The sequence below is a fragment of the Callorhinchus milii genome, unplaced genomic scaffold (assembly GCF_018977255.1).
Source record: "Callorhinchus milii isolate IMCB2004 unplaced genomic scaffold, IMCB_Cmil_1.0 Scaffold16, whole genome shotgun sequence".
Taxonomy (NCBI): domain Eukaryota; kingdom Metazoa; phylum Chordata; class Chondrichthyes; order Chimaeriformes; family Callorhinchidae; genus Callorhinchus; species Callorhinchus milii.
The window spans coordinates 14544890-14616220 of record NW_024704757.1 but is presented as its reverse complement, the minus strand read 5'-3'; the positions used below and the strand labels follow the sequence as shown (position 1 = coordinate 14616220).

General features: G+C 40.1%; 3 protein-coding genes and 2 non-coding genes across 7 annotated transcripts; 2 read left to right on the top strand and 3 right to left on the bottom strand.

The window, feature by feature from the left end:
- The first annotated feature begins 6588 nt into the window (after positions 1–6588).
- trnaa-cgc lies at positions 6589–6661 on the top strand. The gene has a single exon. It is a non-coding gene; the product is annotated as a tRNA-Ala (tRNA).
- Positions 6662–12181: 5520 nt separating this feature from the next.
- On the bottom strand, positions 12182–26675 carry luc7l (LUC7-like (S. cerevisiae)). Its single transcript, XM_007908406.2, has 10 exons — positions 26351–26675; positions 22476–22570; positions 20994–21092; positions 20489–20599; positions 19841–19984; positions 18570–18746; positions 17905–17993; positions 17260–17289; positions 16066–16248; positions 12182–12532 (listed from the first exon to the last, which is right to left on the bottom strand). The coding sequence occupies exons 1-10, from the start codon at positions 26409–26411 to the stop codon at positions 12385–12387; spliced, it is 1137 nt and encodes a 378-aa protein (XP_007906597.1). The 5' UTR covers positions 26412–26675; the 3' UTR covers positions 12182–12384.
- Positions 26676–27030: 355 nt separating this feature from the next.
- Positions 27031–37120, top strand: fam234a (family with sequence similarity 234 member A). Of its 2 annotated transcripts, XM_042341273.1 has the most exons (12): positions 27031–27055; positions 28479–28841; positions 29109–29222; positions 30519–30710; positions 31350–31480; positions 32063–32222; positions 32315–32465; positions 32778–32924; positions 33208–33289; positions 33533–33682; positions 34068–34179; positions 34303–37120. In XM_042341273.1, exons 2-12 carry the CDS (start codon positions 28574–28576, stop codon positions 34506–34508), a joined length of 1713 nt encoding a protein of 570 aa, XP_042197207.1. In that variant the 5' UTR covers positions 27031–27055; positions 28479–28573; the 3' UTR covers positions 34509–37120. The 2 variants fall into 2 exon arrangements, with proteins under 2 accessions (XP_042197207.1, XP_007906599.1); XM_007908408.2 differs by lacking the exon at positions 27031–27055 and having other exon boundaries at positions 28576–28627.
- A 190-nt stretch (positions 37121–37310) lies between these two features.
- katnip (katanin interacting protein) lies at positions 37311–68450 on the bottom strand. Of its 2 annotated transcripts, XM_042341271.1 has the most exons (29): positions 68274–68450; positions 64314–64378; positions 64114–64202; positions 62894–63042; positions 61448–61560; positions 60816–60947; positions 60146–60283; positions 59606–59849; positions 58987–59133; positions 58400–58575; positions 57689–57801; positions 56968–57076; positions 55978–56202; positions 55661–55798; positions 53623–54550; positions 48478–49233; positions 47989–48197; positions 47303–47372; positions 46907–47084; positions 46041–46206; positions 45136–45296; positions 44872–44936; positions 43995–44105; positions 43134–43273; positions 42454–42555; positions 41695–41855; positions 40757–40783; positions 39813–39898; positions 37311–39394 (listed from the first exon to the last, which is right to left on the bottom strand). In XM_042341271.1, the coding sequence occupies exons 1-29, from the start codon at positions 68278–68280 to the stop codon at positions 39336–39338; spliced, it is 5064 nt and encodes a 1687-aa protein (XP_042197205.1). In that variant the 5' UTR covers positions 68281–68450; the 3' UTR covers positions 37311–39335. The 2 variants fall into 2 exon arrangements, with proteins under 2 accessions (XP_042197205.1, XP_042197206.1); XM_042341272.1 differs by lacking the exon at positions 40757–40783.
- On the bottom strand, positions 61887–61958 carry trnav-uac. Its single transcript has one exon. It is a non-coding gene; the product is annotated as a tRNA-Val (tRNA).
- Positions 68451–71331: the final 2881 nt, after the last annotated feature.

Here is a 71331-nt window from a genome sequence, read left to right as displayed (position 1 = left end):
CCAGAGAACCACCCACGCCCCCCCTGCCGTGTATTTGACCGTCTCAGTTACTTTTTTTTGCTGTAATTCTGACTTTTTGCAATTACAACAATAACGTGCATTTATATAGCGTCCTTCATTCCTGGGGTGGGGGGTGGGGAGGAGTTGGGGGGTGGGGTGTGAAGATGACCGTAGGCATGGTCGAAGAGGAAGGCCTTCAAGCGTGACCTGAGAGTGGTTAAGCCAACGAAAAGCCAAATACACTTATTTCACAAATCCCATGGGCGTCATTGAGCGAAGCATCTGCATTCACAAATAGGATGAATTTTGTACTGAAGATTGCGACGTAGATTTTGCTCAGGGTATGTTTTGCACTGTAGCTTGTCTTCGCTTCTCTCGATTTCTGTAAACATTACTGTTCTCGAGGACACTTTGATAACTTTCGTGCCATTCCCCGAAGTGGTTTACAAATCTCGCCAAAGAAGTCAATGTGTCAAAATGTTATGGTGTTAATCTTACTCGGGCCTTCAGACTTTCTGCCCCCAACCTTTGGAGCTCCATTTCACTCCCTTCGCCTCACCCCCTCCCTTGCCTTCTTCAAGCCCCGTCTCAAGTCCCTCCTCTTCGACCTCGCTCGGGTCCAACTCCTTGAAGGTCCAGTGCCTTCGGACGTCTTGGGACGACGTGAAAAGGCGTTTTACAAATGTAATTTGTTGCTGTTGTCGTCACTCGGTTGTCTGGGGATAATCGTGTTGCCCAAATCAAACTCAAAACAAATGATTTTAAAAATCACACCTGACCACGCCACTTTTATGAGCAAGTTTCAATGGGAAGAAGTGAAAAATGGCAGAGAAGCAGTGTTTTTTTTTTAAAAAAAGCGTTAAGAGTCTGGTTAAGTTCTAAATATGCTGATGAGGAATTAATAAATCCAGAAAACACCCCACCTTGTGCTGTAATCTTTTATGAGCCGCTGTAATTTGATTACATAGCAACAGGAGTAGGCTCTTCAGCTTCTCAAGCTTGTTCTGCCATTCTATGAGATCATGGCAGATCTGTACCTCAAGTACAGTTACCTGCCCTCACCCTGTATCCTTAATCCCGACCTAACAAATATTCAAAAAAATGCAGTAATTGCTGGCAGTAAGAACTAGTTAATACACTTGCAGTTCTAACTGTAACATTCCTAATTCTACTGATCTGTAGGAACAGGTTTGATGGTGCCCAGAATTTCCTGCTCTCAGTATCTTACAAAAAAAAAAGGACACTTAAATAAATCTAGGACTTAACACACTGCACCGTGCTGCTAAATTGTCAGATTCGCGGTCAAAGTTAACTCAAGCTCACCATCGGGTTCAAAAAAAAAAGGGAGACAGCTGCTTAAAAAAAAAGTTACTGTAATTAATGACAGATTTCACAATGTCGAAAGAAATTGCTGACAGCAAGAACTAATTAATTCCCTTGCGGAGCTCACATTCCTGATTCCACTGTTCTGCAGGAACATGTTTGTTTCATGGTGGCCAGAATTTCCCGCTCTCAATAGTTCCTTCCAGTCAACAGGGAATTGGGTAAGCATTTCCAAGAGCGGCGAGCTTGCGAGCATTAAAACACTCTGCCCAATTTCAGAATTAAAAACATTTACTTTATTTACCCTTTGGTGCTGTGCAAAAAAAAAAAAAAAAATTGCTGTTTGGAGAGAGGCTTCAGGAAGCATTTGTCTGTTAAATGCTATGCTAAGTGGAAATTTAAATCAACCACCACAAACAACTTGCGCTCACATAGTGCCCATCACGCAGGGTAGCATCTTGGAGAGCCTAACAGCTGACTCTGAGCCAGAGGGGAAGGTGACCGTAAGCACGGTCGAAGGACGAGGTCTTCAGGTGTGATCTGGAAAAGGGGAAAGAGAAGGCAATGCGGAGTTCCAAAATTTTAGGCCAGTAGTGGCTAAAAGCACGACTGCCGATGGTAGAGCGGAGGGTACGAGGGACAAGCAGAGACAAGCAGTGGAGTGGAGGTCGGTGAGGTAGTGCTCAAGGTATGAACCCTCGTAAAATGCTGGAATGCCGGCATTGCTGAAAAAGCACAGCAAGTCACTCAGCATCCAACAACAGCAGCATTTCAGGCGTGTCTCTTTATCGGAGGTAGCATGGAAAGGATGGAGTTTCTGTTCTTTCGTACTCTCTTATAACACTGCTCGCTTTTCTTTATATTTTCTGTTTTCATTGCAGCGATAGATAAAACCGAAATCTGACATTTAAACTTCCTGTATTGCCACATTCAACAAAATATCTTTTCACCTCAGTGTATTGTTATCTGTACTAAACATGGCCGGATACGCAACTGAGTAATACAATCACAGGAATCTAGGAAATTGTATGAGTCTACAATTCAGGATGTATTTATAGAAGTATTATTTGTAGATGAATTCGGAGACATCGGAAGAAATAGAAGAAGCAGCTAAGTGTTCGGATAAACTACAAGTTCTCATCTGGAAAGAATAAGTGTTGAGTTTGAAACACTGTACTCTTAAATGTCTATTTTTGAAAACTAAATGAAAGAAAATGCATGTAAATAATAATAATACTAAGCCTTGCATTTAATATAGCGTCTTGTCACGTCGTTGAGATGTCTCAAAGCGCTTCACAGAATATATTGTAAAGTGAATTGACTGAGTATAAGTGACTCCAGTATAGTTCTTCAAAGACCTTGAAAGCATCAGCCGCTCCCAGGTAAAGAAATTGCAACGACATTGCTCATAAACTTATTCATGCAATGGGAGAGGCTGAAGAAAATGTGATCCACAAATTGCCAAGTCTCGCTAAGTAGAAAAAGATTTCTTCCATCCTTTTATTTAAACTTCTGAACCCATTCAAACGCCTTATTCACAAATCCACAGATGGAATGCATTAACAGGAAGAGACAAGGATGCTGGATTCACTTGAGAAATAGTTTGATGCTGTGATGGGAAGACGGCAAAGAGGACGATCTGGAAGGAGGATCAATTAGTCGAACATCTCCCGTATTCTACATTGCAACCTGGCGTTTAATTTTATCAGTTTTTATTCATCAAAATTTAGTCATTCAAAATTGTGAAGCCTAATTATTAATTGCTTTATTCCTGCAGGCTGGTAAATCAGTAACAAGCGGTCATAAAGCTCAGGTTCGTTACTAGAAGAGTCCAGAAGCAATGGCTTCTCCTTCGCTGTAATGTTTGATTCCATTCTCCAAATGCATATTCTCACCAATAATTCTGGTAGGATTTTTCTATTCACATTTTTGACATTTAATAATAATAATAATAATAACAATGACAATAATAATTCTTATATTTGATCTAGTGCCTTATCATGTCTCTGAGACGTCTCAAAGAGCTTCACAGGATACACTGTAAAGTGAATTGACTGATTGATTTTATGAGCGAAACGCGGCAGCCAATTGCGCACAGGAGCGTTCCCACAAACAGTCGTGGATTGAGTGACCAAACTATTTATTTAGTTATTTAGTGAAGGGATTATTATCCCTGGAAAAGCGATCCGCCAATCGACTAATGACCGGGTTCCCACTCACTGTTAGGTAAACAGAGGTGTGTGGAGTAAGAAACCTTGCCTAATGTTCGGATCCTCTTGCTTGCGAGGCGAGTGCTCTAACCAATACGCTACAGGACTCCAAATTATCGCGTCCACAAGCCTTCGGCATATTTGCCAGCTATCCACAATCTGTGAACGCTCCCTCGGCTGCATTTCAGATAAAAATCACAAAAGCTTCTGCAAGAGGTTCCACAATATAAATGTGGAATACAACAGATGTCTGAACAATTGATCTTCCTTCCAGTTTGTCCGCTTTGCATCAAACTATTTCTTAAGTGAATCCAGAATCCTTCTCTTTGCCACCCACCCTGGTAATCCGTTCCAGCTGTCGATTTGTGAACAAAGCATTTGAATGGCTTCAGCATTTGAAGTTTCACTAAAAGCATAAATTCGGAGGAGGGGGGATTTGGAGATAAGTTTTAAGGTGTTCAGAAGAACTTTTAAAAGTTACCGTAATGAAAAAGTTCTTATTCCTCTCTCCCCACATCCATTCCACAAACAAACCTACCCACCTACCACATTAAACTTAGAAAACTCAAGTTATTGTACAATGAGTCAAAGATACTCAGTGTATTAATGCATTTTGTGGCAATTTATGGGAAGCAGTAAGGGAGCTCTTGAGAACTAAGAAAATGTGGTCGAAACGTAGGAACAGGAGGCCATTCAGCCCCTCGAGCCTGTTCCACCAATCTATGAGATCATGGCTGATCTGGACCTCAACTCCAATTACCTGCCCTTGTCCCATATTCCTTGATAACCTTACCTAACAACAACAAAATTACATTTGTATAGCGCCTTTCACTTCGGGATGACGCTGGAAACAAATATCAATCCACCTCAGTCTTGAAATTGACGTATCAAACCTTGGAGAACTTCTACCCACCCACTGCCCTATTTTACCATAGAACACATTCTACAATGTCTCACTTGACACAGTTCACCAGTGGATGAATTATGTACAGTTACAGCACAATTTTGCCTTCTCCATGTAAGAATAAGCCTCGTGTTTGATTATAGAGCCTATAATGATGAACTATCTTCACCAGCTAGTGCTATCAAATAGCAAACACGGTAGATAATTTGTGCATAGCAGGTCCCTATAAATGGCCTTGAGATGAGTGACCAATTTATCTGGAGGATTGGCCACTGGGTGTAATTCTCTTGCGTTTCAAATAGGAATGATTAACATCCACCTGAACAAACAGACTGGGTTTAGGTTTAATGTCTTATCCAAAGGCAGTGCCCACAACGATACCGTGAACATGAAGAATAAACTCACAAACTTTTGAACTGGAAAGTGCTATTGACAGAGCTCGGCTGAGGTGAATTTCACTCCACCGCGTCCTTTGTAACACCAAAAACAGGAAACGGTTTGAACACCTTCGCAGAGGTTCACAAAGGAAGGAAAGAAATTTTTGATGAACCGTACCAGATCAAATAACAGGTACAAAGAAACAGCCTGAACAACAAATACCCAACATAACATAACATGTAGGAGCAGGAGTAAGCCATTCGGCCCTTCGAGCCTGCCCCGCCATTCAATCATGGCTGATCTTCTAATCTAACTCCAGCTAATAACCTGACACTGCCTTATCCCCATAATCCCTTAATCCCTTTTGCAATAAGAAATCTATCTATTTCAGTGTTGAATATGTTCAAGGACTGAGCGTCAACAGCCCTTTGGGGTAGTGAGTTCCATACATTCACTGCCCTTTGAGTGAAGAAGTTCTTCCTCAACTCAGTGCGAAAGGGTTTGCCTCTGATTTTAAGGTTGTGACCCCTGGTTTTAGTTTCTCCAACCGGGGAAAACAATCCACAACTATCTACTCTATCATTGCCCTTTGATGATCTTATAGGTTTCTATAAGATCCCCTCTAATTCTTCTATATTCTAGAGAATATCGGCCCAAATTGGTCAGCCTCTCCTCGTAACTCATCCTCTTCATCCCTGGTACTAACCGAGTAAATCTACACTGCACCCCCTCCAAGGCAAGTACATCCTTCCTTAAATAAGGAGACCAACACTGCACACAGTATTCCAGGTGTGGTCTCAGTCCCAAATGTGGCCTTCGAGTCCCAAATCTGTAATGGACATGAATTACAACACCAAAGCACAAAACCAACCCATAAAAGATTTTTTTTTGTTTTAAAACTTTTTTCCCATAAGATGGAGCAGCCTTCTGGGAGAGGGGAAAAAGAATTGTTTAGGGAGGAGAAAAGTTGCTTTCTACAAGGTGACTAATAACAAAAATAGAACCTTACCACGTGGTCAAAGCATCTCAAAGTCTTAAAAGTGTTTTTGTTGGCAAATGCAGGAGCCAATTTGTAGACAACATTGTGCCAACAGCTCTGCAGTGAATGGCCAATCTTATTTGGAAGATAGTCAACCAGGACACCAGGAGGAATTCACTTCTATTTCACACAAGTGCTACGAGATCTTTACCGTCCACCTAAACGGGCAAACGGGACCTCGGCTTACAATGCAATACAAAATGACATTTGTATAGTGCCTTTCACGTCCCAAAGCGCTGAACAGTCAGGTGTCGGGGCCCGAGCGTGGGCGAGGGGTGGTGTAGGGGTGAGGGAAGGCAGAGAGTGGGAGGGCGACCAAAGGCACGGTCGAAGAGAAGGGTCTTGAGACCGGCCTTGAAGGAGGCGAGGGAGGAAGCGAGGCCAAGGGACTGTGGGATGGAGTTCCAGAGTGTGGGGCCAGATGTTGTCTTGGCCGGAGGTCAACATTGCAGAGCTTCCCGAACACCAGCACTGGATTTGGGTGTCAGCCTAGACTGTGAGCCGAAAGTTCCCACCATGGTATGTCGCAACACCACAACATCCTGACTCCGAGGCGAGGGTGCTATAGACTCAGAAATGCACATCAGGGACCAGTGATTTACAGACTGTAAACATCTGGCTGATGCAATGTCTGAATAGATCCCGAAATTTATTTTACAAAACAGTTTTGCAAATTTGTTTATTTCGAGGGTGGCGGCGTAATGCTCGAGTCTTCCAACGTTCTGTTTAAACGGAGTCCTGTAGCTCAGTGGTTAGAGCGCTCGCCTCGCAAGCGAGAGGACCCGGGTTCCATTCCCGGCAGGACAAAACTTTAGGCAAGTTTCCTTACTCCACACGCCTCTGTTCACCTAGCAGTAAGTAGGAACCCGGTCGTTAGTCAATTAACGGATCGTTTTTCCGGGGGTAATAATTCCTTCCCCTACCCCACAAGAAAAAAAAGCGGTCACTCAATCCATGACTGTTTGTGGGACTCTGTTGTGCGCAATTGGCTGCCGTGTTTCGCCCATAAAACACAGTCAATTCACTTTACACTATATTTCGTGAAGCACATTGAGACGTCTCAACGAGGTGATAAAGCAGTACATCAAATGTAAGGATTATAAATGGAGTGATGCGGTGAGGCCATTATTCTATGAATGAATTTGTGACTTTTGCGTGTCTGTACAAAATAAATGCCTGTTTTATAGACAAGAGATGGCTTATGAGCAGGGGATCTCCACACCCATTATTTAAACTTTTATATTACAGGTGTAAACAAGTTCTAAACAAATCCAATGAAATATGATGTTGACGCCAATTGGAAGGAAGCCAGCACTTGATTCCAGTTTGTGAAAATGATTCAGCAAACTTGGGTCAATTTAGGTAATCTCCACGTGTTGGCAAAGTGCTAACACATAGGGGTCAACTGGATGTCTGATGTATGCGGAAACTGATTACCATCCTTAAGTGTATCCAAACCAAACTGAGATTTCCATGCATCATAATAAATAATAGTAATCCTTGCATTTGATATAGCGCCTTATCACGTCTTCTTGACGTCTTAAAAGCGCTTCACAGAATATACTGTAAATATGCTGGGGTTTTTTGAGGGATTATTATCCCTGGAAAAACGATCCGCCAATCGACTAACAACCAGGTTCCTACTTAGTGCTAAGTAAACAGAGGTATGTGAAGTAAGGAAACTTGCCTAACATTTCATCTTGCCAGGAATCAAACTCAGGTTTCTCGCATTCCACCTACACTCGGAAATTCCAGAGATGAATTGTTGGAATGGATTGCGTGCTCGCTCGCTCTCTCTCTCTGGAGGGACCCATTCTGCTTACCCTGTCCTGGAAAGTATTAGGTGCAGGTTGGCAATGAACCAAGGCTTGGGGACCCCCAGTGTGAGTGTGCGTTGGGAGTCTAACTAGCTAAAAGCGCATAGCTTGCCATTGATAGCACTATCTGGCAAGCTTTCCTGCTGCTTGTCCAGCTAGGACCAGCCTACCTGTTTAGGGCTGTGGTTTGCAGAGTTAACAGGAGCTGAGTGGAAACAATCTCTACCCAGGAACAATAATTCATTGTGAAAGACTTTTCAAGGTTACAATTCTTATCCGCATTTTGGAACTAGGACAGGCAAACAATGGGGATAGCTGTTGATTTGGTTCAATGAGAACACTCGTGAATACTCATGAACAACTTGCACTGATTCAGCTCTCCCAGATCGCCTTTCACGCAGGACGAACACCTCAAAAGGCTTCACAAAGACGATGGAGATTCCTTAGCTGGGAGGAAAGGAGGAGAATTTTAGGTGTCGACCCAAAGCGGAGACAACGAGAGAAGGCAAGGGACACCTGAGCATCACCTCTTAAAAAGAGTCACCAAATGTATTGTCACCAATTCTATTTGGCTGACGTTCACTATACTCACACCTATTGTACCTTCTTGCTGCGCTGCCAACTGAATATAATCTCTACCACAATCTCCTGAAAAGAACCAGTAACAACAGGTACAAGAAATACTATTGCCTACAAGCGTTTGCGACATCACAAAAGCACCCTCTACTGGCCAGTACGCTATTTCCTATTCCAAAATCCCGAGAAATCCCCTTTGCCGAATCGACACGATTTTCCACACCAAGACCGATCTCTGGATTTAGAATAATATTAATAATGCTCGCATTTGATATAGCGCCTTATAATGCTGCCACAACGTCTCAAAACGCTTCACAGGTAAAGTAAATTTCGCTGCCTATCTTGTGAGCTAAACACGGCAGCCAATTGCACCCCGAGATACTTCTGACATTGGTTTGCGGCTGATAATGTAAAAAATATTCTTTGGGTAAGCAGGTTAAAATGGCATAGAGGAGATATACCTTGAAAGTCAAGCGACCCACAGTGTTGCTTGCGGTTAACTATTACGAGACTTGGAGACTTATGAGTCTTCAATCCTGAGCGTCAAACTTTAGCCCGACAAGTAACGCAAAGTTTAACAGCTTTGCTGCCAAATTCTAACTGTGAAACGGTCAGGTAAGTATTTTATAAAGTGCTTGCTGTACTTACACAAAAATAACAATGATCCCTGCATCAAAGCATTTCACAGGATTTACAGTAAAGCGTAGTGACCATGTATTTTGTAGGCGAATCCAGCAGCTAATGTTGCACGCAACAAAATTGCCTGGTTGATGAAAGAGGAAACGAGAGAGCTCGACCTCGGAGAGAAAGCTCAAGAGAGGCAAAATAGTAAAGAGTGTCACATTTAACCTTACATCTTCAAATCAGTATTTTTGATGCAAACACAACCGAGAACTCCACAGGAAAACTTTTAATCTCTCAAAACAACAACGAGATTTAATTTATAGAGCGCCTTTCACGTCGGGAGGACGTCCCGAGGCACTGGACAGTTGGGTCAGGACCCGAGCATTGGGGGGAAATGGTCAGGGTGAGGGGAGGGAAGGGAGGGAGCGAGGAGGGGGTAGAGAGTCGAGGGGGGAGCTGAAGGCACGGTCAAAACACTTAAGTAGGTGTCACAAAGCCCCGAACCCAGTTGAGAGGAACTCGCAGTATGCAGGAAAGTCCGATTGTACAAGAGCAGCACAGTTCCTTGTATTAATAATAATAATAATAATAATGGAAGCAGTATACATAAGTAAAAACGGAATGGCTATTTGACAGATAAAGCAAATGTTCAACGTTTAAAATAATTCTTGTATTTAATATTACTTCGGTGTAGCTATAACAATAATAATCCTTGCATTTGATATAGTGCCTTATCACTCTGTCGAGACGTCTCAAAGCAGCGTTTCAAAAGGTACACTATAAAGTGGATGGACTGTGTATTTTGTGGGGGAAATGTGGCAGTCAGTTTGCCCACAGCAATGTCCCACAAATATGAGTCATCAACCAATTTTTTTTTTGCTTGAGGGTTGTTGGCCAGGACACAAGAAGAAACCCTCTTCTCTTTCCAAATAGCTTCACAGAATCTTTAATGTCTAGCTGAACAAGCAGACGGACGGACCCCTTGGTTTTAACGTCTCATCTGAAGCACATCCCCCAGCACTGTTCGGGGGTTGGGGGTCAAGTTAGATTAGGAAAGATCTTTTTGAAGTGGACATGCACCAGAGAACAGAACATTTTTCCAGTTTCTATGTTTTGCATTCATCAACATTGAGCATTTCAAAGGTTCACACACAATAATGGATTTGATTCAAACCAATTTTTTTTCAAAAGTATAACCTCCTCTACGCCGCATCAATGCACCACCTCACAAGATCGCAAAAAAATCCCTCTGCTGTACCAGGAATCTCAGGAGCTTGAATGACAGTCCAGTACACTGCATTCATCCAATAAACTCCACAAAGTAAATCAAAGGGAAATCAGAACCAACGCTTAACATTTTATTTCTGCTTCAGTTAAGTATCGCGGGTGATTTAAAAGCACTGAACCCGCTTTTCAAAAATGTGACCTAAATTACAGCTTACAATATTTACAGTTGGTGCTCAAAAGGTTATCATCCATTTAATTTATGCAATAAGAACAGCCAAGCTTTGTGCCATGAAGATTCAGACCATCTGTCTCAAGCTAGTTTTAATAGGAATGGATCTTTTTACTTCTTCAAAGTACTAGAATCTATGTATATATAGAACCAGCTAGCACATGCATAAGTAAAGCGAGGATTCATTCTGTCGCGCACCTTAACGAAACCCTGGAACAATTCAGGGAAGGAATACTCACTTTGTGAATGAGCCCATGTTGTGCTTAGGTGATAAATATTTTAAAAACACAAATCCTACACTTAATTTTGTAATAAAAAAAAACCTCTTCATGTCATAGGCAACGAGACAATATTTGAATGTTTTCAGGTTCAAATGAATGCAACTTATAAAGATTGGTGAATGAGAAGGCATTGAATGTAACCATTTCCCTTTATTAAAGAGACAGTACAATTTTAAATTATGGCCTTATATTTAAAAAAGATACATCAACATCAACTATTTGTTTCCTCAAGTATTCATTTAATTTTCTAAAAAGCAGTTGGAATGTTGGTACTAATGGTTTTATCTGACTGCTTCATGGTGATTTCTCTTCAGTCAAACAGTAAATAGAAAGAAAATTTTACCCTCTCTTTTTTTGGTGAAAAATATGGAATAAAATTAAGTTAATGTACATTTGATTATACATTAACTTAAGCAGGCTAATTGGATTTATTTTCACATTTAAATAAATCAGCGCTGCAGTGTAATGTGTCAAAATGTAAACTCAGAGAGACAAATCCATATACATCAACAAAGGATTTTTTAAAAAAGAATACAAATGGATGGCTGCCATTTAACAAATTTTATGCTCAAATCAAATTTCTGTACATAAGTATAAACGAAGTGCGAAAACTGATATCCACCATGATAGTGATTTTAGCAAAGAATATTACAAACGCTGGGGAAAAAAAAGCAGTTAGCAAAGGCTGCCAACTTAATTAAACAGGTTAAGTTAGCACTTACGCTGCATTGCAAAGAAAAAGAGAAGTACACGAGAAATCTATAATTTGTAACCAGAATTAAATGGATGTTGCTTCTGATCCTGAACCTGCAGCAAAAAGGAAGTCACAATCAAAGTGATTGTGCCCGCAAGAACCAAAATAAACAATGTTCCTGGGACTGATCCAAGCATTCATTTTTTTAAAGATATAAACCTGAAAAACAAACCAATGTATATTGTGACATTGCAAGAGTTGTACGTGGAACTTTGATAGCTACTAATGTTGAGTCCAAATAATCGTGGTAGATTGCAGCTTTAATTGGTAACTAATTTGCCGAAATGTTTTCTCGTACAAAACTCAAGTGAGGCAGCTAAGAAGTTATCAGTTGAAGGATTTTCTAAACATGGAATGGCATCTCCAGGTAGATCACTTCAATTTTAATGAGACCTTCATTGTAACCTGGCCAAAGGATGTTCTATCAATTTGTATATGCTGGCTAGGTTTGGGATTAGGATTGGGTTTCCACACACACAGGGATTTGTGAGGGAAAAGGAAAAGTCCTGGATATTTAGATGGATATCCGGTTGTAAAATTCTTATGTCCTTTTAATCAAACATGAAGAGGTGTTTTCTGGAGGGTTGCGGTCAGTGGAATGCGAAAAGGGGGCAAGGCATACCGGCTACCTCATCAGACAGGTACTCAATTTAAATGCCTTAAAGCTTCTGTTATTTTGTTCCATGCTAGTTCAAAAGATAACTTTTTTTTTAAATTTAAAAAAATACACATGCACTCATTTTAAGCGCTCCGAGTCGCCAGCCCGCGTAAAGGGCGCTATATAAATGCAAGTTATTGGTTTTTTTTATATAAATTAACTGTCTCGGAAGAGAGAGAAAAAAAAAAACTTGTAACGCTACCAGAAAAACAGCGCTATCTACAGCTACCGAAATCTGATGTCTTCGTCACCAAAATGAACCTTTTAAACGGGGGAGAAATTAGACAGAAGCATGGGAAGATTCAGAGAGGACTGCAAGAATGTTCCCAGATTTACAGCTTTGCATGTTTTGGTTCAGTCTATTTCAGATTTCGCCAGCCTCTCTCTCTTCTGGACTTGCTGTATTTAATTCTGATTTCCCATTTGTACTCTCATGTCTCTTCTCTGAAGCACTCTTCTCCTTGCGATCTTTCTCCTTTGATTTTTCCCTGAGAGAACGATCCCGTGAAGACCTTAAAAACAAAAAAATTTAAAATAAACCCCCAAGTATTGTAGCTTCCCCTGATGGCTCAGTGGGTAAACGCACACCTGGTGCACAACTGAGCCATGCAAATCAAGCAGGTTAGCTGGTCTAAGCCAGCGTGTAGTAGGGATGCTACCATTGGCTTGTGTCTCTTGGCGATTGGTGGGTGGGGAGGGGGGGCCAAAAGAAAAAGATGACCTTCCCCTCAATCTCAGTCCACTGATTAATAATAATCCTTGCATTTGACATAGCGCCTTATCACGTCTTTGGGACGTCCCAAAGCGCTTCACAGAATATACTGTAAAGAGAATTGACTATATTTTGTGGGTGAAACGCGGCAGCCAATTGTGCACAGCAGCGTCCCACAAACAGGCATGGACTGAGTGACAAAATTATTTATTTTTTGAAGGAATTATTATCCCCGGAAAAGCGATTTGTCAATCGACCAATGACCGGGTTCCCACTTACTGCTGGGTAAACAGAGGCGTGTGTGTAGAGTAAGGAAGCTTGCCTAATGTTTCGTTTCGCCCTGCCCGGGAATCGAACCCGGGTCCTCTTCCTTGCGAGACGATTGCTCTAACCACTAAGCCCAGGACTCCGCAATAAATAAATGAACCTTGAAAATTAACTTCTATCTGGGCTCAAAAATGGAGAATTGGCTTCTGGCACTTATGGAGCCATACCCTACTGCCTCCGGGACGGAGAAGAAAAGGAAAATTGAAGAAGAAGCATGCAACGATTGATTTTTCTTTCCCAAACAAAACAAAATTACAGTGAGTGAATCAAAGTTGTACGTCATCAAGTTTGAATTCAAGAAAACCAATATTAAATGTAACAAGATGCAGTGTGGCATATTGATTGATTGATTGATTGATTGATTTGCCCTGAGTGTTTTCAGATAATTAACCTAAAGGGCAAATAGTTTAGAAACGGGGAAGGAGTAGGGATTTGTGATTAGGGATGGGTGCCTCATTGGAGGAGCAAACACCAACACAAGATAACATAGCCTCCCACTACGTCACACATTTCCATGGATTCCTGCTCCATACTCTTTGCGCAAAATGTTCTTGCCGAATTCACCCGATTTAATGTTATAAAATGATGCCACACGTCAAATGTGCACAATTTCTCAAGATCAACGTCATCAATTTCCATCAGGCTTTTCGAGACTTCAACTCAGTTAGCTCAAAATCTCTTCAACAAAAAAAAACAGGAGCTTCCACAGAATTTGGATTCATGAAACTCGTCATTTGGTCTACACCCTCTCAAGGTCAATGACTCCTTCTCTACAATATGGTCACCAATACTGCTCCAACTCCACTTTTAGATTCATCAACAATTCATTCGATATTCCTTTCTATACAAGTGTAATTTGTTGTTGTTTCTAGACCGTCACCAAATCATGTAAATAGAACACATCATGCATTATATATTTTTGAAAAACTTACATAAATATATAGAAGTACATCCCATATTAACTTTAGAATATCCAACTTAACTATAGTCCAGATCGAAGTGTTTCCATTTATGACTAAGTACCTTTGCTTTCCTGCTTGTAAGCCAAGTTATTTGACTTTTCATTTCATATCTCTCTACCTTAGCTGTTAATCTCGAGCTCTCAAATGCATTTTAAAAATGTTAAGTATAGAACGTCCACACAATTCCACATGTCTACCAGTTCAGCAATATTTCTGAAACATTCCAGATACTGAATAAGTGGGAAGGTTGTTACAAGATAGCATTGACTGGAATGAAAACTGTGATGTTTATTATGGGGTAAAGAGAACTTACATTGAAAATATTGTGGTCAAAGTGATCTTGTTATGAAAGCAGTCTATAAACAGCAGCCATTAAAAATCATTTGGTGTTCTCCCTGCCCCACCACCCCCTCTTTTTAAAAAACATCACTGATTCCTGAAGAGCAGTAAATGTCCTTCACACCCATGCCATCCATTCACTCATTTAACTCCAACATAAGGCACAGAAGAAACACTACATGAATATATTGACAAGTCTGAGATTTGAAATATGTTGTAGATCCTATGGGAAGAAGTCAGATACATTCTATGTATATCAAGACTGACATTCTACAGAGAGAAGAGATTGTTCATGTGAACTGGTACTCATCACATCTCCTCTTTGCTTATTTTGCTTACGGCCAGCTCAATCTACTCCTTTCCTTTGCAATTTGTTTCAATGTCCATTTGTGGGTTTATCATGATTTTCTATGATTTTGTTCCTCATTCAGAATAACAACTTCTGAATGAAATGAAACTGGAAAGGGGAAAAAGCACACCCGAGTACTCCCTTTGTATTATCTTAATAGGTTTGATAAATAATAATAATTACCATTATTAATACTTATTCATATAAGTATATATATTCATAATATTCATATAATAATAATTAATATTATTAGAAAAATTGTATCTCAACTTTGTGTCTGATTTTTGTCTACCTATTTGCCTAATTGCATTTACCATTGAACTGGATGGTTAGGAATATGCCACACCAAAATGCAAAAAAGGAGTTGAAACTGGATGTATATTATGACAATATTTATTTATAAATTACACTGAGATTACAGTTTTGCTAATTTCACTTTAAGTGATTTCTGAAGATCTGTGAATACATTAAAAGTATGGATCAACAGGTAATTTGAAAACCTCATGGGCAAAATTATATTGATGATGATGGTTATCTGTCCAACTAAGAATTCCAAGTTACTTTTGCAGGCAAATTGATGATTACTTGACAAAACTAACCGAGATTTCGTACAAAGTGACTGGCTTCACCATTACCGCACAGGTAATCAGTTTGCAGTTTGGAAAACTGAATAGAAGTGATGTTTGCAGATTTGCCAGTCAAGTACAGCATTTGCCAGTCAAATACAGTTGCTCAGAAACAAAGCTTCAAAACCTAACTACAACAGCAGCTCCAACTATAGTTAATTTGATTTTGAGATGGAATTTTAGACAGTTTTACCCATAAAGCAATGTATTTCTACAGTTACATTTCTTGCAGTCATGGTTAAAATAAACGCTTAAAATGCGGATGATGATAAAGAATTAAACTCCTCTCTCTATCAACCACAATAGGAAAAGGAAGGAGGTTAAAAGAGTATTTTACAATTCCAGGAGTTCAGGAAGCACACCTGGAGACTGCAAGAACCACAGCTGCTGAACACAATGCATTAAACATTATTCAGAGGATCACCCTAAACTGGTAGATCGCTCAAATTAAAATCAAGAAAAACTATTTTATTGATATTTTACAAATTAAACCAATCTTCAGGACGACCCATGCACAGACTCTTCCTGGCGTCAGTATCGACAAAACGATGAGAAGCCAGACGTGAATCTGAATCACACCAGCACGTGACTGTGCAGGTTACGGGTCAGTTACAAAAAAGGGATTACAAACCACTTTTTTCTTAACAGTAAAATTGCTACCAAAGTGGCTTACAGAGGAATGAATGTCCACGAATTTGGCTTTATTACAAAAGCTTCAGCAAAGTCTTACTTATGTTTTGAACTCCGTTCCCTGCTTTTGTCTCTTGAACTGCGGCGATGACCTCTGCTGCGGCTTCGTGAGCGGGATCTGTGCCTCCGACGCCTGTCTCTTTCTCTGGATCTCGACCTTGATTTACGTCGTTCGTGAGCAGGAGAACCCGAGTGTTTTCGCCTGCGATCTCTTGATCTTGACCTGTGAATGTTTACAAGCATTAATCTGGAGTCAACTGACTTGTGTGTATATATAGTAATAATCCTGGCATTTGATACAGCACCTTATCACATCTTCAAGATGTGTCAAAGCGCTTCACAAAATACACTGTAAAGTGAACTGACTGTGGGCGAAATGCATCAGCCAATTGTGCACAGCTGTGTCCTACAATCGTTGATTAATATGTAATAAAGCTGAATTAATATGGGGGTAAGGAGAGAAAAATAGTTGGTAGTCTAATATATACAATCAAGTTTGTAATGAGGTTAAGAATACTGTAATAACTTGGATTTATATGGGGCCTTCCACATAAAAAGTCTTGAAAAGCATTAAAGAGGACTGTGCAGAACTAAAGTAAACATTGAATAAACAATCACTCAGATCAAGCAATAAAAGCAGTTGATTAGCCAGAAAGCTCTACAGTGCGTTTGAGTTGCAGGACTATCTCTCATTTGATTCACCCACAAATAACTTGAGAACAGCTCTTCATGCTTAAGTTATTTTGGTTGTCATTGCCTTTTTAGTCAAAGAAGAATATGTGGCAGTAAGTAGAACGGGACAAATATGGGGCAGGAGTTAAATATAAAACTGATATGTATCTCTACCAGAAATTTGTCAAATCCATAAACATTTTCTCTACCGCCCCCCACCCAACATAATATTAGTTTTGCAACTCTAAACTTTCTTGAAGCAAGTAACACCAGGACACCAAGTAAATGGAGACACAGGGTAACAAAAATAAACCCCATTCCATTAAGACATTTTTTCTTCTACACAAAGCAGCATGATCACTGACTACATATTTACTGATCATGCTATAATAGCTTCATGAGATAAGTAGAAAATGAAGAAATCTCTGGCTTGCAAGGCAGGAAAATGCAATTCACCAAAACCAGCACAGCATGTAAAGACTTGGTTTCGCTTACTTAAAAATACTGTTTCGAATCTGTAACATTCTAAGCAGTTTTACTGTACAATGAAAGAAAAACATACCTCTTGCGATCCTTACTTCGTGATCTGGACCTGTAAAAATTATGTTTACGAAGTTATTTACATACAAGAACAACACTTTGCATTTATAGTGTCCTACAAATAGGATAACGTCTCAGAGCATTTACATATAAGCACACTCTATGACACACAGTCTATCTATGCATTACAATATTGCATTTGTATTGCGTCTTTCATGTCGGAGGGATGTCCCAAGGCGCTGAGAATGCAGATGGGAGTTTACAGAGTCTCCTGTCTGAAGGTGCCAAATAGTTCAGCACTATTATAAATGTTAGTTATAGTTGCTGAGATTCGAAAGCAAGCTTTAATCCTGTGATGCTCCAACAACCCACTAAAATATATATACTTGCAGCAGGTATCTCGTGCATGGCATGGTCCAACTAATGACCAATTTTTTCTGCAGAATCTTTGGCCAGGATATTGGTAGAAACTCCGTTCTCTTTAACGTGCACTCGATTGGTTCAACATTTCACCCAAAGTATGGTACTTCAGACAATGCAATGCTTTGAACTGAAATGACACCCGAACGATGAGCAGTTTCCTAAAGTAGGTTTGAACCTATAACCCAGTGGCAAGAGTGCTACCGACTGAGCTAAATCGATATCCAATTAATCCAAATAACCTTACTTCCTCCTCATCCTCTCTTCTCGTTCCCTATCTTCTCTCCGTTTCAAACGTTCTTGGTTTCTCTTTTCTTGTTTCTCTGCAACAATTCTCTGTAATTGAGAGTAAGGGAACAAATGTACATCAATTAATATTCATATTAAAAATCACACAATAAATTAATCTAGAATTAACAATCCTAAAGTGCTGAAAATGGTACACTATCATGTTAAAATGTGGAGTCCTGTAGCTCAGTGGTTAGAGCACTCGCTTTGCAAGCGAGAGACCTGGGTTCAATTCCAGGCAGAGCGAAACCTTGGGCACATTTCCTTACTCCACAGAGCCTAATAATAATCCCTCAAAAAAAAACAATAAATTGGTCATTTCAATCCACGACTGTTTGTGTGGACACTGCTGTGCGCAATTGGCTGCCATGTTTCGCCCACAAATATACAGTCAATTCACTCTACAGCATAGTCTGTGAAGCACTTTGAAACGTCTAGAAGATGTGAAAAGCGCTATATCAGATGCAAGGATTATTATTATTATATTAAAATAACCCTTTTTGACTTTATTATTTAAACTGATTCACAATGCAATGTGGTTAGAACAAATCTGTTGCTAAGTGATATTTCAACATTGATGAAAATAGATTTCAGGTGAATATTTTGCTCCTTAAATGACAGTACCTTCAAGTGGTCCAGTTTCTCACGGATTTGGATAAATCCCAAATGTAATTTGCCTCCAAAATGATCAGCAAGACGACGATCATTGTCGTGAAGACCCAGGTATGCCGAACAAACTTCACAGACACGCAACTTCTGTTGCTGGAAACTGGAAGCTGGCATTGAGTTCCTGTATTCATCCTGCAGAGAACGGAATACTTCATAGTCACAAATGGATCAAGTAGGGAAGTTAGAAGAAATTTCTTTACACAAGAGTAGTGGGAAAGTGGCACATGCTGTTCTTGAGGCAAATAACATAAATATATTTAAGGGGAAGCTCGATAGGTAAATGAGGGAGAAAGGAATAGAAGGTTGTGCTTGAAGGCTTAATTGAGGAAGGGCAGGAGGAGGCTCATGTGGAGTGTAAACAGTGGCATTGACCAGTTGGGCCGAATGGCCTGTTTCTGTGCTGTATATTCTAATGTATTTATGAAAATAAGTAACTTTTTAATGATTCTTAAGAATCACTCGAGAATTTTTACAGATAAGAAGCTCAGGTTCAATTCCGGTTGAGTTGGCTTCAGACTATGATGGAAGAAATTTTCTCTGCTATGTGTGCCCTGCAAGCTTCACATGCCCACGCAATTTTCCAGTCATTTGGAAAGAAAGGTCACAGCTCTTTTACACTGGAAATGCATACATTTTAAATTAATATTTAACACTGCTCTCTTAAGCAAAAACAGTATTAGTATTAAATTGCGATTTTTCCCAGTAATGAAACTAAAATTATGTTCAGCTAAGTTGGCTTTTCATTTGTAATCAGAATGGCACTGGAGCTTCCAAACTCTACTTGAGCTCCACAACTTCAATTGATCAATTAATATTGTGCCACACAGGCACTGGAGTAACTTAAAAACTCTGGATTTTTGCCTCAACAGAAGCCTGTATTTTTGGGACTACAATTTAGAAAAACATTTCTAAGCCTCAGTGTGGCAGACTGAGGGAGATTCCTTTCTCGGCGTGCTAATAATCTTAGAAGCTTTCAGCTCGTGGACTGTGACACAAACTAAACACCTAATTTACAGTATAACACTTCAATGAAAAATCATACATCAATTTGTCGTTGCATACCCATTTTTCAAAGCTTTCTTTTTTGTGCATTATGATATTTCAGTAATTTAAGCAAGCTCCCCCAATTTATTTAATGGTTCTCATCGACAACCCTGCGAAAATAAATGTCCTGGTTTATGCAAAAGAGCTGAATAACATAATCAATTTGGAAATACAGTACGTACTTCTGCTTCCCTTTTCTTTGTGCGCACTCTTTCTACTTCCATCATGACCTTTTGCGATTCTTCCACATTTCCTTCAGCTCCAAGTTGTTCAGCTTTAGCCAACAGCTTTCCTATTTCTTCATTAAGTTCATGTACCTTCTCTGCCTTCAAAAATAATTAAAATATTAGAGTTGCAAAACATTTCAGTTTACTACTGCAATACCAAAGGTAGATAATCTCATGTAAAAATGTTGGTTTCACCTTAATTTTTAAAAAAAATCAAACAAAGTGAACATGAGGAGGCTTAATGCTGAAGTTACCATCATGCCGTTGGAAAACCCAGATAGGTTAGAAAACAGCAACTTCCTTCAAATTACACAATGAATGCAAAATAATCAAGTCCCACACAAAGTCAATTTGGAATACAGGTTGCAAGTTGCACAGGTCCACTTCACTTCAGAGGACACACACTAAGCAGAAGAAGCTAATCATCTTGTAGTTTATCGTGGCGTGTCAGAGCTTATAATTGTAGTGCAACACCTAACAAAAAGGATTCCTTTTTGATAAGACATAAGTCTTATAAGTGATAAGACATCAGTTTTCAAAGGTTGAATATAAAGTTCTAAAGTGAACTAAAATCAAGTAAAGTATAACAATATATCAATATACCTTGGCTGCAACTTCAGCACTGATTTCTTCCTGAGTTTCTGCTAGGCGTTTCTTGGCAATTTCTGTTCTTCTATCACAGTCAGCAATAAAACTTTCAAGATGTTCCATTGCCTGGAATATGAAAAAAAAAACCCTCGTAAGTACAGTAAAATCAAAATAAGTTGCAATAGTTTGGATATTTTATCACACAGGCCGCTTTAGCCTAATGCATAATACAGATCTTATAAATACAAAGATTCTACATTGAAGATAATGAAATAATAATCAATTATGCATCAACATCCTTTTGTTTGATTTGTGGATGTAGTTCCCCCCCAAAAAAATACTTTTGAGTTCAAAGGGAATGGGTACAACTGTATACAACCCAAAAGATATCTGTCACCCAGTTAGTCCTCCATTCTTATAATCCAAGTGAATATGCATTTAACGAAATTGTCAGTATTTTATCGTTTCAGTTTACTGCAGTAATTACAAAAATACAAAATAGATTTGTTTTTAAACTTACATCCAATTCAAAGAATAAATCTCTCTCCTTTGCAGCAATTTCATAATCAGCTCTCAATGCAAGGTCATGAATCTTCGTACATTCTCCCAGGTCCATTCGCTGTTGGACAGAGTTTTAAATGTCATTATAATGGTGAACTGAAAATTCAATGCAGATACAATTTCTATGCATATAGCAAGTTGTTACATAATGAACATGACATCAATTTTTGCTCATCAGTTACCATTCTATATTCTCTTCACCAGTTCCAAAAACTTACGAAACTACCATTGCATTTCTTAAGGCTGCTCAAACTTACCATCTTTACTCACAAATATTGCAAAATACAATGTTCACAGATAGCTAACATTTAAGATACCTTCACAATTATGAGTATGCAAGGAACTCTACCCGTGGGCGTTGTGTGGTTGGCTCTTGAAAACTATTTTAAAATGTTCTTGGACAGTCTTTTGGATTGCAGAAGAACGTTTAAGGAACGGTTTCTGAGCACACGCCAGATCATGTTATACCGCCTCATTAAACTGCAGTATTGCAAATAGGTGTATTTCTGAACCAGCACAATTTGCATTACTCAACCCTAATTTATAATGTGAAAATTGCACCGATCACCACGAGAAGTGCACTATAAAACTGCTGAACAGTATTAAATAAGTAATTATTATTACTATACATAAGTAATCATCATGACATATCAAGCGAGTCCAATTGAACATTTTGACATTTTGTCTTGGACCACAAACAATAGCTTTGATAGGTAAGCTAAACAGTTTGCGTAGTTTTGTGTTCTGCTCCCAAATACAAACTCACAAGTTCACTGCTGCCCAACGGTTGGACTCAAATGTTCTCTGCGGAACCTCTGAATGGAGTGGCACATGAAAACCAGGGATGAACAAAAACTGTCTAAACTTGCCAAAAATTAAACCACCTGGACAATTCAAGAGTACTCTATTGAAATTGTGAAGTTCAGAGCTCGGACATGGAGGACTACCTAAACAGCCTGAAAGAGGAGCAAACCAGAGATTTATCTAGAATCTTTCAATCACTTTATATTGTTTGTATTTGCCTCAAGTAGAAAAACAACAACAACAACAACAACAAGATTCCATTTATTGAGCGCCTTTCACGTCGGGAGGACGTCCCAAGGCGCTGTGGAGTCCTGTAGCTCAGTGGTTAGAGTACTCGCCTTGCAAGTGAGAGACCTGAGTTCAATTCCAGGCAGGTCAGGGCGAAACCTTGGGCAAGTTTCCTTACTCCACACAGAGCCTAATAATAATCCCTCCAAAACCAAAAACAACAATAAATTGGTCATTTTCAATCTACGACTGTTTGTGGGACATTGCTGTGTGCAATTGGCTGCCGCGTTCGCCCACAAATATACAGTCAATTCACTTTACAGTGTGTTCTGTGAAGCGCTTTGGGACGTCCTCCCGACGTGAAAAGCGCTATATCAAATGCAAGAAAAGGATGATCAAAACTGCTTACCGTTCCAGAAAGAATATCATGAGGACAGCAACCAAGAAGATGACTCTTGCAAACTCGATCATCTGAGAATTTCACACGTTGTCGTGTTGCATCTCCTGAAACAAGGCAGTTTAAAATTGATGAACTTGGAAACAAACACGACTGGTTTTGAGTAAAATGACTTATCACCAGGCAGCCAACTTACTGGACTAATGTTTCCTTGCATATTATACTGACTATTCTACATCTTTACTGCAGAACAAACATTACCCTCCATATAACATGCACAGCAGACACTATTATACCTCAGGATATGCATCCTTCTTAAAATCTCAGTCCAACAGATTATACTTTAAATAGGCTACACCAAAAAAATGCAACAGTTTAAACATTACTGTCAAAATTAGAAGTTACTTGAGGCATGGTAAAAGTACTTTTATTTCTTAAATAAATGATGGTCATGGTCTGTTTTTACCAACAGCACATGACAACATCCAACACTTTCAGAAACAAAAGACAGGTTAAGAATTGAATACACACTGCTGAACGTCCAAATGATGCCGCGGCATTTTCAACCTTTGCGCCTCATCTGCAGAGATTTTCTTTTACTCGCTGTAGGAAATTTAAAAGGGGAAAGTTTTCTGGGCCTCGACTGTAGTAAGGTTGTTACAGAACTTATACATTAAAAAAATAAAGGCAAAGTGTGAATGGTATGCAACAATTTAACACTACTTTGCGTATATGACTAAAGTATGTGTGATACTTACATATCATTCCTCTAGACTTTGCAAACATCCAAATACTATCGTAGTGTTTCCCATTGAATGCAATTTATATTTAGACTAAACTATGCTGTTTGCATTAATTACTTCTGAAAAGCAAACACTTCTTTTGATATTCATAACAGCTTTAAAAATTATTCATGACTCACGGCTCGATGAACATGAGGCTTTTCTGCAACTCCCTTGCAGATTGATGTAGGCAGGCAAAGATACATTGAACCTTTATAAATAAAACAAGGGGCCAAAATTGTTCAGTTTGTATGAAAAGAGATATGGGAAGCAAATTCAAATGCAACTAAATAAAACACAACTGATTTTCCTGTAAGAAAATAGAAGCTTCACTCAAACCATAAATCTGCATGGAATTACGAAAAAAAAATATCTCAAGCAACAGCATTGAAGTATTATCTATTGATTGTTCACGTATTTTATTTAAAAATAACACTAAATCAGAGACACTGCCCCGCGTGAAGGATGCTACATAAATGCAAGCTGTTATTGCTATAAATAGAGGACAAAAGCTTGTCAAAGGATGAACAAGCTAGCAGGTTCCAATAATTTCCTGAAATATGGGATATGCAATTTCAAAATATATAAAGCATCATTGTTGCCTTATACCCATTTACAATTGTCCATTACCCTATTGGTAAAACACAGTAATTTTTTTGGAAGAAAATTAATTCTATTTCAAATGTAACTGCCTAACTTCAATGTTCACCAAGGTTTGATTTTGATTCAACCTTGATAAATAATGTTCAATAAGTTTAAACTGTAACATTAAAAGTCGAGTATTGCAGCCTACTATGGTCTTAAAAATGTAATAATTAACATTTTCCGCAAAACTAAATACAACTCAGCTATAACAGCAAAAATAAATCAACAGTACCCAAGTGTGCTAGCACTGAGAAAGGTCAAGTCTAAAATCTGGTATTAAAAGAGATGGAAACAAAGAATGCACTGAAAAGAAATTTCCCCACCTGCAAACTGAGATCTGCCTCACTCACTTTTGAGTTTTAAATAGTTTCTTCCAAAGGAGATCTTAACAAGGGGTGCCCAAGTGATTAAGAATCATTGATGCTACAGAATTATCACAGATGCAAAACTACAAGTTTTATTATTTTATTCTCACTACTTCGAGACATTATTTTATAGATTATTCTGCTCCCCCTCCAAGGAAAATGTTCTGAAGATCAATGCACTAAGGGGGGGAGGGATTTTCAAACTGGCTACAATGCATTTCTTCAATCTCTAAAGGGATTACTTGAATAAATGATGGAACACTTGTTTCTGGCTTTGCCTGTCTAACAAGTGAAAATACAAGACATGGGTGGAAATTGTTGCACAGAAGTGATCTTTCTCACACCCAATTAACAAAACATTTATTATGTTACACATGTCAACATAATACATCCACCCATCTGATATACTCTAATCAACTCGTCTAATATGCATAATGTATTAAATCTATGCAATTAGATGGATTGTAAAATAGATTCCATTCTGGACAAATGTTTCTTTCACAGTCAGTGTATGGGAATTGTGACATTCCAAAACCAATATTAATAAATACTGTATTATGCTAGGGCAGCCCTGGTTAACTAAGATGTTAAGTATATGATGTGATAGCAAGCTTAGTCCATTAGACATAGATAGATACAAATACTTTACACTGAACCACCCGTCCTTTACTCACAATTTACCTGACATTGAAATTTTACTTCAATTCGACTGTCTCAAGTGCTAACTGTAGGTCACTGAATGTTCAAGTAGGAAATGCTTGTGCTCGATTATGTGTGCTGTTCTGGGGAGCAAATATTACTCGAGAGCACACGAAATGTGTTACTGTAAGCGTGCTTCCCCCGAGTAGTATTACCTGTTTAATTGATCAAAACCACCGATTTAGATGAGGAACAACTTAACTCTGTGCAGAATGGAGAGGAATTTAGATCCACAAAACTGGAAGAGATGCACATACATCCGCTAATCGCCCTACTACCCCTGTCACCAAACTGCCTCCTTGATTTAGGTGTTATGAGGTGGTGGCTCACTCTTTTACCACTCACAGTGTGTGTGTGTGCACTGCCCACCGAAACAAGAGTGACAACGAGGAGACAGTGTACCACTCTGGGCCTATCCTGTACACATGGCCCCTTCCCCCATCTCTCTCTCTCACCCCCCCCTCCCCCTCATACATTGAGCTATAAGTTATAGCCCCCACATTGCAATTGAGGGTCCATCTTTCTAGTGCAAGCGAAGAAGATACACGTTGGGTACTGTTGTAAATCCCCCCCACCTCCTACCTCTCTCTCTCTCTCTTTCTTTCTCTCTCTTTCTGGGGCAAAGGCCTGGACGTGTGTGTGTGTGTGTTTTTTAAAGAAATAGCGAGTTGTTTTTTTTAAAAAAAACACCAATAATAATAAACTTCATTCGGGAGGAGGGGTGGGGGGGGGGGAGGAAAGAGGGAAAACAAAACTACTCCACTATAGCAAATAGGAGGGGGGGAGGGGAGAATGGGAAGATATAGAGGGGTGGTAGAGGGAAAATAGAAGGGTTGGTGGAGGAAATAGAGGGGTTAGAGGGGGTGGGGGGGATAGAGGGATGGTTGGGGGGATAGAGGGATGATGGTGGGGGGGGAAATAGGAGGGTGGTGGGGGGGGATAGAGGGAGGGTGGTGGGGGGGGATAGAGGGAGGGTGGTGGGGGGGGGATAGAGGGAGGGTGGTGGTGGGGGGGGGATAGAGGGAGGGTGGTGGGGGGGGGATAGAGGGAGGGTGGTGGGGGGGGGGAGGGTGGTGGGGGGGGGATAGAGGGAGGGTGGTGGGGGGGGGGGGGTGGGGGGGGGGATAGAGGAGGGTGGTGGGGGGGGGATAGAGGAGGGTGGTGGGGGGGGGGATAGAGGGAGGGTGGTGGGGGGGGATAGAGGGAGGGTGGTGGGGGGGATAGAGGGGGGTGGTGGGGGGATAGAGGGAGGGTGGTGGGGGGGATAGAGGGAGGGTGGGGTGGGGGGGTGGGGGGGGGCGGGGGATAGAGGGGGGGGTAGAGAGGTGGGGGGAGAATAGAGGGATGGTGGGGGGGGGGGGGGAACAACACGCGCAAGTATCTCCAGCTCGCTTACCGTCCCTAGATGTGCCCATTAACTGGTCCAGCATCGCTCTCATTTGAGCCTGAGCAGACATTTTATTCAAATGGGTTTCGATCTTCTTCGCCGCCTCTCACCACCATAAGGCACATAAAAGGCGCACACACGCACACACACACACACGCGCGCCGGGAACTAAACGGCTTCGAGAGGACAAGCCACAACCCCGGCCAGGCGCAGGAGGGCGGAGAAGAAAAACAAATCAGTCATAACCCTGCGAGGCCTCGTTAGCGCCTCTTCTTCTGTAATACCGGCCCGGCCTCCCCCTTCCTCCCACACGACGAACGCGGGAGGATGGGAAGAGCTTGTGGGTGAGTGCGCGAGTGTGTGTGTGTGTGTGTGTGAGAGAGAGGGAAGCGCGGCGCACGCCGGTCCTTGTAGTTCGCGCGCCCACGGCGCTCCCTGTTGCCGGGGGGGCCGCCGGACTACAGTTCCCAGGGGGGACGGCAGCGCTGCGCTGGCGGGCAGGGAAGCGCATGCGCACTTCTTCACCCCACTCCCCGCTTCGGCTCGGTCTCTCTCTCGCGCTCTCGCCCCCGCGCGGCGGCCGGAAGTGACGCGGCGGCGGCGGCGTTTGGCGGTTGACGCTCGCGATCGGTCGGGCAGCTCGCGAGGGCGGGAGGCGCCGCGACCCCCCCCCCCCACCACCACCACCCCCCCCCGTCCCGGGGGCTGATTTGTGTGAGGATTTTTGTTTTAAAATTTAAATTTGAATGGCGTTGAATTGGGCTCTTGATTGCAACTGTCTCCTCTTTCTGTTCTGGGAAATGCTGCCGATAACGTCGTCCCCCTCCCCCATCCCCCCCCATCCCCCACCCCCCCCTCCCCCATCCCCCCCCTCCCCCATCCCCCCCCCACCTCCCTCCCTGTTACTGTCTGTCTCCACACACCCCCCCTCCCCCTCCCCCTCCCCTCCCCCCTCCCGCGTAAAAAATAATCATCATCATCGTAATAATAATCGCAGCGCCTTATCACGTCTTCGAGGCGTCTCAAAGAAGCGCTTCGGCCGGGATCTACCGTCGAGCGTAGTGACTGTACTTTGTGGCGGATGGCGGCGGCGGGTGGGGGTGGGGGGGGGGGACCAAACCCGGTGCTGCTCTGGCGACGTGACGCCTCCTCGACTTGTCCGTTTGTGTGGGTTTCCTCCCTTTCGTACGGGACCCCGGACCCGGCGTCCTTCACGGTTGCGGGCGGTGCGGTGGTGGGGGGTGGTGGGGGGGGGTGGGAGAGGGGAGCGGGTTCCGAAGTGCTTGACAGCGCTGGAGTCCGACCCCCGAGATGTCGATTGGTAGCACTCAAATCTCTTGCCGCTGGTGGGCGGGTGGGTTCAAGCCCGGCTCTCCGAGCTCACGGTCTCGGCTGCCGCCTCAGTGCAGTTGGGGGGGGGGGGGGGCAAGAGAGACGGCATCCTTTGGATGAGACATTAAACCGAGGTCCCCCCCTTACCGCCCCCACCCCCCCACCCCACCTCTCCGGTTACCTGTCCAGGTGGATTTTAGAGAATCCCGCGCCCCCGGTGTCCGGGCCGACGACACCACCCCCGTCCCAGCCCCAGCCCCAGCCCCGCAGATAACATTGTGCGTTGGCTTCGTGAGGCTGTTTGTGGGATGTTGCTGTGTGCAAATCGGCTGCCGCGTTTGCCTACGAACCACAGTCCGTACTCCTGCTGTGTCTCAACAGTAAAATCGTTTGAGGTGTTGCGATAAGGGGCTATAACGAGTGCGAGGATTATCATGCGTATGTAGAATTATTATCAATTTTGTTTGTTCAAGTAAACCCAGACGGTTTTAGTTCAGCTTTACAAATTTGTTTGGGAAGTGACACTGAGCTGTTACGAATGTGACATTAGACTTGCTGATTGTTACTTTTTATGGTCCTGTATTTTGGGGCTCTGGTTTTATGCAGTTTATTCCAGCAATTGTTTTTGTTCTGGAACTATTTATATCCTACAAAAGCTCTTTGTATTGATAAAAGAGAAACGGCATATAGTGGAAAGAACCAGTTTCAGAAATATGTGATTTATTTTTACGCAGAGAGCATTCCTCATAGGTGGAGGCTTTGTGCGTGATACTTTATATCAAACAGTTATTTAAATTTTTTGCAGGGAGAAAACTTTGGCTGAGGAGAAGTGTTGCTTGAAGGAAAACTAATTTCTGGATTTTGAACGATTTAACCCCCACTGTGGTGCAGGATAGGAACATGACAGAAAACAAAGACTTGGATGCAGAGATAAATACTCTGAGGAATGAAGAGGTCAGAAAACAAGATTTGATTGATATTTCCAAGAGAAAGAAAATCAGTTTCAAGAATCTGACAAGATTTAGGCAGCTTTCGCGATGGAGAACTGCTGCCTTGTTTTTGGTTTTATTTATATGTCTCGTCGTGGTGTTTGCATTTTCCTTCATCATTCCTTGTCCGGTGAGGCCTGTGTCACAAAGGACATGGAACACTAAATTTGAAGATGCAGGTAGGAATAACAGATAGTTGCACTGGCATTGCGTTTATAAAATGTGATATAAAGGACAATGTTTTATCAGTAATAATACATATTTTTTTTAAATTACTGTTCAGTTTTACATAGATATTTTTTAGCTGTATTGCATTCGAGCATTCATAATATATTTGAAATGCAGAACAATGCCCAGGAAACTGCAAGTTAATAAAGCAGAAGAAATTACATTAAGAGACAACATTGAGCAAATGCATCATGTTTGTGTTGATTCTTTTGTTGCAGTAACCTATCCCCTTATTACCCTGTGGGATGTGAACAAAGACAAAGTTACAGACGTGCTGTTTGCATTTAAAGATATGAACAGCAGTAATATTAATGGATTGTGTATTACTGAAGGTAAGGGATTATTTTAATAATTGAGGAACACTTATTGTTTGTATTAGTACAGTATTCAAAATTCGCAATACCCGACACTGCAGTTCAAGTATTGTCTTGCATAACATTTGTACTAGATCATCATTGTTGCAGGTAAACTCTACAAAATCTTTAAAATAAAAACAAAAGCAGTGACTTTTCTCTGCAGTATTAAGACAGCAGCTACAGTTGAAAGTCCAGTAAGTAGCCTTAGTTGTAGTGCATCCAACTTTACGTTTTCCACAGAAAGCTACTGCCCTGTCTCTTTGAAGGTTAAAGGATGTAAGTGGGAGGGCATTTTAATGTAACAATTCAACTGATCATAAATATATAGATCAATGTTAAGAGAAAACAGAATGTCGATATCAAATAACTTTAATAGAGAAGGTAATTAACTCTATGGAGAAATATAATCACAATTGTAAGTGGCCAATTGTTGAACAACACAAAGTTGTTTGGAGGAGAGTAGAATGTTATAGGTAGCTTGCTAGATTTCTATTCTATTTGACAATGTGGAGAAGTAAGTTTGTAGGTAAGATTCAAGTTTCCTTTAGAATTTTCTCTGAAGAAATGTAAAATCAATTCCTTTAATCTAGATCTTTAATTTTTTGCGCTTTGTTTTGAAAAACATTGTAAATGCTTCCCCCACTACGCTCACTCTCTTGTTGCCTCAAAATCTTGGGATCAGTGAAATAGATGCCCACAATTTGTGTTAATATATCTAACATTTATTTCTAATTACTATATGAAATTTTCACAAAGCTCTTTGATTTCTGGGTTAAATGTGTAGTATTTGAATTCTTCACAGGTTAGTGGCAGTGAACACGGTTGGATAGCAGCAGTTAAATATGTTATTGCACACATGCAGCGAATGTGGAATTTATTACTTCAATGTAGTATTTCAGTCTGACTTGCAATTTATTAGAGATAATGAATACAGTCTTTCTGCAGAATATAATAATAAGTCAGTAATAGTTAATCTGGTTGTGAAGAGGATAGGTTTAACTTGTGTAATAATGATGGATAGCTTTAATTTCTATCCTAATGCTGCACCAGAGGGGACCCAGTACGGGAAACGCCCTCTGTTAGTGTAAGGTTTCTGTGGTCTGGACGAAAGAATTTAGTGTCTGGAAAAAAGCTTACCATACCCCTGGTATGCAAAATAATATTGGTGCTCATCATCTTCAAGGTAAGAAATGTTTCTTTCCTGTACTAAAGTTCCTTTGTATAGCAGTGTTATTCTGTGTAAAGTCATTTTCTTTTCCTTTGCTTTTTCAGGCCTTTCATTTCCCTGTGCATCTGTGGCTGTCCTCTCAGGAACAAATGGGAGCCTCCTATGGCAGAGAGGTTTGGAAGAGGATATTCAGCATGTGCAATGTGGGATAGAAAAGCTGGGTGGGGAAGAAGAGTCTTCTGGATGCCTGATCATTGGACAACTGCAGCTAATTACTGCAGTTGATTCTTATACTGGTATGTATTTGTCCGAGAGCATATGTATCATTCATATTGTTATCCGGATGACCGATGAAGACATAAGATATCAGTATAGCCTGTTTTCTATGGAATAGTACCTCAGCACCTTCAGAGTGAGTGAAGGGGAGGAGGGAAAGGAAGAAATAGAGACAAACAAAAGGGTAGGACAAACACTTAACTAATTACAAGTTTTCTGCTTTTATCATTTCAGCAATGATTGATGACATTGTTTGAAAAAAATGAGCAGTTTGTTAAATTGTTCAATTTGTGTTTACGGCGCATTAACTTTTTTTAAAAAGTATAAAAAATATCATTTATTTTCATATCAAATTTAAAATCCTCTTGTTAAATTCATTAACTATACTCCAAAAATAATGTAACATAGCCAGATTTTTCTATAAAAACATGCTTATTAATGGAATGGTTCATACTGTGAATCAGTACCAATCTTCGAGTTTTGAATTTTATAAGCCAATTCTTATGTGAAAGTTTGTTTTGTAATGTATTTTGATTCTCAATGCATTGAAATGCAGTACATATTATTAATTTGTTCTGGGAAAAAGTTTGTGGTATTTTCTGTTAAAGTATTGTTATTGAATTGTGGTTATCTATAATTTTGTATGCATTATATTTAAGGAGAAACATTGTGGAAACTGAATATGAGTTTTGCTACTAGCGTCTCGGTGATGGGCCCTGCGTTGATACTTCCAGATTTGGATGGTGATGATGTTGAGGACTTTCTGATCTTTTTTAGATCCCATCAACAGGTAATAATAATACAGTACTTGATATTGTCAATGACTCAAAGTTCTTCATAGGATTTACTCCACAGTGATTGTCTTTTGTAAGATAGATTGTAACTGGCAGATAGTGCAAGGGAACAGTGCAAATGCTTTTGTCGTGATATTTTAGAACACTTCAGGTGCAAGTATTCTTTGAACTTTCCAATAAACTTTTTTATATTTATTTTGACTATGGTTTTTCAAAACTTCCTAAAACATTAAGTTTAACAGTCATGAAATGGAGCAAACATTGTTTTTTGCAGTCTTAGTTTTGTATCATTGTATTTACAGCAGTATAATTTCCAGGTAATCTTATTTACTGTCTTTAAATATTTTCTTTGCTCTTTTATCTCCATCAATCCAATGCCAGCATCATATGGCAGAAAGCTTCAGCTGAAGATATTTGGTATATGCAATTTGTGTAGAAAACTGGGTGGGGCTTCGTCCATGTAGTAAGTGATGATAATAATAATAATGATTATTAAAAGTGATGTAATGAAAGGTTATTGATTCACAACACATTGTGGTCTGCATTTTTTTTAAAAAAAACTTTGTGTTTTGTTTCAGGTGGGATCTGTGATGGAACTTATCCTCTTGCTCTTGTCTGGCAGGAGTGGTAATCCTATTGGTCAACTGGTTCACCACAACACTTCTCAAGGCTTTGTACACTTCAGTCCACTGGTTCACATTACCAACACTGGAGTTTACTATGTTCTTTTTATTCAAGTTAAGTAGCATTTACTGAGCAACTTTTAAATATACTTATTTTCTCCTAGGTTTACTCTCTTATACTTTCAACCTATTCTTCACAAATTATAGGAACTGTTCAAGGAATGGCACTAAGAGATCTTTATGCAAAGGCAACTGGAACACAGCCTCAGGGGTCCAACCTAAATCAAGGATTACTTAAATCAGATCCTGAGTGGGAGAAAATGACTGATCAGGATTCCAGACAGATAGAAATATACAGGTCAGTCTCATTCTGGCTGGAATTTGGCTTGTATTGGTATTCATTATAGAATCTAATGGAAAACATTTTTATTCAAAAATTGTAAACACTTCAATTCACAACAATTTAGTCATATTTCAAGAGCCAATTGTATTATGTGAAAGGAAGCAAAGATTTTGTGTATTAGTCTTGATAGCTAAAATAAAGATTAAATTAGGAAATTATCGTAATAGTTAGAATCGGTACGTTTCTGGCCAGCAAGATTGAGCACAGAAACTATTGTAATCCACGATCTTCAAAATGAATGTCTCTTATTTCTCTCAATTCTGGCAGATCCCGGACCGCTCATTATCTGCAGCGTGTGCATGTCTTGGGAAATAATGCTGGGAAGCTGTTGATCAGCACCAGTAACATGATTGAGCTTCTGGATGGACAAAACTTACAAACCATTTGGAGCCGTAATACAACTCAGATTAGATGGTATATTTTCCTTTCGTCTAATTGTATATATAGGGCAGTAATGCCTGTTTGTATAAAAATCGTGTAAATGCTTACTGATAACTGAAATGAGGATTTATAATAAGATTAGCTAATTAATATAACATCATTGTGTGTAGTTTGGATTGTCATTTTTTGTGTTTGTACATCACATTTGTGTCCAACTTAGTCATAAAGAGGGAAATGAGTAGATTTTAATCACTATCTTAAAAATGGAGGGAACATTATTTAATGAATCATTTTGTAAAAACCTTTATTTTGTCAGTCCTCCTGTACCTGGCTACTTTAACAACGATGGAGTTTTTGATTTTCTGATTGAAGATGTCATTGAAAAGGACAGAAAGAAGGTATGATATCGTGAAGATATTGGCATTATGTCATTTAACTATTCTGTTTGAATTGGACAAGCAGCCAATGTACCATATATAGAAAATAGCCCTTCTAAACCATTGAAATGAAAAAAAAACAATTTGACTTGATTACAGGTAAGCAACGATTGAGGTAAAATTTGGAAAAAATTTTTTTAATGGAAGTGCTTCTTTATATTGATGAATAACGAAATGTCTGTGTTGATAATGCCTTTTCTCTAGGTAATTATCGTGGACGGAAATAGTGGGAAGACTCTGTGGGAGGTGGAATTGATGTTCAGTGAAAACAGCCCCCAAGCTTCCTCAGTCAACACAATGTCTAGGTCAACCTTTCTTTTCTGGGGTGAACTTGCAACAGAAACCAACTCTTCAGTAAGTTTGATGCAACTCGGGTGTTCTTAAAGTATATTGCGAATTGAGCATGGAAATACTGTACTACTGAAAAATATATTTTTAAAACAAATTCCATGTCTTGATTTAATGTGGCCCCATTGATGTATTTTATATTAATATTGTTCAAAACTTTATGTACAAATTCTGGCTGGAGAGTTCTTGTTCAAACCTGCATCTAAATGTGTCCTTTTAATCTATTGTATTTTGTATTTCTGAAAATCACTGCTCCACATTGTGCTACAATGCTTGTTAGTGCTTTTGCTTGCAGCAGCATAATATCCAATTACATACTTTTCCTTTCTCTCCTTAAAAAAGGGATGACATGCATGACTGCTATTCTACTTGTTTTTATTTTGTTTTCCAGGTGATAGCAGATTTTACTCTGAAAAAGCAGTATTTGTATATGGTTCATCCATCACATCCAAGCATCATCCTGGAGCTAAGTAACAGCACCGAGAATGTAGTTGCTTTTACGAGTAAGTTCATTGCTTTAATCATGTGTAAAATCACCTTCCAGCCATGTTACTCAGACAAAGTAGAATTATTGATGTATGTCCCTAGGAACAGATGCCTAAGATTTTACATATATTTTGTTGCAGCTGCCTTATTTGAACGAAGCAGACATGCCTGTAATGTTCTGCTGAAGGGGCAATCTGTAGGGAGTGAACCAGGAACTGTGTCGATCACCAAGCAAAAATTGAAAGAAGCTATCAATTTAAGTACTGTTCGACGCCTAAAGGGGAACGACGACTTCAGTGATGAAGAAATTAAGCAGTACTTCTATAGAATGAGATATAGTAGCTAATAGCAAATGTTTAATAAGGCAAAATTGATGAACTTTTGAGTGAATGATTTAGGGTGAATGAATAGAAAAAAAAACTTTTCTTGCCAGAGTTCTTGTTTTGATTCATTACTCAACTAAAGACACCAGCTTGTAACTGTACCAATACCAAATACCGTTGTAGTTTAAGAATGGTTTAAAATAATGTTCCTTTTCTAAAGAATCTCACTTCAATTGTTAATTTTTATTTGGACCGTTTGCAAAATGTTGATATAAAATAGTACAACGGCTTTGCATTATAAAATTGATTGTTCTGTTTCAAGGAAGAAAATAATTCTGGAACATTTCAATACCGTAATCCATCATTAAAGTTACAAAGTGGGTGAATCTATTGATATTGACATCACTATTTAAGATTGGCTCTGTGCGATTGCAGTGGCCTATCAGGCAGATTTCTTATATATTTCTAAAGTTCTATTTAGTTTGATTGTAGTACTGTACATAGTTTGTGCAATTTGAATATTGCAGAATATGTGGTCACTTCTGAGATTAATTGCGTGGTTGCCTTTCTGAGAGTTCTTACATTAACCCACGGCTGTGACTTTAAACAGCGAACCGAATCTGGGTGGAGATTGATTATTGCAGTTATTGATTGCATCAGAAAGTCAATCTAAAGATTATACAACGCTAACTACATTCATTTTTAATATTAACTTGCAGTACATTTTCAATTTTTCTATTTTTTATTTGAAATGTGCATCCAACTCTTAAGTTTTTTTTTCCCGGAAACACAAATCGATTCTTGTTTTGCAGTGACATTAAGTAAGTTTTGTTAATTATGATTTTTATATGAATTCCTGCTGGCTGGTTCCAATAAAAGCCGAGGGCAAATTAGCATGGCCATCCCAAGTCTTCCCCACCCCTTTTTCAGGTCCTCCTTTTAAGTGGTTTAAATCTTATGTAATGTCATGTATATACAGTAACCAAAATCTTGACACAGGTGGTTATGTAGTAGTCAACAAACATGTTCAGGTGATTTTTAAGCAAATTTTCAGCTTTTAGTCAAACGCAAAGGTGCTATTTGCATAGCTAGTTGGAATATGGTATGTTCATAGATTAGATCTGCTGAATCAGCTGAATAACGCTGTGCTTTCTATTAGACTACAAAAGCTGGTCATTAAATGTACATTACTATAATAAACAAGTTATATTCAAGCAATGGCTTGATAGTTTACTAATTACAAGAGCTTGAGCAGAAACTCCTACTTTCAGCAGGTTATGTTATAGCAGGTGGATTGACCAGCACTGTACATCTTATTTAGAATTTGACACTGCTGAGAATTTTCCTATATAGCAGGAAAAAAACTTTTTTTCCAGAGTTAATACATAATTTTGTACAGCGGTTTTCAAGTCAAGAGCATGTATCAAAGTGCTTCACAGTATATACTGTAAAGTGGAGTGATTGTATTTTGTGGGTGAACAGTTATTGCTAAATTTGAATTTAATATATTAAACTTAATATAAATAGAAATGATCCCATTAGTAAAAAAATACTTTAGACATTGGTGAACCCAACCAGAATATTTTTCATTTCTGGAACTTTGAATACTTATGGAATGATCAGGAAACAGCTGCTCATTCACTAATTTTCAATATCAAACATTTGCTGGGTAAAATATTAAAATAGATTTCAATTTGATTTGCTTGGAATTAAACCGTATTTTATTTAAGTATTGCTAATTGGATCTTATACGAATGCTGAATATAGATGCAGAATGTAATATTTTGGAGAAAATAATTCAGAGAAGAAACGAGTTGATGCTACTGCAGATGCCAAAAATATTCTCTCAATGGGGAACAGAGAATAGCAATTACTATGGTTGTTATAACCGCAGTGTTCAATTATATTGTTTTTGATGCTACGAGGTGTCAACAATCAACTGTTTTCAATCAATAATAACTTCATAAAATAATACTTGCATTTGATATAGCATCTTTGAGATGTCTTCAAAATAAGAGATACAACAACAAAATGACATTTGTACAGCGCCTTTCACTTCGGAAGGATGTCCCGAGGTGCTGGTGTTTCATCACCCGAGGTGGGAGAAGGGATCAGGGATGGTGGTGGGTGTGGGGTGGTAGGAAGGTGCCCGAAGGCACTGTCGAAGAGGAGGGTCTTGAGATGGGTTTTGAACGAGGCAAAGGAGGGGGTGAGGCGGAGGAACTGTGGGCTGGAGTTCCAGCGGGTGGGGGCAAAGTGACAGAAGGCCACCCGTCAATGGTAGGGTGGGTGAGGCAATTAGTTCGGGTGTGTGTACCCATAGTGTACTGTATTCAATATATTGCAGTTTAAGTCGATAAATTTCAATACGTCGCCGTAACTTAAAAATTAAATATATGTGCCCGAAAACTTAAGGAATCGGGAAATCGGGTGGTTACTATTTAGGAGACTTGGTTATCGATTGTTAACCTAAATTTTGAGACTCATGTCTTCCTTATTTTGCACTTTTTCAAACTTTATAACAGACAGACGTACTACACTGATGTTTTATTGTTTACATATGAAATGTAAAATGCAATGTAAGGTTCATTGTTGATACTTGATCCATAATAAATATTTCTGATTAATCTGTCAACACAGACCTGTTTTTTTTGATATATTGAGAAACTCCAGCCAACATCACGGAGATGATAGTATCTGGCAAGTTGAATTTGCAACAAATTGTGGCTTTCACAGGATTTATTTATTCCCCACTGTCCATTACAATCACTGCATTAGTATATGGTGCAAAAGTGATAATAAAATACATCAGTAAGACTTTTGCATTTGATTAGAACTTTTAGATTTATTTAGAACTGTAAAACTACTTATAAACTTCTCAGTAAATCTTAAAATTAAAAATAAGTACAAGCTTTCTTTACACAATGAATACATATTTACAGTTATCACATGACAAATGTAGAAAAAATAAATCCAGACGTATGTCTAAATACAAGACAAAAACTTAATACATTACCAATTCCTGCAAATAGCATGAACATTGTCAGGATTGCAAGACTTGTCGTGCACAAGTACCCACCAATGGCAATACGCAGGGTGAAAAAAAGCATATAAAGCCCCGGGTCTGAGCTTGTAATAGTAATGCTTGGGTTTAAAAGTGAGGCATTGACATAAGCAATAACAGTTCTCAACATGAGAAAAAAATAACTAATGCAACTTAACACGGGCTTGTTCTTTGCATTCTTATTACGCCACTGAAAGCTCAAAGCAACAACCATCTCAAATATTTTAATAAATAGTTTTCTTTTTATGGAGAACAGTTTCCTGTTTAACGGACTGTTTCTTAAAAGGTCACTTTGTGGTAGCTGGCCAGGTTTTTAAAAAGTGCCAATTTTGTACCGGGGACAAAGGAAACCCGGTGATTCCTAATTCCTGAAGGTGATCTATATGAAAATTCTGCTTGAACACAAGTTCATTGCTATTAAGTTTGCCAATTTTTTTTAATAACAAAAATCTAATGGCCATTCATCCATCCGTCTAACAGAAAGTGCATTCTAAACGTAGTCTTTTTAAAGATGCAACGGGGAATTGATTGAACCGCGTTAATACCACATTGCAGCCTGTTCTGTACTTAGAAGTATTTATTTAAACGGATATATCAAGATTTTCTCAGGCTATACAGAACTCAAGCAGCTATTTACAGGACGCAGCTAGATAGATGCACCAGACGTGAATAGATAGTATCTGGAAACTTTGATCTGTGTTGGAAGTTTTGGCAAACTTGAAAAAATCCTCAAGCGAGGTTAACAAATTTGCTCCACAAATGTTTCCACAACACAGACTGATCCGACAGGCCTGTCAAAATACAGTGCACATTTACTTAACACTTTGCATTTCCAAAAGCTGTTCCAACAAACAAAATATTGTTTGGACAAACCTGTAACAAGGACACTATATAATTTCAGCAAACTCTCAGGTGAGACTTAACTCCGAGGCTTGATTCCGAGGCTCAAACGAGGAGCGGGAAGCTATTCTATGTCTTAAACCACTGCTCTTTTAAAAAAAAACCTTATATTGGTCGCCAAGGCACCAATTTGCCCAAACAAATCCATGGATTTTGATGTCCTTCGCATAATAGTTCAAATCTGGCCAACGATGCTGACGTTGGCCTTTTTGCAACTAAAGAAAATTCACCTCCGCCACAAACAAAAACACCTTTTTTTTTTCCAGGTGGAGGATCTGAAATCTAAAATAGATCAGCATTGAAGCATTCTACATGAAATGAGACTGGGCAGTTTCAATGCAGCCTGCCAATGGCCACAGGTCGAAAACCTTGCATAAAACATTGGCAATCTCACTCACGGAAATGTCGCACGGATGGCTGAGATGGAGGGAAGAATAGAAATATATGCTTTCAAATCAAAATGGTGCAATAAAAGGGTGCTCCTCTGTGATTAGGGTTAAGGCACATTATTGACCGAGTAAAACTAGCCCCTGCTCTCGCTTTCGACTTCTTTATCCGGTCAGGCTGTACATGACCTGGAATAACTTGATGGTGACGTTGTGTGCAAAAAATGGAAAGCGTTCCTTTCCCAGTACTGACATTTTCCCTTTTCCCTTCACTGACAAACACCCAAAATAGACACGAGTTAAGCCAGAATGATGTTAGAAGAATGTCCGGTAAATCAATGTGATTTTACGTGTGATAATAGGTTTACTGCTGCTTTGTAAAAGAGATGCTGTCAATTTTCAGAAAAGGAACTGGCAGGAGCCGTGTCTCCAGCAAATGGGGGTGAAACATTGTCCTCTGACCTTGGAAGCAAATAGGGAATCATCAGTCCCCACCTTTACTAGTACCTTCTTCTTCCAATTTGCCCCTGATCAGTCATGCAGGTTTTTGGACGCAGAGCTGCAAAAAAGGTTTTAAAAAAAAAACACAGGTTAGTCGTAGCTTACACAGGAGTATTCACATGGAATAAGTCTTATAAAGAGTAATAACGTAAAGTAAACCGAGTTAAAAAGCAAAGCGTTCGACCAATCATAAAGTGGAAGTTAAAAGGGAGTTGAGGAGGAACTTTTTTAATGTAGAAACTGGTGAAAATGTGGAACTCACTGGCAGAAACCATGGTTGAGGTAAAAAAAAGCATTAATGTATTTAAGAGGAAACTTGAGGAAAAAGGTATAGAAGAGGCGAGTTGGAGGGGTGGAGGCTTGTGTGGAGCCTCCATTTAGTACTGAAACACCATTCAGTACCGCACTACACTGAAATCTGACAGCACAGAACAAAGGATATTGAGAATCACATTGTACAAGGATCTGTGTCTAACCTGGATCCGCTGTTTGTTTTTTCTTGCTTCGTTGAATAATTTGGTTTTCATTGGTCATTTTCACATCCTGATCTTCCACTTGATTGCTGGAATAAAGTACAATTAACAAAACAGAAAAGGTGAGACAACTTAGTTCCCTGCTGTCTTTTTGCTGGTGTCAGATCAGGCTTTAGCAACACTCAGCTAGAGCTGGAGTTAATCATGAACTATAGTCCCACTGTCTCCACTAAGAAAAGACAGCTTTATTTACTCTGCGACAGATGCTATAGGAACATTCAAAAACAGATAAAAGTACTCCACTACATGTGAGACAGAATCCTTAGAGCAAGCAAGGTCACTTCAAGCCAAATTACATATGAGGACATGGTAACAGAACAACCATAGGTATGTCACATCCAGGTGTTTTAGAATAATCCAAGTGTACACAGAGGCAAAACAAATAAGGAAGGGATAATCTCCTTATCGTATGGTCCTTCCTTATTCATTGAATATGCAGTACGTTATCTTTGTTCCCGATATTTCTAATCAGAATTTAGTTATTTAACTTTTTTTTAATTTTGACAAATCGTTTATTTTGCTGTAAGCACAGCTCACATTAGACAATTTTTTTTTTTTGGGGGGGGCCTGCGGAGCGCAGCTTCTCTGAAAAATTACATGACTCAAGACTGTGTTGTGTAAAACTACTGAAGCTTTTTATTTCCCTCTTTCAGGTTTTCCTGCAACGTGCCCCATTATCGACACGAAGCGCTCTGAGGCCCTACCCTGCTACGTGCAAGTTGCGGTGGATGTTGCCGAGAAAGGCAGACAAGTGTGAACAGGTCCCACAATAAAACGAAATGAAGCAAAATCATTGTGTACGTTCTTTCACATTTAATTCACAGGGCAGCATGCTGTACATATACGAGACACGGTGGCATAGAGTAAATGCTTCTCTGAAGACTTACCTGTCATTGGTCCGGCTGGTTTGCGTGCTAAAGATCAAGGAGAGAGACGATTTGAAGAAGCATGCAACCACAGGTCATGAAATCTCATGTGAAAATATAGGTTCAGCAAACAGAAGGCTCTGATGGGCAGAGAACCACTGTAAAACCCACACCTCAAAGACTTCTGCAGCTGAGAATAATTGATACAATGGAGGAAAACGTACAGCGCTGGTAATGGCAATTACTTAAAAATTCCTTCTGGCTAAGTGCCTCTATTGCGTTAAAAAATCCCCACAATATTTAAAAAATTGCATTCCTTCTCATTCATTATTACTCAGTTATATTGTGTATTATATATACCATATATATTAAAATAATGATATAAGTCAGGAAGTAATAATTTTTCGTGCATTAATAACCTGCATAAAACTGGAAACACTCAGTTTGTCATTATTAAAGCTCTACTCTTGACTTGCAGGTTATCTTTAACTGATCACTAGTACCAGTGTGTCTTTAAGATATCAAGTGAAAAAAGGGCTGTATAAATGCCTTTACAAGAATTTGAAACCACACTCAAGACCTTAAAAAAAATCAGAAGTCCAGATAAAATAAGCTCAGGCGTGAATTATTTTCTAGTTGAATTGTACTCGAGAAGCTAACTCAAATGCCAGAGGGAGAAACGAAATGCAATACAATTATTCATTTTATAATTGATTGATGATTATTATACTAATCTGTCACATATCAAGATGACACTTCCCTTCATTTCGTCCACAAATGCACAGTCAATTCACTTTACAGTATATTCTGTGAAGCGCTTAGAGACGTCTGGAAGACGTGAAAAAGCGCTATATCAAATGCAAGGATTATTATTATTTCATTTTATCATTAGATGCACTTTAGGGGATCTCTTTTGATGATCGTTTTTCCTTTGAACAAATACAATTGACTCAACATACCTTATGACCGTATTTCTCTCCTTATAAGCAATCTTCTCATCATTCGTGAAGAGAATGGTATGATATGGGATAATAGGGTCACAAGTTGGCAGGATCCCACGAGCTACATGACTGACTATATCCAGGATTCCATTGTAGACTAATAAGTCATCCACAAGCAGCTGTGAAACAATAAATCAAGATAAATTTGGTCACTTCAATCCACGATTATTCGTGAGATACTGCTGTGCGCAATTGGCTGCCACGTTTCGCCCACAAATATACACATTCAATTCACTTTACAGTATATTCTGTGAAGCGCTTTGTGAAACTGACTTTCCAGCGACTTGGGACGTCCTCCCGACTTGAAAGGGGCTATACAAATATAATGTTGTCATTGTTAAGGATTAGAAGATGTGAAAAGCGCTATATCAAATGCAAGGATTATTATAATAAATCAAGATTATTCACAATATGAGTAATTTTGGCAGCTTGAAAAGTAATCACTAAATCAGATTCCTTAAATACCGCAAACAATATTATTACTGTTAATAACTATTCCAACTGATAACATTCTCAATAGAGTAAAACCGAATGTATGGAGAAAAACGACAAACCTGTGGAATCTTCCCAACAGTTAACACAGCTTTAATAGTAATTTCCATATCATGTCTATGTGTTACAAAATATCTGTTAACATCTTAACATTATTAAAATGCAATTTCATAATAGTTGTTTTAATATGCACCAAACCTTTTGCTTAAAAGCAAGATAACGTACCCCAAATTCTTTTACTCCTCTTGTACCAGTTTTTGCATAATTCCAGAGTTTAATCAATGATACAACAGTCGGCTGATCAAAAATAACATAGACCCGATTCACCTGCAATATAAAAGGCAATTGTGGACTTTAAATTTGCAATGTCCTCACAACATGCACATAAAAAGTTAACCCCGCGTGAAGCAGGTCAATATTCTATTCCAGTAATGAAAAAAAGAATACCACAAATGTCAAGAGAGAATTTTTCTTCATTTTATTTTGGGGTTAACTGGGTGTCTGACATACATGAAAACAAATGCCTAAAGCTTTGCAATCTCCAGGTCCAGCTAGCAAGAAGTCACAGAAACTAAGTAAGCATTTCCCAGCTCTGGAAGGAGATTTTGTATGCCTAGACTAGAACATAGGTGAGTGTTCGCAGACGTCAAGACAATAGGAGTTAGTATTGGAATTTAACTTGCCAAATCATGACATTTGTCGGTATAAAGCAGTGGTAAGCTCTCTACTGTTTATCCAGCTGGGATAAACCTCCCTAACCATAACAGGGTACTGGCTTGCATGGCTAACAAGAGCAGATGTAAGCAATGATACTGCAGCAATTTTATTTAGAATTAAGTGTAGATCACTGTAACAAGTTTTATTCTATTTACATAAAGTCGTGGAGCAGGTGAATTGGCTCTTACCAAACCAGGAACGATTGGGGCCAGCCATGTGTGTCGGCCATCGTTTGTGTCATTTACTCCGTCGATTATTTTGTCCGGGGTTCGAACATCTCCAGAGACGCCATCTAAAACGTTCACGCTATCTGGAAAAGCCGCAATATCTGGTGCAGATAGTAAAGTTTTTTCCTCCTCAAAAATATAGCAACAGGTGAACTATTTAAACATATTCAATTGTTTAAGCTTCAACGTGCGATGGAATGACCGATACTTGCATTAAAATCCAGCGAGTCAATTCAACCATAATGCAGTTCGTAGGCTTCAGGGAAAGATGCCTTTTTGCTTGGACTTTACTCGAGGCCGAGACTCTGACACTGTCATTAACAGTGAAACTGAGATGAGTTGTCGGTCCACTGTGAGCAAAAGTATTTAAGTAAGCTTATAGCAGTAAACTCGTCAATCAAAATCTGTTGAAACGGGATGACCAGACAAAAACCGACTTCGGTGTTTTTGTCAAAAATAACTCTTTCTTAACCTTTTTTGATACATGCTTATATTTTGCATTGCCGCGTATAGTCTGAATGGGAATGTGCATAAACCCAGAAGTCGCTGGGAACATGCAGCAGGTCAGCAGAACTTTTCTTGGGCAGCATATCTCAAATGCACCAAAAACATACTGCCAGTCCATTTGGTATTCTTCTCAACCCTTTGAGAATCTGACATCCGATCAGAAAGAAAATCAGCCACAACTTGCTCAGAAGCAATAGTTTTTAAATCGCTCATAAGAAAAAAAAAGCTGTGTTTCGAAGCATCTTTTTCTTCCTATCAAACAAGGTTCACAAAAATGTTGCAAATTACTTTTGAGCAGAACTTGGCAAAGGATACTATTCTCGGTCAAATGAATCTTTTCACCATTTCCATCATAGAATTCAAGTCCATTAAGACCAATGTAGTAAGGATCTCCCCAACTGGTGAGCAACTGTAGCTGGAAAATAACTGGCGGAAGCTTGATCAAGGAAAGTGACTTAGTACCTCACTGGAGACCTACTTGTGTTAAGTGTACGACTGCTTTCTCATAAGGCAACATAATGTTAACCAATAATACCTCTTATTCAAAAATAAATGTGAAATTTACTTGTAATTTAATACATCTTATTTTAAACAAAGAATACAATTAAAATTGAGGTACCATTTATAACAGATTACGTGAAACCTAAAATAGCCATTCTCAATTACCACTTGTTTAACTGAGAAATTGATTGAATAATAATCCTTGCATTTGATATAGCGCTTATCACGTCTTCGAGACGTCTCAAAGCAGTTCACAGAATATACTGTAAAGTGAATTGATTGTATATATTTGTGGACGAAATACGGCAGCCAATTGCATACAGCAGTGTCCCACAAACAGTCGGGGGTTGAAGTGACCAATTTATTGTTGTTTTTTTTCTTGTGGGAATATTATCGGGCGTGTGGAGTAAGGAAACTTGACCAAGGTGAATACAAGTATATTTCTCATCGTTCCACCACGTCTTGTTAATAGAACTAAAAGCTGCAATCATTTACTTTGCGACTGGCCTAATGGTCTTTCCCGATCCTTTACGTTCCTTTTTTTCCCACCTTTATAATGTCACCTTTGCAATGATATCAAACCTTGTGATATTGCAGGGCGGGAAAAAAGCCACGTTTATCCTCAATGGTATGAGGTGCACGAGCCAAAGATCTCATTTTCTCTATAAAGTTCTAGATGGTAAAAGGATACAGCCACACGGCATCAGTGGAGATTCATAATCCATACTCGCCTGCTCCACATTCTTCGGGCAGTTCCTGTTACAAATATTTGCATTCTAGTTAGCTGCTATTATATTATATTCACACTGCAGCTTATGCGGATGGTAACATATGTAGGAAGTCCTAACACTTTCCAGTCACTGCTGGCTGTGGTGGATACATCCAATTCAAAACAAGTCGAGATTCCGAAAGTAGGACAGTAAAAAGATATTTAAGAGACCGATTTTGTTAATACCTAATTTGTTGTTTTCCTGCTGCTTCGCTGTTCTGGAGATAATCTATGAAGAGAATCTCCTGAGCAAAGTCAAAATGGCAGTTTCCTGGACCTTTCCGAATCAGGAAGCCTTCTGGTGGTGAAATGCGACATCCATCGAGGGTAACGTGCACGATCTTTGCCTGTTAGAAACAATGAAGAAGAATTGCCAGTTTGCAAATCAGTACTACTTCCTCCCTGTAGCTCGATGTGTATATTTAACTACCAGTGAGTAAAGCGGTAGGGAAATGCAAATGTTAAACATGCCCCAACAAGAAGTTACATTGAAAGCATTTACATTGCGCCCTTCATGTGGGGTTAGCATCTGAAAGCATTACGTGACAGTGTCGGAGACTGACCCCGAGCCAGGGGAGAGGGAGAGGGAGCAGGTGGCCGTAAGCACGATCAAAAAGGAAGGTCTTTAAATAAAGTTTACAAAGTAGACTTAACTATTTAACACTACCGGCCGAATCTACTTTTACGCAACCTAAGTGTTTAGCAGGCAAGAACTGAAAAGGTTTCCCTTTTAGATAATCAGGAAGTTGAAAGAATTTTCCCTATTCTTAGTAGTCTCCATTGATTACACATAATAGAAATGGCATTTTTTAAAAACGAATTTGGCAAAGCTTCCGTGTGACACGTTTTGTAAATGATTTATTATTTTAATAGGAATGAATTTTGTCAATTAAGATATTAAGTGGATTTTCCTCCTGGGATACATTAACAGCTATTAGTTTGTTATTTATACTTCTTCACACACATTTAACGTAACAGCACTGTTCAATGTTTTCAGTTATTGAAAGTATACATTTTAAAATAAAAGAAACACAAGTCTCTTGTCACTTCCAGACCAATATATCAAAAAAATACCTTGGCGATTTCCTTACCCCTCTGTAAGTATCTTCAGAGGTTTTATTGTAGTTCCAGAACCGAAGACCAACAATGCTTTGTGGCTTATCAAAGGTCACAGTGAGGAAGTGATTTGCCCCATAAGTGAAAGGAATCAGCCACATGTGTTCATCTTCCATTGTGATATTAATCCCATCAATCAGCCTTTAACAAAATGAGTAACAGGTTCTTAAATCATCTCCAAAAGTATTGCCTGGTTACAATTAAATTGCCTTCTAAGCTTCTTCTCGAATCTCTTTTGGCAGATTTCACCTGCGTCCATATCAGAAACATAGAAACGGGAGGAGGCCATTCAGCCCCTCGAGCCTGTTCTGCCATTCTACAAGATCATGGCTTATCTGTACGTCAACTCCAAATACCCACCGTTTGCTCAATATCTCTTGATGCAATAACCTAACAAATATCTATCCACCTCAGTCTTGAAAATGTGAATGGATCCAGCATCCACGGCCTTTTTGGCGGGGTGGGGGGGAGGGAGAGAGAGTTACAGATTTCCATTTTAAATCTAACTTCCTAAGTTTCTTAACTTCAGAATAAACAAAACCTTGGATGGCTACACTGCCTTCATCACTGTACCATATTCATCATTAATACTTCATTTACATTGATCAATGGCCTCTGAATAAGGAAAACTGGGCGAAATCTTTCTCACACTCGCCACAATAAACACTGTAAGTAGAACGCGAAAACAACCCAACAGTTTGCTTATTCTGAACTTTGCGCTGTAAAGATTGCTGTCAATAAAGATGTTTGAAACTATCAGATCTCGATAGACCTGCTTCAGTTTTATTACTAGGAAAATTGGATGATTTTACTTTTAAAAATGCTGTTATTGGGCACCCACTTATCTAAGGTCCTGATGTCTTCATTGTACTCGGGTAGTTCGTTTAGGTCAGTTGGCGATGCTTCAATGATTTCCCTTGGGATTGGAAGAGCCTGTCCCTCTTTGCCGACCACTTCCAGTCCAGTCAGCCCAAGGTAATGAGAGTCTCCCCACGTCAGGGTAAAATTTAGCTGTAGACCTAGAATTTTTTAAAAAAAACCCACAATAAATTCAAGCTCATTTTCAAATACAACTTCATACACAGGAGTCGCAAAGGAAGGTCATTAAAAACAATGAGTGCTCTGGAATAAGAAACAAGGCAACGCCAAGGATAATTTCATTTTAATTAGAACTTGGGTCTGTATCACCCTTTCCCATACAATCTGGAGAAAGATTCTGAAGCTGCCAAATACTTACATTTGCCAGTATACTCCCCCAGCGCTTGACTGGTCAGGCCAGTTAACGTGTAGGCTGCCGATAACTGTTCCTACAATGAAAATAAAGCACATACATGGTTTCAATACTTCCAAAGCAACCGTGACAGTTCTGTTCAGTTCAAATAATCGAAGAAATAGGATAAGAAAGAACCTGCATTTTTAAAGCGTTTCATCACTTCTGAATATCTTAAAAGCATTTCACACATAATTCATGTGAAGCGAAGTGACTACTTTTGTAGGTCAAACGCAGCAGCCATTTATTTACACCAGCAAGATCTCATAAATAGCTACAAGGTAAAAGAGTAACTAATGTGGGGGATTAAATAGCAAAACAGAATCCCAGTTTACTGACTCATCCAAGAGTGGATCCAAAGAGAATTTCTTCTGGGATTCAAACCAGTGGTGGAACAGTTAAGGCCTGAGTGAGATTCTGCTTAATGCACTAAAAACATAACCTATAGTCTTTATGTTTTTAATAAAATAATAAATTGGTCACTCAATCCACGACTGTTTGTGGGACACTGCTGTGTACAATTGGCTGCCTCGTTTCGCCCTGAAACTGACAGTCAATTCACTTTACAGTATATTCTATGAAGCGCTTTGAGACGTCTCGAAGACAAGATAAGGCACTATATGAAATGCAAGGATTATTATTTTTATTATTACCGGTTTATCCTCAGCTCGAAAGCCAGCTTGTGTGAAGGGTCTCTCATCTCCTTCACCATCAGCGGTCCTGGGTCTGTTTACATCCTCCTCGAAGCCAAGCGGTTGAGTATAATCAATTTCAGCATCAAATGTCTTATCGTACTGGGCCATTGCTTCCAGTATCTTGTCATCGGTCGTGAAAAGTATAGTGTCTCCAAACTGTTCCAAAGCTAAAAAGAGAGCGAAGACGAATAAATTTCAGTAGAGGCAGCGTTTCTACACTATAAACATGGTCACTATCCCACCCTACAGTATAAGATGCTAACTTTCAATGAAATAATGAAGATTAGATATCAATGTCCCCACAAACAGCCATGGTACAAAGCATCCTGTACCAGAACTACGCAGGAATTATCGCTAATGATGAGATAGGAAAGGTCCTTTATTAGTATAGATAGACAAAACACTGTTATTCCTTTGCAGGCAAGACAGAAACATGCTTTTGTTTACCTCCGTTTAGGGTCCCTGATGCCTTGGCTATTTCTCCTTTAAAGATGAACTGCTCATCTAATGAAATTTCGACATCTTTAATTCCGCGGAACGAATGTATTCTCGATTTGTTGTAATTCCAGATTCGGATCATGGCGACTTGGCAAGAGCTTGCAAAGTCAACGGTGATCGCATGGGGCCTTCCTGGAGTGAAAGGCGCGAGCCAAAGGTGCATATCGTCTTGTGTCCTGTTGACACCATCAATTAAATTTGCGATCACTCTCGGGTCTTTCCCATAAGTGGGTAAAATGTTGATGTCTGCTGGGTTTGCTCTGATGTGCACTATGTGTACAGGTTCCCCACTCGAACAAAATATTTCAATTCCATTTAGTCCAACATAATGCCGGTCGCCCCAGGTTGATTTAACATTAATAAACAGGTGGCTACCACTTGGTAAAACTGGAATTTCAAAATCGTCACATCCATCATCATCATCATCATCATCAACTTTTTCCAATTCAGTTCCAATTTCTTCTTTCTCCTCGACTTCCTGAACCGATTCCTGATGCAACGATTTGAAACCTGCTTCTCTGCCTATTTTCTGTTCTTGCAAGAACTCATCAAATACATCTCCCTGATATTCCATGTTGGCTATTCGACCTCGCTGGGACCTGTTGAACTTCAGCAAAGAGCTCCAAGACTCAAGTAGTGAGTCATCCTGTTCATTTCGCCACTTGGCTCTTGTAGACCCCATACACTTCAAAGGTTTCTGATCATCTGAAAAAGAGTTCATAAGATGGATTCAGACAACCTGGATCTCACACATTTCAGTCGATTGCTAATCTACCCTGAATGTTTCAAAGTGAAAGGGATGATCAGGGTGCTCCAGAAATGAGTTTCTAATGAACGCAGAATATAACATAATAATAATAATCTTGCATTTGATATAGCGCTTTTCACGTCGGGAGGACGTCCCAAAGCGCTTCACAGAACACACTGTAAAGTGAATTGACTGTATATTTGTGGGCGAACACGGCAGCTAATTGCCCACAGCAATGTCCCACAAACAGTCGTAGATTGAAAATGACCAATTTATTATTGTTTTTGGTTTTGGAGGGATTATTATTAGGCTCTGTGTGGAGTAAGGAAACTTGCCCAAGGTTTCGCCCTCTGCCTGGAATTGAACTCAGGTCTCTCACTTGCAAAGCGAGTGCTCTAACCACTGAGCTACAGGACTCCTCATGGGGAATACGTGAAGTCAAGAAAATACACTGCAGTACATTGTAAACTGGAAAACTAGATTAAAATTATGTGGTTTGCCATACTTAATTAAAGCACATCACATTAAAACAAAAGACTAAATCATTTGCATCTCACATAAATCAGAGATGCAAATGATTCAGAAGATTAATACTGTACATATTTATCTATATATTATAATATATATATCTATATAAATAAAAAGGGTGTCTCACTGATGTCCTGAACAATTTCAGAAGCATTTTAGTGGAAGACTTGAGTGGGCACTGAATCAGCAGGCACTTTTTACTGATTCACCGTGAACAGCTTTCCTGGCAAACTCACCTTCTAAAAATGGATTCATTAACGCCTCAGCAGTACAACGTGATTTACGATTGCACAGCTGCCGTTATATTTTAGACAGTCACTAAACGTGCAGCATAAATAAGGCACAACAAAAGCACCGTGCATTTATATACCAAATAGGCAGGTTTCAGCAAAAAGACAGCTCTATGAAAGCCATTTTAACTCATCATTTCCTTATCTGAAAGTTGTGCGATTCAAAGCGCACATGTTTGCATTTTCTCCTGCAGGCTAAAGGTTAAGAACCAAATCAGATTAGTGAGTAGTCTTGCATTAGAGAATACGTACTGTAAATCAGATCACTATTTCCAGGCATTAAAACCAGGCAACCGTATTATTACATACCCAAGATATTTGTGCATTTTAGAGTCAGGTTCATTAAGCCAACATCCCGAAACATTACAGTGACAATTCCAGGTGTAAGCATCATGTCTTTTTCTAGCCTACATATACACACTTCAGTAACCCAGTTAGTGCAACAGGCAACTACTTCAATACTTTCCGACAGAAGCAATCTCAGCGGTCTGCAGCAGAGTGGAATTTGAATCAGATGTGCGGCTAGCACTGTATACGTCTGCACCAACTGACTTATTAGTTGAGTCCCTTATACAGCTGTTAACCTGTCTGCAGAGTAACAGTGGCTGACCGTAAGGAATCAAATGTATTAATTTTTTGAAACATCCATATATTTGAACAAAATAAAATACTTGCGAGTCCACTTTAAAATGTTGGACAAAAAAAAAAAATGTTTGGGACACTTCTGATTAACATTTGGTTTCAGACAAGAACACACCAGATAGAACACGGAACAAACGCGCAGCCAACACGAAAATACATTCTGCGGAAATTCTTTCAAACCACTTTCCAAACTGAACTTAATCCTACATTTGCATTTATACGCACACTGCGTTGAGCGCTATGTCACTTGCTTTTCCACCAGAGGATATTAGTTACAATTGAAAAAGTAAGCATCAAAGTGACATAAAATTCTAAGCAAAATCCGAGCTCCTTCCTGATGTACATCGAAGATACAAAGAAGGAAGCTTTTCCTTGAATAACTCATTATTTCAGAAGTACGCTCTTGATACTCATTTGATAATATTTCTTCATTCCTCAACAGACATGAAGAAATATTATCATATCAGCTTAAGCAGGAGAGTCTTTTTACTGAGATTCTGACCACCTCAATACATTTCCATACGAAGAATGACGACAGTCTGTCATAATACTGTCAAGATATTTTTCCCCCCCACCCCCAGCGGTTTAGGGGAATCATTAAACTATAGTTCAAGACGTTGACAAAACAGTAAAAGCCACAACATAAATGTTTAAAACCACACAAGGTACACTTTATGTCCCAGTATAGAACACACTTTGCAGCCTTTGAAAAATGAACAAATTGAAGAATTTCCTGGAATTTTAACTCTTCATATAATAAGATGATTTGTTTTAGCTTCAATTTAGTTCAGTGCACAGTAATAAAGGCAAAATTTTGTTCGGCATTTCTTTTGTTCAAAAGCACGGCTGCAATCTTTGGTTAAATCTATCAAACAGCAAGCTTACATTAAAGTTTAATTAAAGGTTTGACCCCAATAAGGCAATTGAAAATGGGCTGAAAGTATAATTTTGCACTCAAGACTATTTCACAGCACTTTCTTACATACATGAGCTTCTATAACACAGTACGTTCTATTCTTTTCTGCACAACGATGATGTTGAAAGCATTCCAAGTTCCAACTTCAACCTACGCTGAAAAAGAATGCTGGAAACCCAGTGTTCAGCAGTTTGTCATTGTTTTAAAAGGAACAAAAAAAAAAAAAAAATCGCTCTGTATTATTTAATCATCAGAAACGAGCGATTTTCTGCAACTCCACATTGTTGGAACGTTGATAACTAAAAAGATGTCCAGCATTTTAATAATTCTACTGTTGGGTACAGTGCGAGGAAAGATTTGCCGATTTGGCAGAAGGCCAATGTGGAAGATTAAATTAATTTGCATAAAAAGACAATTCCGTCTGTGGTCCATTTAATCTTCGGCGAAAGATTTTTTTTTGTAACATTTTAGCTCCTGATTAACAAATGACCTCCACCTGCAGTAGGAAGGGTGCCGGCATACACATCTTTCCAAGGCAGTTTTATTTAAATGCAAATGAAGAAAGAATGTATTTACTATTAATCCACATCTATCATTGGAATTAAGGGTCTGCCTTTGCAATGTGTTATTTAAAGTGAGCGATAGGATATAAAACCATCTTAAATACAGGTTCAGAAACATCATTAATAAGGAAAAGAGGCAACAATGTACTGCACTTTTTTAACAATGTATATCAACATGATTAATCTATAACAGATTCACATAATAAATTACCTTCTCTTTTGAGATTAAATACTCTTGTGAGGAATCAATACAGTGTACTGTCAATAGCGTATGTAACACATTGTAGATCAAAAGACCTATGAATAGTTTAATACTTGTAGTCAATATATCATTTGGATATGGAAAAAAGTACTTCAACTTTTCTTACCATTGTACAGCAGACACTGAATGCGGTAGAGGCAACATGACATGGGTTAAAGAGTAATAAAGCCAATTGTGATGTTTGAGCTAAAGGTAAATACTGACAGGTACTGCAATATTCTGTTTTCTTAGGCAACTGACTGAATCACACGGCAATGCTACAACGGGTAGATAGAGCTCATGTAAATTGTGGCCATTTAATTTAGTTCAATTTGCAAAACAATATTGTAGAGTTTGAAGGATTAAATGAATGGGTAATATGAAAAATTGACCAAAGGCCAAAAAGTACAAGTACTGAGTAGTGCATTTTTGAGTAGATTCATAATAATAATCCTTCCATTGTAAGTCTGGAGGACGTCCCTAAGTGTTTCACATGATCATTGTAAAGTAAAGTGACTGTGTGTTTTGTTGACAAACATAGCAGCAATTTGCACACAGCAATATCTCGCAAACAATTTTATTCGAAGGATTGCTGGCAAGGACACTGGGAGAATCTCTCTCTTCGAATAGAGCCACGAGGTCTTTAACATCTACCCGAAGAGACAAATGGGACCTCAGTTTACTCTCTCAGCCGAAGATTGGCACTTCCAATAATACAGCACGACATTGGAGTGTAAGTTTAGACGATACGATTTTCTTTGTACAAAGGAAGCTATGTACAGTTACCAATTATGGCACAAGGCATCAACTTGCGCACTTTTGCCTGTGGGTCTGATGGCACAGGTAAGTCCCACAAGACTTGAATTCAGTCGAAGCTGTTACTCCATTGCAATGAAACATTAAAATAAAGTCCCATCTGCCTGCTCACGTGGACGTTTAAGATCTCTGTGTGTCTGAGCCATCCTTATCCAGAATAACTGGGCATTCACCCTGAGGTTTGTGAGAATTTGCTGGAGCCTGAAAAAACAGTTACTCAGGTTACAGCAATTATCAGACAATTTTTCTTCCTTGAAGCTTAAAAAAAACAGACCAAACCTTATCCAGTTACAAATGCGCAAATACAATAGCAGATTTTAAAATGAGGCCAGACCATAAACATACTGTACCTATGCTAGGCAGCCCTTCAGATGCATTGATACGAAATGGTTCTTTATCTCTTGCACTCTTTAAAGAACTCCTCCTTCCGCTGACAGGACGGCTGAGCTTCTGACTCATATTTTCCAGCAGGAAAGGCGCACAAGAATTGCTCTCTGTTAGTCTGTCACAAAGGTCTAAACTGTCTCTCTCAGGAATGTCCCTTTCGAGAGAGCTGGCTGTGTTTTTTCTATTGCTGTTCAAAATTTTGTCAGAACTCACAATCGCACTTTTGTGCCCCCTGGAAAGACTAGTCACACCGGGCAAATTACTTTGGGTTTTATCCATTGAATCATTCTTGACACTTAAATCCGTAGGGGCCTCATCACTGAGCCAAAGAGGCTTCTTCCATTTACTTCTTTCCTGCTTTTCTTTCTCGGGCGACTGTAACCACGGTGGTACCTTCGAGGTCAATGACGTATCTGTTATTTTTCTCCCAGTTAATTTCTCCAGCTGCTCCTTCATGGCTAGTTCTTCGTCTGATTGAAACTCGTCTTTCTCCTCACTCGTCTCGGAAACCTGTAATCTCTGGAGTGGCTCTTCAAGTGCGACAGCAGTGGGTAATGTTTTTAAGTGCTCCTCTGAAGTAGAAATGATATCTTTTAGTGAACCGGCTGATGAACTTCTTTCACTCCTGTTATGTTCTAAGTTTGAACGGGAACAGTCTGCAGAGTCTCCCCATTGTTGGGGCACAATATTAGAGTCTCTTTTGCTTCCGCTTTCACCTTCCATACTCTTCCAACTAGAATCATCAAATGGAGCTTCTTCTATGCAAGGCCTTAAGTCAACTGAGGTACTGTAGTCAAATACTTGGTTTCCACAACCTTTCTCAAGCTCTCCTTCAAACATTAGATTACTGTCCACGTAGATTCTCACATCCTTTGCTCCAACATTCAACTCCTAAAGCAAGAAAATGGCAAAAGCCAAAGTATTGGAAATTAAATTACAAAAACACGCTCCATGAAGTACAATTACCAAGTTTCACATTTAAAAAACGATAAAATACAGTGCTGGCTTTGCAAAATGTCCATCTGATTTTACAACAACTAATTGTACACTATAAAAATTCAATGCTACACTATAAAAAAAATTTAAGCACTTCATGCACCGTTCGACAATAAAATGTTTCTTCAATAATTAACTTAGAAACAATATATAGCAATAAGCAGTAATTCAATAATAATAAAAAAAACAATAATTTCATCATTATTTTTTTGATCAGGCCACAAGGAGAAAACTGCCATTGTGAGATTGAAGCAAATCTCAGCGCAAGAAATACTGTTGTCCTCAATCTTTATTCCAATCTACAATACCTACCTTATTCTTTTAAAGATGTCCAAACATCTCCCTGAGTATCATTGACACTTGTTATTCTGTGTGAATATATTGAACACGTCCAACAATGTTCTAAACAGACGCTTTCATCTCACACCGCATATGCTGGTATTTCAAGTAAGGACAAGTGTGAAATCTGTTTCTGTTTCTATTAACGGTTGAGTCACATAAAATCCAGAGGATAAAGCTTAGGTGATCTGAATCTAATCCACTGCTTTAATCTTCTGGTGTTCTACATTCTACTTGTTTATGTGGCAAATGGATTGAACTCCTATGCATTATGCAGCAAGAATATCATTACTAAAGGAACCAGCATTAAAATTTATATTGTGTTTGCAATATTAATAGTTTTTTTTATTAAATAAAGGACATTTGCAGAAGTTCCCTTCCCAAATCAGCATAGATGCAATCCGATTTATCTATATTCAAACACTTTTTTTTCCACACACCTTGCCCCTTTCTTCCCCATCTTCAGATCCCGCCTGAAGACCTTACTCTTCAACCGTACCTACGGTCACCTCCCACCAGCTCTGGGACGCTGCCCTGCCTGAGGGGTGCTGCGTAAATGCAAGTTGTTGCTGTATATCATGTAAATTTCTTATCAGTGTGCACCTGACAGAACAACCCTTGCTATTAAAAATCAAAAGAGCCAAGAACAAAACTGGAGCAGCTTACACTGAGATTTTTGTTATAGTTCCAAATCCTGATCTTAGAAATACCCAGCTCACGTGACCGGTTTGGGCTGTGCACCACAAAGTACAGTTGTACCGGTGGGTGGAAAGGACACGTCCACATGTGACGATCCTTTGTGGTCTGTGAAAGGAAGGAAAGCACAGATTACAAACATCAGCCTTGCAATGGAACGCTTCATTTGCTTTATGGGCCTCTTTTACTTCAAACCCAGCAGCCAACATGTTGTTGAGATCATACAAAGAAATGGTTACGTGGATTGTTAAGTGTAAGACCTAACAACTGCATTCAAAATGGCTTACCTTTGTTTTTCCATTCACTAAACAGCTTAAGTTTCCGGGGTAATCTGCATTCCTGATATCGACATCATGAGGAGAAACAGATATTCTCTGTTTTTTCAGATCAAAGAATTGTACTTCTGTCAAGCCCACTTTGCCACTGTTGCCCCAATTAGACAGAATCTCCATTGTGACATAAATTGTGTCTTTTACTTCCCTTTTTGCTGGCAAACCAACACTCCAGAGAGTCTATCAAAATAAAAATTGTAAACACCGCCCTTAATATTTACCGACATTTATCAGTCTAAAATGTCGACATTTCGCATTTTAACCATAATTGTCAACAAGAATATAGCTCAGCAGCAACAGGTTTCCAGACCGACCACAGTAGTCCATCAGATTTTATAATAACGAATTCAATGCTACACTAAATGCAGTAATCATTTCTTCAATGCATCTTTGTTCAAGGCTGTGATTATTAAAAAGCTTGTACCTTTACAAAACTACGCCTTCTCCTTTCAAATAGTGCCATGTATCTTTAACATCAAGTTAATCTTGGTTTGACACCTCATGTAAATGATGGGATCTCTGACAATACAGAGTTCCTGTAGCACTGCACTGGAGTGTTAGTCTAAACTCTGAGCTGAAAGATCGCACGTGGGTCTTGAACCTATAACTGACACTGATTCAGCAGCGAGAGAGTAATACCAATTGAGCCAAGCTGACACTTAACGCGTAGATATCCTATCATTGAATAGGGCTCATGTTGTGAGAAGAAAATAATTGTTTTCTCTGGATTCTGAATTGAAAAATGTGAATTGACGACTTTTTCTATACAATTCTTAAATAATACAATGAAAACAAAGTACCGTGTAACAGTTATGTTTCCCTTTCTTTTAAAAAAAACTTTTTTTTTGCTGGATCTCATATTGTAGCTGTATCATTTAAGTTTCAGGAAATTCTGACACTGCACAACAGAAAGGCCTTTGAATATGACATTTGAAGGTTACTTGCCTCCGGACTATGTAGAGTTGTTCTTCCCTTTAAAGAACCACCACTTGAACTATCACGTGGAGGATCCAGTTCAATTTTCTCCAATACTTTCAGAAGCTTTCTCTGCTGACTATAAAATACATAGGTGACAGAAAGAAATTACAAGAAGAATGCGTACGACTGAAGCAAAATTAATTGTAACTCTTCAATACTAAGTATTATGTAGTGCTGGGTATGTAAACAGATTCAAATATAACAAGGATTACATCCTCTCCTGGAATATATAAATAACCCTCATTGTTTAATGATATTGTGGAATCGGTGAAACACGATTTGTGTTCACATTTCGATCATCTTACTGCTCTCTTTTAGACCTCGCAGTAGATAGAAAATTGATTCATAGACTTTGAGACACTTATTATATTTCACTACTCTACTGCTGCCAATCGTCATTTTGTGAACTACATTTTATTGCCTGAATTGATATGGAATTCTACAGAGAAGCTAGTTTTGACGTACAATTTGCGCAAAGGAAACATTTTTCAGTCCACATTATCTTCTTTACACTCATTCTCTTTTTTTAAAAAAAGTATTCATTCATAACGTAAAGATAAACAAAGATTTGCCCACAAAATTGTAGTTAATTCACTATACAGTATATTCTGTGAAGCGCTTTGAGGCATCTCAAAGATGTGACCAGGCGCTTTTTCAAAACGCAAGGTTTATTATTCCACGAGGTTACCTTGGTTCCAAAAGGCCGATTCTCTCGACAGCTTTATTGACTGTGTTCTGCTGTCCTGAATCAGATGGAGTGTGAAGTGTCCCATTCATTGTTGGCATCGAGGATGTCGAGAGCTAAACGGGGGTCAGAAATCTGAGGTATTAGTTTCATGTAAGAAACGCATTTCGGAAACAAACGCAATGCAACAAAACAGCCTGAATGATGCCAAACAAAAAAAGTAATTGGGTCAGTGATGCCACTTGGGATTCAATAATATTCCTTGCATTTGATATAGCGCCTTATCACGTCTTGAAGACACCTCAAAGCGCTTCACAGAATTTACTGTAAAGTTCGGTGACTTGAAACGTGGCAGCCAATTACATACAGCAGTCTCCCACAAACATTTTTTTAAAAAAAGCGAATTTCAATGTTATTAAAAAGCCAATCATACGAGGTCTTTTACAACAATAAAAATGATCCCTTAAAAAGTTCTTGAGCAGTCTTTACACCATTTCTTAGTAGAGACCAAATTGATTCACACCACCTGCAAAAAGCTTAGTGTGAACACGATATCACAATCTCACCCCAAAGGTGTGCGCGTTTCTTTCAAAAAGTTATTAGGGGCAGGAATGGACTTTTGCACTTATTCTGTGAAGCGTTTTGGACAAAAGTTATGTGCAAGGAAGAAAGAATAGATTTATGAGAAAATAGGTCAAATGTTCTATTACCTACCATTTGACAACATGTGGGTGTGATCGTTGTTCTCTCTGTCTGCGATCCTTTCACAAGATCTTCATTTTCTTTCTGCATTGCCTGGAAGACAGTCGAAGCAGACGTCTGTGAATCCTTCTTCTGGTACATATTCCTCCGAGAAGCAGAAAGTGTTCTCTCCGTGTGCCATCCTTGACCTAAAAAGATGGATTCGATAAGTTATTAAACATAAACCATGTATTGAAACTAAACATTAAAGACAGCTCTAGTAATAATGAAAATCAGTTGTAAGAATAAAGTATTCAGAATGCAAAGGCTGGACTGAAATTTGTTCTTTAGAATGACAGAATTGGTGCACACGTTTGCCTTGATGGCTTGTGCTACTTGGTATTTTAAGAAAAATTACATTTTTGGCATTTGAGAACAGGTTTTTCTTTTTCTCTCTCTTTCTCTCTCGGGCTATCTTTCTGTTTCCCTCCCTACCTTTTCTCTCAATATTTTTTTTTGTAAACACAAAACTGCCTTCAATGTTGTGAAGCTCAGATGGTATGCCCAATAGTGCCTCAACAGATGTCACAAACAGTTTAACCGTTAATCATAACCCTTACTTGAAATCAAGTCCTGCCTTTCTTGGCTAGATGGAGAGGAGGACCGTTTGTCAAAAGATTTACCCCGCACTACAAGAGGTTTTACAGGTATGTACGATTCCACGTTTTCTTTCCTCCTTGCGGACAAAACGCGTTCCTTTTGCTTGCCTGTAAAAAAAAAATAACACTGAACGGTTAATAATCTATCATTTGCTGTAATAGCTGGTCAACTGTTTGCAAGTAGAGTTTCACAGCTCAGAGGTTCAATAATTTCCTTCCTCTCTTGATATTCTTACTTGTATTCTCCTCAAGGAGCAAAGAATGCTAAAGTGCAGTTCCATAAATGGGAACTATTTTGGGATCTTGCCCCAAGTGATCATTCTTTATGTGACGCTGGACAACAAGCAATCAACAATTTGGACACATTAGCGGAGGAGGGAGGAGGGGGCTTTAAATTGGTCTGACAACAAGAAATCCAGGTGCATACTCCCCGCTAAAATCCTACTGAACAAATATGAAGGCACTGAACTTTTCCCAATGAAGCTCACTTGACACACAACAGAGGAATTATCAATTCATTCTGCAAAGGTTCATCAATGCAGCAATCACTTGACTAGTAGCTTGCTTATTAAAAGCTTACTTTTACTGCTTGGCCCAAAATCAAGCACGATCAGGTCTCCAGGCTTCAGATTGCATTCTTGCGTTATCCCTGAACTTCTCAAGAAAGATTGCTCATTAAACTGCATGCTCTCCAGACACTGCGGTACTTCTTGAATTTGCTCCTCAATATAATCTTCATCCAATGAATCGGAGTCTTCGCTGCTGATACTCTTCTTCTCATTTAACTGTAGGCAAACGCTCAGCTCCAGGCTTCTCTTTAACATCTAATGAATTAACAGGTTCATTCATTGAAGTACAAAACCAGCAAATACAAAATGATTTAGATGTTGGAACTATAACGCACAGTTCATAAATAATTACTTGGGACGTCCTACCGACGTGAAAGGTGCCACACAAAGGTAATTTGTTGTTGTTACTTTTATTTAATCTAAACTAAGACCTTTTGTGATGAATTTTACAGTAAAAAAATTTCTGTGTATCTGAAAACACTCAAGTAGTTGCAATGTGATAAGTTTGCTAATGCAGTAGTACTGCCACACAGACACACGCACACACACACCTTAACGTCATCCATGTTTAAAAGTATCTTTTCATTTCGGTCGCAGCAGCTTTTGTCTGACTTTTTAGACTTTGTGAAACAAGACTCTGAAAAGACGCAAGAGTGCTCTTCCTTCTTGGTTGATTCTTCAACAAAATTCTGAAGGGAATGATGGGGGTTGAAAATGTTTTTTTTGGAAGAAAACAAAAGTCGATGTTTCACATACAACAGATTGTTTAATCATTGTTAAAAATAAAATTAAATAAAGTTAAACATATTAAAGTATTTCGCAAATTACTTCGGGAATCAGCGCTCCTTCAAAAGATAAAAATACAGTACTATTGTATTTCTAATGACTTTCATTTTACTCTTACGTGGCCATATTGGTAGCAGTATAACATTGCAAATCCGCTGCAAACACCAAACATTGTCTGTTGTATTTTATGTGAAATAATGGTCATTATTTAGAACAGTGCAATAAGCTTTCACACTATCAAGTCCGATTTGCATATACTGTATAGTTTGGATAATAATAATAATCCTTGCATTTGATATAGCGCCTTATCACATCTTCGAGACGTCTCAAAGTGCTTCACAGAATATATTGTAAAGTGTAGTGACTGTATATTTTTGTGATAAGGTGAGGATTAAATGAAATCTCAGATCGAACGATTATTACGGATGATGTTACCTGAGTACAGTTGCACGATACCTCTTCTCTTTCCATCTCAACACTGTCATCAAGTTCAAAATCATCAGAGTAATCTACAGGTGGACCAAAGTGAAACTGCGTTCCCTTCTGAGTTTTAATATGAACAGAACCCTGAAACGAATATCAAGGGTTACATCCACATAGGAATTGATGCGTCCTACAATGGGATACTTGCTTAAGACTTCGGTTTGCAGATCTCAGTGTTGATGGATTTCATCTTGTGACCCATCCATCCAACTTTACCAGAGCTTAGCTGAGTGACTCTTTGGTGGGGTTTCACAAGAAGGAAGTAGAGAAAACAATAAGCCAACCAACAAGCAGGCGGGCTTTCTGATATACTCGTGTCCCAACATCCCCTTGAATAATAATAATCCTTGCATTTGATATAGCGCCTTATCACGTCTTCTAGACGTCTCAAAGCGCTTCACAGAATATAGGGTAAAGTGAACTGACTGCATACTGTGAGGGCGAAACGCGGCAGCCAATTGCGCACGGCAATCACTCAAGATAGGTGCACAATAATGAGGGGGTGGGGAAACAAGAATTTTAAAATTTCACTATTATAATGATTTCAAGTAATTCCTTCAATGATGTACCAAGATTGTCTTTACCTGTATCCAACCTTTACGTTGAACGTTGCCCGGTGCAGTATGTGTTCTACGTTTTTCCACCTCTTCAAAGTCTGTTAGGTCATCTTCAGAAAACGAGGGTCTGGCAGCAGATTCTGAAATGGATATTACATAGAGGATTTCTCAAGTATGGACTTTTTGAAAAGGTCAACCACACAAAAACAAGCAAATTAGCCGGATCAGAACAGAATCAATAATAATAATAATCCTTGCATTTGATATAGCGCCTTATCACGTCTTCGAGACGTCTCAAAGCGCTTCACAGAATATACTGTAAAGTGAATTGACTGTATATTTGTGAGCGAAACGTGGCAGCCAATTGCGCACAGCAGCGTCCCACAAACAGTCGTGGATTTATTATTGCTTTTTATCTTGAGGGATTACTATCAGGCGTGTGGAGTAAGGAAACTTGCCTAAGGTTTCGCCCTGCCGGGAATCAAACCCAGGTCTCTCGCTTGTAAAGCGAGTGCTCTAACCACTGAGCTACAGGACTCCATATATGCACACCTGGAATGTAGAGCTTGACATTTTAATATATAAAAACATTAGCGGACCTTCCTAACTGAAAGATCATTCTTCAGTGTATGAATCAGTTTTCGAAGCTGGCATGGACTGATCACTTCACAAGGTTACTTTGAATTAATTGTGAAGCGAATCTCGAGACCATTGAGACCGCAGTGCTTTTAGGCTTCCCAGAATTTGAAGTCAGCCCAGACAATAAGAAATAATAATAATAATCTACGGTCAGAACAAGACAGTTCTGACCTTAGATGCTCATTGTTTATTTTGGTTAAAGGAATCCATTTATCCAGGATCTTATCTATTTCATGCAAAATAAAAGCGGGGGGGGGGGGGGGGGAAAGGAGAAAGAAAAGAATAAGAGATAAAAGGTAATTATTGAGGAGGAAAAATACTTTTAAGCACTAGAAGAAATGATAAATAGAATGTTTTTTTCAAGAAAAAAAATCATGGCACCTCAGAATATTCGGAATGATCAGGCCATTGCACGAACTGCAACAGATTCCGAAAATGTTATCAGGGTGAGTCAGTGAGTAATGAGCAATTAGCCACGTAATTAATATTTTTCGAAAGTTTTCATTTTGTCATACTTTGTGACCATTAATCAGAAAATATAAAGTGCCTGATTCTATTCACGGAGAAAGAAACAATCTTCTCTGCTGCATCATACTGCTTCTCCTGCCGCAACCACAGTAAAAAGGCAAAACACAAAATACTGCAGATGCTGGAAATCTGAAACAAAAACAGAGAGCTGGGAAAACTCAGCAGGTCAGGCAACATGACAGGCAGCTGCCTGACCCTATAAATAGAAGGCAGTTCTGTTCCAGAGAGCTCAGAAATTTGAGGCTATGGGACACATTTTATTTCTCTTCATCAGTTTTAAACCTTGCTGTCCCTCCAGTCACTCACCAGCTGTTCTCGTTGATCGTGAAGTTTCTACAAATATTGGTTGCCTCTTTAATTCAGCATTAGCACCATTCAGATAGATAGAAAATCCTTGCTCCAAACGTTCCAACTGAATTGTTTTAGGATCTTTCACCTTTAACCTTTTCAATACCCTGAAGATAAAACCGACATTCTGGTCAATGGTAGCCAATAATTAAGGTCCGAGTGTTTTCTATGCACAATTTTCAGAGAACCCATACACTTTATTTACCATTTTAAAACCCAGAAATAGCTTAGGTTCTTAAATTTGCCAAGGAAATAATAAAAAAAACCTTGGCCCTTCTTTTTCCACGAATCAAAAGTTTAAACAGGTGTTTTTTTATATATAAAATACACACAACATGACAATGCATACGTGGAACTCTCAGTGTTGTGGTTTTGATATTGTTGATGGGTTTCCGCATGTGTCAGACAACAGGCTGACCAAATTAAACCAAAAGAATACCAGAGCACAGTATTTTGCTGAGTAACAGCAAAAAGGTCTTATACTTGATATTAGTTGAGGAATGTAGATAACATCTAGTCAGTAGCTTTAAATATTCATATGCTCTGGTGTGAGGAGGGAGTACAAATATACAAGCACTCACAATAGACAATAGAACTGACTGTGAAGCCGGCTTTGAGTCAATGAAAAATCACTTTTTTTTAAAATAAGTTGTTTCCACCTTTAAAACGGATTGTGGGAGCTGAAAGAAAAGAAGGTAAGAAACCTAGTTTAAAGTTAGAAATAGAAAACAGGCAGAAAGAAGTATCAAACGTAAAACAGAAGGAAAAAGGAAATAAAGCTCGTTGTATATATGAAAAAAAGGACAGAGCATGCACAGGAAATGGTTTGAATGTTCTTTGTATTGATTTTTTTCTCTGAGTTTAATAGGTTAGGGTATCACAGTAACACACCTATCCTCTTGTTTCAGGAGCTTTATTACTGTAAGTGTATTTCAGGATAACATGCCCTAGCTGGAAATGTGTAGATGCGGTCAGTTGAGAGACAGGAATGTGCTTAGATCTAACAGCAGTGCAATGGTTTAAGGTGGTTCAAGTCATGCGCACACACAAAAAAAATCAGGGGAAATAATTCATTATTTTGATTTATTCATTCGGTAAGTTCATGTTACATTAATCTAACATGCATGTCAAATACACTTTAGAAAAGAGAATTTTAGAAAATTAAGGATCTATATTACCTGTTTCTTTGTTGAAGCAGCAGCAGATACTCATCGTGCTTTTCGTCAACACCTGTTAAATTCTGGCTTGGCCGGTTCCTACCACATACCTGCAAAATTACAGTACAATTAGAAAGATCAATCTTTTTCCCAGGATTTGAAGTCAGCACAGACAAGTGATATAGGCCATTGCCTATTAAAACATTTGTCGCATATCTCACCAAACTCCATTCCTCTAATTTCGAACTGTCATTTTCTCGACTAGAATATCCCCTTGAATGGTGACCTTTGGGGGAGAAAAAAAATGATAAACTGTTATTAGCTACTATGCATTTATTGCAAACAACAATAATTCTTTCAAGCTCTTCCTGCAATAAGAAGGGAATCGATTTCCCCGTTTAAAAAGTGAAGGAAATATCTCCAGTAATCTGCCCAACAATCCCAAACATAAAATTAGTCATTCACTTCATGGCTGTTTGTAGGACATTGCTGTGCGCAAATCGGCTGCCGCATATCCAATACGAGGCTCACTATTACTAAAAAAAAAATTAATCATAGAAACAAAGGGCCTACATTTTATTTGACACCTAATCCTGAGAGAGCCACACACAGGTTTTCCTCAGCCAGCATCATCAGCTCGGGCTGCCAGTGAACATACTCATTTGTGGTAACAAATGATCAGTATATTATTCCAGTAATATTCAGTAATGCAGTTCATAAGGTTAAAACATACAGATGAGTCAGCCCATGGAGACATGAGTTTCTGAACAATTGTCAACAGTCTTACGAGTTGTACCAAATTTAGCTTATTTTTGATGGGCAAAAGGAGCACTAAATCCCACATCAAAACAAACTGCTGATTGTGTTGTCAAACATTGAAATTGAACTACAATGAATCAAATTCACAGCACTGGATGGAGGAAAAATGAGCTTCAATGGATGAAGAGGGCTTAAATTCCGGTCAACGGTACAGATGGCACCTTTGGTAAACTCAGATTTTATAGGATTATATCTGCATATCACCAACAGTACCGGACACAATGCACGCCAGAATTCCAGCAAAACGAGTTAAGCATCGAAGAATGTAACTTTGTGTTTTGTCTCAATAATAATAATAATAATAATCCTTGCATTTGATATAGCGCTTTTCACGTCGGGAGGACGTCCCAAAGCGCTTCACAGAACACACTGTAAAGTGAATTGACTGTATATTTGTGGGCGAACGCGGCAGCCAATTGCGCACAGCAATGTCCCACAAACAGTCGTAGATTGAAAATGACCAATTTATTATTGTTTTTGGTTTTTGGAGGGATTATTATTAGGCTCTGTGTGGAGTAAGGAAACTTGCCCGAGGTTTCGCCCTCTGCCTGGAATTGAACTCAGGTCTCTCACTTGCAAAGCGAGTGCTCTAACCACTGAGCTACAGGACTCCAATGCAAACGGGCTCAAAAATACAATGGCTGCGGACTTCTGAAAATTGGACTTAAGGCGTCAGTGGTACCTCAAAAGGGCAAGTTAAAATATCCACATGTCTGTGTATTGTGTGTGTGTATTGTGTGTGCGTGTCTGTGTGTGAGTCTGTGTGGTGTGTGTATTGTGTGCATCTGTGTGGGTGCGTTTCTGTGTGTATTGTGTGTGTGTGTGTATTGTGTGTGTGTGTGTATTGTGTGTGTGTGTGTGTATTGTGTGTGTGTGTGTGTATGTGTGTGTGTGTGTATTGTGTGTGTGTGTATTGTGTGTGTGTGTATTGTGTGTGTGTATTGTGTGTGTGTATTGTGTGTGTGTGTGTGTGTGCATCTGTGTGAATATTGTGTGCGTTTCTGTGTGTGTGTCTGTGTGTATTGTGTGTGTATTGTGTGTATTGTGTGTGTGTGTGTATTGTGTGTGTGTGTGTATTGTGTGTGTGTGTGCATCTGTGTGAATATTGTGTGTGTTTCTGTGTGTGTGTCTGTGTGTATTGTGTGTGTATTGTGTGTGTGTGTGTATTGTGTGTATTGTGTGTATTGTGTGTATTGTGTGTGTGTGTGCATCTGTGTGAATATTGTGTGCGTTTCTGTGTGTGTGTCTGTGTGTATTGTGTGTGTGTGTATTGTGTGTTGTGTATTGTGTGTTTGTGTATTGTGTGTATTGTGTGTGTGTGTGCATCTGTGTGAATATTGTGTGCGTTTCTGTGTGTGTGTCTGTGTGGTGTGTGTATTGTGTGCATCTGTGTGAATATTGTGTGTGTCTGTGTGTATTGTGTGTGTATTGTGTGTGTGTGTATTGTGTGTGTCTGTGTGTATTGTGTGTGTATTGTGTGTGTGTGTATTGTGTGTGTGTGTGTGTATTGTGTGTGTATTGTGTGTGTGTGTATTGTGTGTGTGTGTGTGTATTGTGTGTGTATTGTGTGTGTGTGTATTGTGTGTGTGTGTGTGTGTATTGTGTGTGCATCTGTGTGAATATTGTGTGTGTGTCTGTCGGTGTGTATTGTGTGTGTGTGTATTATATGTTCTGTTGATACCCAGTTGAGGTGTCAAACATACAGACGCCAGAGAGCCGAGCAACACGAGAGAGTGTCAGCAAAGAGAGGTTGCTGGGGAGGGAGGGAGGGAGGGAGGGAGGGAATAAAAGAGGGAGGCGGGAAGGTAATAAGGAGAGAAGGGAGAAAGAGAAAGGGGGGAAAAGAGGGGTCTTTCCTCCCTTTACTTAAGCCTCCCCGGCACCAGGTCGCTGCGAGTGAACGTCATCGGGGGTGAGGGAGGTTTTGGGGGGTTTGGGAGTTGGGGGAGCAGGAGGCGGGGTTGGGGGGGAGCAGGAGGCGGGGGTGGGGGGGAGCAGGAGGCGGGGGTTGGTGGGGTGGGGGAGCGGGAGGCGGCGGTGCGGTGGGGGAAGGAGCGGGAGGAGACGGTGGTGGGGGAGTGGGAGGAAGTGGGGGGGAGGAAGTGGGCGGAGATGGTGGGGGGAGAGGTTGGTGGGGGGGTGCGGGAGGAAGTGGGGGGGAGCGGGCGGAGATGGTGCGGTGGGGGAGGGAGCAGGAGGAGATGGTGAGGGGGAAAGGTGGGGGGAGAGGTTGCGGGGGGAGCGGGAGCAAGTGGGGGGGGGGAGAGGTTTGGGGAGGTAGAGGTGGGGGGGGGGCGCGGGAAGGTGGGGGGGGCGCGGGAAGGTGGTGGGGGGAGCGGGAGTGGTGGGGGGGAGCGGGAGGTGGGGGGGGGGAGCGGGAGGTGGGGGGGGGAGCGGGAGGTGGGGGGGGGAGCGGGAGGTGGTGGGGGGGAGCGGGAGGTGGGGGGGGGAGCGGGAGGTGGTGGGGGGGGGGGGGGGGGGGAGCGGGAGGGGGGGGGGCGGAGGTGGGGGGGAGCGGGAGGTGGTGTGTTGAGATGAGGGGGAGGATGCGGGGGGGAGCGGGAGGAAGTGGTGGGTGGCGGCTGAGGTTGGGGTGAGGTGGGGGGCGGTGAGGTGGGGGTGAGAGAGTGGGGGGAGAGGTTGGGCTAAGGTGGGTGGGGGTGAGGGGGTGGGGGGGAGAGAGGTGGGGGGTGAGGGGGTGAGGTTGGGGGTGGGTGGGGTTGAGTGGGGGGGAGAGGGGGGTGAGGGGGTGAGAGGGGGGGAGGGGGTGAGAGGTGGGGGTGAGGTGGGAGTGGGTGGGGGGGAGAGGGAGTGGGGGGTGAGGTTGGGGTGAGGGGGGGAGGGGGGTGAGAGGGGGTGAGGGGGGGAGGGTGAGAGGGGGTGAGGGGGGTGAGGTTGGGGGTGAGTGGGGGGTGGGGGGAGAGGGGGTGAGGTGGGGGTGAGGGGGGGTGAGGGGGTGTGAGGTGGGGGAGGTGGGGTGAGGGGGGGGGAGGTGAGGTGGGGGGTGGGGTGAGAGGGGGTGAGGGGGGAGAGGGGTGAGGGGGGTGAGAGGGGGGGGAGGGGGGGTGAGGGGGTGAGAGGGGGGGAGGGGGTGAGAGGGGGGTGAGGTGAGGTGGGGGAGGTGGGGGTGAGGGGGTGAGGGTGGGGGTGAGGGGGAGGTGAGAGGTGGGGTTGGGTGGGGGTGAGGGGGTGAGGGGGTGAGAGGTGGGGTGAGGTGGGGTTGGGGGGGTGAGGTGGGTGGGGGTGAGGGGGGTGAGGTGGGGGGTGGGGGTGAGAGGGGGGTGAGGGAGGGTGACAGGGGGGGTGAGGCCTAGCCCCGCTGGGATCCCCGGGCCTCCGGTAGCCCCGCGCCCCGCACTCACTGTCCATGTCACTGCGGCGCCGCTGCCTCTCGGGGCCGCGCTCCCGCCATCTGTGGTGAGCGGCGACGGCGGCTCCACCTCTTCTTTTTCTCCTTCTTCCTCTCCTCTCCTCCTCCAGGTGACGCCGCTGTTTGTCCTGGTAACGGCGGCAACGCAACCCCTCCCCCCCCCCCCCGACCCGCTCTGTTTCCGCTTCCGGTTTCGTTCAATAACCACATCAATCAATCAATCAAACAATCAAACAATCAATAAATCCAATCAATAAATCAATCCAATCAATGCAATCAATAAATCCAATCAATAAATCCAATCAATAAATCCAATCAATCAATCAAATCAATAAATCCAATCAATAAATCCAATCAATAAATCCAATCAATAAATCCAATCAATCCAATCAATAAATCCAATCAATCCAATCAATAAATTCAATCAAATCAATCCAATCAATAAATCCAATCAATCCAATCAATAAATCCAATCAATCAAATCAAATCAATCAATCTCACAGCCCTGACACAACCCCCCCCCCCCCCACTCCCCCCCCCACCGTGAAGAGAGAAGGGCGTTTTTCCTCCCTGCGGTGTGGGCCGAGAACATGTTCGAGGACTGAGCGTCAACAGCCCTTTCGGGTAGTGAGTTCCACACCTTCACGGCCCTTTGAGTGAAGAAGTTCTTCCTCAACTCAGTGCGAAAGGGTTGGCCTCTGATTTTCAGGTTGTGACCCCTGGTTTTAGTTTCTCCAACCGGGGAAAACAATCCACAACTATCTACTCTATCATTGCCCTTTGATGATCTTATAGGTTTCTATAAGATCCCCTCTAATTCTTCTATATTCCAGAGAATATCGGCCCAAATTGTTCAGCCTCTCCTCGTAACTCATCCCCTTCGTCCCTGGTACTAACCGAGAAAATCTTACGCTGCACCCCCTCCAAGGCACGTACATCCTTCCTTAAATAAGGAGACCAACACTGCACACAGTCAGACCAAAACTGCACACCGTAGACACATACCGCGGCACGTACCGCGAAGCGCTTTGAGAAGTCCTGACGGGCTTTGATCAAGGCGTTGAGATCAAACTCAAGGATTATTTTTTTCTCCCGAGCACAAAACTGGCTGCCGCCTCGCCTCGCCCCGCCCCAAAAATACACGCTCGCTCCACTCTGCGGCAAAATCCTACGAAGGGTCCGACCGGCTTGAAGCCGCTCAGAAAGGGATCGGTGACAAAATGGGAACGGGATGAGACGCTTATCCTGTCTTGTCCAGATAGACTGGAAAGTAAGAGAGGGATTTATTACCGTTTATTAACGTAACAAAAGAAACGATTCTAATCGGCCAAATTGATCCACCGAAATCATTGTTGGGCTTCCAATAGATGGCACTCTTGGTTCAAGTAAAAAGGTGCTGAAAATCTCTCATTTTGTAAATAAACGGCATAACCGGTTTATAAAGGGTCTTTCCGTGCCCCCCCCCCCCCCCCCCCCCCCCCACCCCACCTCCACCAAGAAAAAATCTATTGGGAATAATAAATGTTGTCACTCGACTATCGACACACAAAAAAAACTCACGAGTGTCTGCATAGCTTGTGGCGATGACTCAACATGTACGCTTTCTAAATAAAACATTGGCCGATTTAAGATCAATTCTAAATTCGCAAAATGTATATTATAGTGATAATAATAATAATAATTGTGAAGATCGCCTTGTCCAAGAACTACTTTGTCATCGAAACCGATGGCAGGAATTATGACAATCGCGAATTTAAACATGTTCAAAACGTAAGAAGTTAGTGCGGTTTTCCGGTTCCCGAAGGGAAAATTAAAGTGGTGGCAAAAGAGCAAGCGTTAATTTGTGATATTTGTAGCATCACAGATTGACACAGACAGTCACCGTTCGCGTTATTTCATCCCAGCTGCCGCAGTTTGGGAGATTATCTGACATAACGGATATGTCATAGACTTTTCGGATGCATTTAAGGTGACTCGAAGCCTCGTTTTGTGCGACGAAGAGAGAGATATTGTAATGCGGGTCTTCTGGGTTACGTCCTGAGAGGTTGCTGGAGAGAAAAGAGCTCCATTACCGTTTGGACGACTGACAGGACCATTCAACACGAAAGAGAAGAGACTCAGTGATACCCGCCAACTAACTCCATTTCAGATAATCAAAGGGCAATTTACTAACGGTCACTGCAGCAGCTCATCGTCTTTATAGAATACTATTGGTAGGTCCCAGCTCCATAGACGTTTTTCAACTCATCAGTCTAAGTTCCATACTATCATTTTTCTGTGCGTGGTTTTCTTTTAAAAGATTTTGTTTGTTGGGTAAAACAGAGTTTCCCACTTTTGAGTCAACATCTCAGTTATGAAAAGATGCTACCTTTAAGCCTGTGAATCATATAGCATAAAAAATAATAGTTTGGTTACTTCAATCCACGACTGTTTGTGGGACGCTGCTGTGCGCAATTGGCTGCCGCATTTCGCCCACAAATACACAGTCAATTCACTTTACAGTTTATTCTGTGAAGCGCTTTGAGACGTCTTGAAGACGTGAAAAGCGCTATATCAAATGCGAGGATTATTATTATTATATATATATATCTTATAACATCTTTCAATTGTTTGCTCACATACATTGTCAATTTATTTCCTGAAACATTTTATCTTTTGCTGATCATAGATTTTGAATGCATTTTGTTTCATCCATATTCGGCCGGCTACCTTGCCCAGTGGGCTTTCACATCGCCAGGACATCTCAGACCGCTTCAAGTGTAAAATGTAGTGACTATGTATTTGCAGCCAACTCATGCCCAACAATGTCCCACGACCAGTCACGATTCATGATTATTTTTAATCTGGAGAATTGCTGGTCAGGACACTGGGAGAACCTTCCTTCGGGCTATCATCTCCTTTTCTTGTCCTTCAGCATGTTCATTGTTCTAATATTTTATATCTGATACTTAAAGTGTGATGATGCAGATCAATGTGCGATGTATTTACAATCTGTGTGTGTGTGTGTGTGTGTGGTTGGGGTGGGGACTAGGAGTCATTTGAACACTCTT

Bases quoted from the DNA above. Each gene is read 5' to 3' on its own strand.
- luc7l (XM_007908406.2), bottom strand. From the start codon at position 26,411: ATGTCTGCTCAGGCTCAAATGAGAGCGATGCTGGACCAGTTAATGGGC. The intron at 22,571-26,350 runs GTAAGCGAGCTG...GCCTTGTTTCAG, and splicing joins AATGGGCACATCTAGGGACG to GAGATGCAACACGACAACGT. The intron at 17,290-17,904 runs GTAAGGTTATTT...TAATTTTTACAG, and splicing joins GAAGAGAGGATGAGGAGGAA to GTCCAGATCACGAAGTAAGG.
- fam234a (XM_042341273.1), top strand. From the start codon at position 28,574: ATGACAGAAAACAAAGACTTGGATGCAGAGATAAATACTCTGAGGAAT. The intron at 31,481-32,062 runs GTAATAATAATA...GTTTTGTTTCAG, and splicing joins TTTTTAGATCCCATCAACAG to GTGGGATCTGTGATGGAACT. The intron at 32,223-32,314 runs TTAAGTAGCATT...CACAAATTATAG, and splicing joins CTATGTTCTTTTTATTCAAG to GAACTGTTCAAGGAATGGCA.
- katnip (XM_042341271.1), bottom strand. The intron at 63,043-64,113 runs GTAATATAGATC...TTTTATCTTCAG, and splicing joins CTGCTTCAACAAAGAAACAG to GGTATTGAAAAGGTTAAAGG. The intron at 56,203-56,967 runs GCAAGTAACCTT...TTATTTTGATAG, and splicing joins CAACTCTACATAGTCCGGAG to ACTCTCTGGAGTGTTGGTTT.